Source organism: Delphinus delphis, chromosome 19 (assembly GCF_949987515.2).
Source record: "Delphinus delphis chromosome 19, mDelDel1.2, whole genome shotgun sequence".
Classification (NCBI taxonomy): domain Eukaryota; kingdom Metazoa; phylum Chordata; class Mammalia; order Artiodactyla; family Delphinidae; genus Delphinus; species Delphinus delphis.
Genome location: NC_082701.1, coordinates 17,903,729 through 17,959,937, shown reverse-complemented (window position 1 = coordinate 17,959,937; position 56,209 = coordinate 17,903,729). Strand labels below are relative to the sequence as shown.

The window sequence follows — 56,209 nt, the reverse complement described above, 5'->3', positions numbered from 1 at the left end:
TAAGTATTTACTGAAGACCTAGCACTGTAATGGCATGTAAGACCAAAAATACAAAAAACAAAATACAATAATAAGGCTTCTAGTCAGAACAAAAGCTTTGTCAGAAGTTACTTCATTACCATCAATAACTACAAATAAAAAAGAAATTAGTAAACATCCAAATAATTGCTGAATACCTAAATGAACTATGAGCTGGGTGGCTGGGGATAGTGGCCATCCTTATGGAATATAAAGTATAGTCTGGGAATTCCCTGGTGGTCCAGTGGTTAGGACTCGGCACTTTCACTGCCGGGCCTGGGGTTCAGTCCCTGGTCAGGGAACTAAAATCCCTCAAGCCAGGGCATGGCAGGGGGCAGGGGATGGGGCGGGGTATAGTCTAATGGTGACACAGGTATTATACAAATAATTAAATTAATTAAAACTGTGATCTGTCCTACAGAAGGGAAGTGCAGGGTGCTATAAGAGTGTATTATAGGGGTCCCTAATCTAATATAGGAGAATCAGAGAAGGTTTTTCTTCAGAAGTGATATTTAAGCAAATTCTGAAGAATGAAGAGCTGCCTTCCAGGCAGAGGGATTAGCTACAGCACGCACAAAGACTGCTGGGTGAGCTTTGAACCTTCAGGGAACGGGGCGGGGAAAAAAAAGGATCAGTATGGCTAGACCATATATACCAAGAAAGCAAGTAAAAAGAAACGATGCTCGAGAAGCAGGCAAGGCCAGATCACATCATGTTAAATGAAGAGCGAAGGGAAAACAACAGAAGTTTTCAGGTAAGTGACTCGATTAAATTTTTTTTAAAGATAATTTTAGCTGCTGTGAGAAGAATACAAGAGGGTATATTGCTTAGGTGTATATAATACATAGTAAAAGTACAAAGAAATGCAAGAGAATAATAAATTCAAGTTGGTGATTACCTCTGGGAAGGACGCCTACAACAGTGGTTGTTTGGGGTACGGGGGTGCAATCAGGTAGGGAAACAGAGAAGACTTCAACCGTACTGATAATATTGTATTATTATTATTATCTTTGAAACAAGAGTGAACGAGGAAGGACCATTTAAAATTGACCTATAATAGGGACTTCCCTGGTGGTCCAGTGGTTGAGAGTCCGCCTTGCAGTGCAGGGGACGCGGTTCAATCCCTGGTCAGGGAACTAAGATCCCGTGTAACGTGGGGCAACTAAGCCTGTGCACTCTGGAGCCCGCACAACACAACTAGAGAGCCCTCGTGCTAGAGAGAAGCCCACGTGCTGCAATGAAGCATCCCGCATGCCACAACTAAGACCCAATGCAGCCAAATTAATTAATTAATTAATTAAATTGACTATAATAATTGTCGGGACTTCCCTGGTGGCGCAGTGGTTAAGAATCCACCTGCCCATGCAGGTGACATGGGTTCCAGCCCTGGCCCAGGAAGATCCCACATTCCGAGGAGCAACTCTGCCCGTGCGCCACAACTATTGAGCCTGAGCTCTAGAGCCCATGAGCCACAACTACTGAAGCCTGTGCGCCTAGAGCTCGTGCTCCACAACAAGGGAAGCCACCACAGTGAGAAACCCACGCACTGCAATGAAGAGTAGCCCCCGCTCGCCACACCTAGAGAAAGCCCGCGCCCAGCAACTAAGACCCAATGCAGCCAAAAATAAATAAATTTATTTTTAAAAAAAATCGTCTTGGGAAAAGGCGGCCTAGACTAGGATGGGGAGACTAGAGTGGAGAGAAACTGCAAGAATCTAGCCTCAGTAAGTTGTTGATAGAGCCACTTAATGAAACTGAGTACAGTGAAGAAGGTCTAGGTTTGGAGCCAAGATCAAGAGCTCAGTCTGGGCAACTCAATTAAAAATACCTCTGAGTATCTAAGTGGAGTTGTTGATTGAGCAGGCAGCTTGGATCAGAAAAGGGGTCTGAACTACAGATTAAAAAATGGTTGTATTCAAAATATACATGGGAACTGAAACCACAGAATGGATAAGATTAGAGTGAGAAGGGAGGAAGACTAAGGACCAAGACCTGAGAAAGACCATCAATTAAAGATCTGGTTGGGGTGGAGGGGACCTGAAGGAATAGCCAGAGATCGAGGAGGGAAAATTCGAACCCAAATAAACACCTACTCTAGATAGGCACTTAGGAATCCAAGGTTCAAGAATGAGTCAAAGGGAATTCCCTATAAATAGACAAGAGTCTAGATCCACTTTACTCTGAACATTCCCAAAAGGAATGCTGTAACTCAGTTAAGTAACAATAAATTCCATCAAAACTGATAAATCCTTCCAAGATGTAGATGAAAAGTTTTCTAACTATTTGAGACTTAAATACAATTAAGAGATTAGTCGAAAACAGGGATGTGGAGTTTATTCCATTTCTGTAGAGAAAAAATGAAAACCCAAAATCCTATACATTTCTTTTCTTTCAAAGATTTTTAGATAATTTCCAGATTGCTAAACCTTTTTAGCATGTTAAACCAGGGGTCCAAAATTGAAATCTGGACTTCCCTGGTGGTGCAGTGGTTAAGAATCTGCCTGCCAATGCAGGGGACAGGGTTTCGAGCCCTGGTCCGGGAAGATCCCACATGCTGCGGAGCAACTAAGCCTGGACGCCACAACTACTGAGCCTGCGCTCTAGAGCCCACGAGCCACAACTACTGAGCCCGTGTGCCACAACTACTGAAGCCCGCATGCCTAGAGCCCATGCTCCGCAACAAGAGAAGCCACCATAATGAGAAGCCCGCGCACCGCAACGAAGGGTAGCCCCCACTCGCCACAACTAGAGAAAGCCCTCGTGCAGCAACGAAGACCCAACACAGCCAAAAATAAAAAAAAAAACAGGGGCCCCCAACACTTGGGCCACGGACTGATACCTGTCCCTGGCCTGTTAGTAACTGGGCTGCAGAGCAGGAGATGAGCAGCAGGCAAGGGAGGGAAGCTTCATCTGTATTTACAGCCACTCCCCATCGCTCACATTACCGCCTGAGCTCTGCCTCCTGTCGCCATTATGGTGAGTTGTATATTTCATTATATATTAATGTAACAATAATAGAAATAAAGTGCACAATAAATGTAACGCACGTCAATCATCCCGAAGCCATCCCCACCCCACCCCCATCCGTCCGTGGAAAATTGTCTTCCACGAAACCAGTCCCTGGTGCCAAAAAGGTTGGGACCGCCGTGTTAAACTGTAAGCATTTTGAGAACAAAGCCCACATAACATTCATCTTTGAACTGAATCTTCAGCCCAGTTCAGTGTTTAACATAAGTACCTGACGGAAAAAACAGTTAACTGAATGAATGGCCACCAGAACACTTTTGTCCAAACTGTGCTAGTGCTACAGCATATATAGCCTCATAGAACAGGCTTTAACTGAGAGTTCTACTCATTCCACAGAAATAAAGATCTCTCATCCTTGTCTTATGGTAAAAAAAACCCCATGGGGCAACACATTCCACTGGTCTGAATGGTAAATCCAAGTGCTGTCAGCCACTGCAATGCTTGCAAAACTCAAGAATGTACTAGCCTATGCCAACCCGTACTGACTGATCATTCATTCTTTTTTTTCTTTTAAATAAGTTTTAATATTTAATTAATTAATTAATTTGGCTGCTCCGGGTCTTAGTTGCGACACGTGGGCTCTTTTTCAGTTGCGGCATTCGGGATCTAGTTCCCCGATCAGGGATGGAACCCGGGCCCACTGCGCTGGGAGCGCGGAGTCTCAACCACTGGACCACCAAGGAAGTCCCTGATCATTCTTTCTTTCTTTCTTTCTTTTTTTTAAATATTTATTTATTTGGCTGCACCAGGTCTTAGTTGGGGCATGCAAGATCTTTAGTTGCAGCATGTGGGATCTAGTTCCCTGACCAGGGATCGAACCCGGGCCCCCTGCATTGGGAGCCCGGAGTCTTAGCCATTGGACCACCAGGGAAGTCCCTCATTCATTCTTGAGAGCTGTAGAAAACAGCAATGCTCAGACTTAACCAAATAGGTCCTTACTTTCACACAAACTAAATTCATCAGCTGCGGTAGTGTGCTTGAAAAACAACTGTTGACACTTTGCTGATATTAACAGTTCATAACTGTTTTCTATGTGTAAGCTTCAGGTTAATGATAATAACCAAAATCTATCGTATATGTATTCTCAAAGAAGTGGTCTACAAAAGCAAAAAACCCATCCTTTCTCTGCCTAAATCTTCACTAGATATTTTGGATAGGAGCCACACATGTTCTATGGCCACAAGAAAAGCACAAGTTCAGAAATAAGTAATTATACCTCCAGGTGCACTTAACTATCAAGATTAATATTAAAAACAAAACAAAGGAAAACACCTCATTTATTTTGAAATGTGAACTAAAAAAACCCAGCTTTTTTGGAACTCATCACTTTGCACTGAATAAGTCATGGAACAAACTATGTATTTATTAAGAAAGTCATGCTCTGAATTTTAATTATATGTTTTGTATTCTAGGATCCCAATTAATGAATTGATAGGTAAGCCTGAAGCTAGAAGTGAAGGAGGGTGTAGCTAATCAGAGACCCACCCTGAATCCTTTCACTTTGGCTAATTTATACAGATACAAAATAAGAGTAAAAATGATTGAGACAGCGGCATTTATAAGTAAGATTATTATGTTGAAGATATGTTAATTTCTTAAATCCTTTCTTTTTTTTCCTTTTTTTTAATGGTTAAGATGGTAAATTTTGTTACATATATTTTCCCACAATTAAAAAAACCAAACACATCTATCTTCCCTCCCTCTCCCCACCCCCCCGGCCCCCGCAGGTGAACTCCTTATCTTGATCCGTATTTAGTTGATGTAACCTGGAGAAAGCTGGGAGGAATTCTTAAATCCTTTCAATTAAAGACTGAAACTCAATTCAACCTTCATGAACTGAATAGAAAGTTACTGAGTCCTTTGCTCCTTTTTAAGAGCATTGTGGCTACTAGCACAAGTAGAAAACCAATTCAAAAGTCACACAACCTAAAAGGAAGCTAAAAGCGTTGGCTTTTGGAAAGGATGTTGGAAATGCTCTGGAAAAGTGCACAACAGTTTAAGATTATTAGTAAATAGTATCAAACCATTACAAATCAGGACAAATAATAAAAGGAGAATTTTCACATAACCACCATGTATTCTCTTCAAAATGTCCTTTGCCTACAACACCCTGCTCACAAAGATCTGGTGAAAACTAAGACACAGATTTGTTTACCAGCGCTTTTTACCTTTTACCCAGAACAGTTCATGTTTCTTTAATTCTGCCATTACATAGCACTTAAGAAATCCAAAGCAACTGCAATATACAAAACTCTGCTAAAATCCAAAAAATAAAACACACACAAAAAAACATCAAATGTAATCACAATTCACATACTTTTAATCGGGAGCTCTGCAGTTAAGTTTATTTTTCTGCATTCTTATTCCGAAAAATACCTAAGCCCTCTTCCAGGGGTAAAGGATTTGATCCCTAAATTACATTATGAAGCCTTTTTTCTACAGATATTAATGTACTCCGTTTATCAGGGAATTAAAATCCCTTTCATTTATAGTTTGATTTTTACAGCACTTTCACCGGAACGTATACACAACACGAACGTATAATAATTTTAGATTAATCAGGCCTACAAGATAACGCTTATCCAGAACTTATTCTAACTTGGTTTATTCGATCCCACAAAGTAATCTCGATGCTAACAAAATAAAGCTCGAGCACAATGAAATCTGTAACACTGCTGGTTCTCAACGAACAAAAATTCCTTCAAATGGTAAAAACCAAACTCGCCCATTTCCCAAAGAAACTGTAATCCCAATCTTAGAAACAGTCGCAAAAAAAAAAAGAAATAAAAAAAGAACAAACAATTCTAAACCACACAATCATGTAACTCTTTCCAACTCAAAGCTCCAAGAGCAGCCGCCAACCACACAACTGGCCACAATCACAGCGTTAGCGCCTTCTCGTAATTTTGAATCTGGAGACAGAAGGAAAAAAAACCACAACACACCAGTCATCCAAAGTTTCACGAAGAGGAAAAAAAAATCATTTTAAGTAAAGAAAACGTGTTAACCGAGAGGCGACTACTGCATTCCCCATCTCCCACTACCAGCCCGCGAACTAAATCTCTCAAACATTCAAGGAGACAGAAGTCCCGGCAGGGATGTTAGAGGAAAGAGCCAGACGAACCGCACGCCGCCCGGAGAGATGTCAGGAGCCAAGCATCGGGAGACAAAGACCAGCCCGCGAAGAGCCCCGGCGCGGCCCTGCGCCCCTAACAGCCCGAGGAGTTGCGAGCACCGCCCAAGAGCGAGCCCAGGTCCTTCGGGCTCCCCGCCCACCTGGCGCCGCATCCGCAGCCCCGGCCCACCCCCGAGCCGTTTTCCCTCCCAATTTGGGAACCGCGCGCCTGGGGACAAAGAGGGAGGGCGCGCCGGGGGCAGCGGGTCGCGACGCCCCTTCGGGCTCGGACGGAAGCCCTTGGTGGCGTCCTCTCCCTCCCCCCTGCCCCCGCCTCACTCTCCGCCGGCCCACCTGCCCCTCTCGGGCCTCCCCACAAGTTCTCCCACACACCCCCTCGGGCCCCGCCCCTGGCCCGCCGCCTCTCCGCCGACCCTGTGGCCGCCCCTCACCTGCCGGCGGGGTCCCCCGGAACCGCCTCCTCCACCGGGCCTCGGCCCGTCCCGCCGGCCGCCGCCTCATGTGCCCCGCGTCGCCATCGCCTTCGCCGCCACCGTCATCTCTCCTCCTCCTCCTCCTCCACCGCCGCCGCCTTCGCTTCAGTCTCCGGCCGCGGCCAAAGCCGCTCCCGCCGCCCAGAGCCACAGGGAGGCGCCTGCGCAGTGCGCGCCGCGGTGGGGGCGGGGGCGTCCCGCCGAGGTCTGGGAGACGGGGGTGCGCTGCACGTGGAGCTGTGGTAGGAGGGGGCGTCCGGAGCGCGGGGGCGGAGGCGCGGGCGTCCAACTTTCCGCGGTGGGGTCCGCGCGCTCCCGGACGGGTCAGTGGCGCGGCGCTTGTAGGAACTACCCAGGCGCGTGGAGTCTGGGCCCTGGGTGGGCGCAGCCTTCGCCTCCCGGACAGTTCATTCCTCCAGCTTGATCCTCAGGACAGGAACTCCGCCGTGGGCAGTGCCTCACTTCGAGCGGGCAACTAACGGCGCAGTGAGGACACGCCTTACCTGGGTATCCTGGGTTGCTGGTCCAACGAGCCCCGGAGTTGTATTCTGTGCACTCCGCCAAGGCCTGGGTCCAGTGTAACGCGGGATGCTGATTCCCCGTTCTAGGTTCTGCTCTACAATTACTCCAGGATCCTACTGGCCTCCGTCGGGTTAATCGTCCGAATTCCTTGGCCTCTGAGCTTTTAGTGTTGTTCTAGATACTTTTGAAATCCTGGACTTCTCGGATTAGCCAGACCCTAATAGGCCATTTCCTTTTAACCCCTTGCATCCCAGCAGGATCCCATTTTCAAAGGACTTTGCATAGGAATCTCCAGCCTTGAATTGCCTCGTAGGAATGTGAAAACTCCTCAAATGGTTTAAGTAGAGGGAGTCCGTGCATAACAACAGAAGTCGTACTAAGGAGATGAGAGAATACTTTACTTTGTAAAGTGCTCCTGAATTATCTTATTGACCATCATTATGCGGAAGGATAGGTTTTCATTTTACCCTTTTGACCACAGAGGAAATTAAACTCTAACTAGTGAGGTGTCTTGCTACAGTTCAACCCCACCCCCTCTACGAAAAGCCAGGCCCTTATGGCCAGTCAAGTGGCTGAAAACTTGAGGGCTGAGCATCTGGCCCACTGACAGATGTTTTGTTCGGCTAGTATGATGTTTTCCAAAATTATGAATTAGTTGCCACATTTTAAAAATCTGTCTTTTTGACTTCTCTCTAAAAAGTCAAAAGTTTCGCTCATTTTGAGCCTCTCTTTTCACGTGACAGTTACTTCTGAGTAACATCTGTCCATCCAGGGCAGGCGCTGTCTCCACTTAGCTGCTTGAATGATTTTCGTTAGCTGCTTGGCCTCTGTATTTAAATTATCTTCCCCCTATACTTGCCATGCCCCAGTCTCCGTCCCCTCCCCATTATCACGTTCCCTCTCTACAAATGTATTTAAAATGACAAGTGTGAAGACCCTGTAAATATGTGAAAACAGGAATAAAGAACATGTTAGCTAAGATGACACAGGAGACAACATCCATACTGACTACAACATTAAAACGCTCATCTATTGCTAGTACAAGTGTAAATCGCTACAAATCACTTTGGAAGACTCTTTGGCGGTGTCTACTAAAGCCGAAACTGGGAATGCACTGTGAATCCGAAATTTCACAGAAATGTGTACAAAATACTTGTTCTAGAATATTCATGGCAGCACTATTTGTAATAGCCAAAAAACTGGGAACTACCCCAAATGCCCATCAACCATAGCAAGGGTAGATAAAATGTTATATGCTGACAATGGTACATTATGCAGCAATGAGAATGAATAATCTACAATTACACGCAGCAAGATAGATGAATCTCACAAAACTTTCCATTTATATAAAGTTCAAAAACAGGCAGAACTAATCTGTGCTGTTAGAAGTAAGGATAGTGGTTATCCTAGGGTAAGGATAGTTATCGGAAGGGAGCCTGAGGGGACTTCTAGGGGCCTGTTCCTGTTCTGTTCTTGAGCTGGATGCTGAATACACGATATACAGGTATCTTTAGTTGCCACATTTGAGCCGTTCTCTTTTGATAGTGATAGTACACTTTTATGTGGCATGTTGACTTCAATAAAAACCTTTAAAATATTTGGTTATATATGTATATATAATATTTATAAACAAATATGTATTGTGTATTATATATAAATTATATATATATATATATATATATATACTCAAATGTTTATTGGGTATTATTTTCCTATAAATTCATGGATGAACCTGCCAGGAAGTGTGGAGTCCTAATCACTGGACTGCTAGGGAATTCCCAAGAGCAACCTTTTAAAGATGCAAATGATGTGCTTCCCTGGTTAAGAGTCTGCCTGCCAATGCAGGGGACACGGGTTCGATCCCTGGTCTGGGAGGATCCCACATGCTGCGGAGCAACTAAGCCCGTGTGCCACAACTGCTGAGCCTGTGCTCTAGAGCCCGTACTCCGTAACAAGAGAAGCCACCACAATGAGAAGCCTGCGCGCAGCAACGAAGACCCAATGCAGCCAATAAATTTAAAAAATAAATAATTTTTCAAAATAAAATAGAAAAATAAAGATGGAAATGAGACCCAGGGAAGCTAAGTTGTTTTAACTGCAGATAGTTAAAAAAACAGAAATGTAGCCAAAGACTCTGTCTCCTAGTCAGGACTCTTCGTCCGTTCCTCTGTCACCTTGCCAGCTACTGACATCCTTTAATCCAGTTACAGGTGGGGAAGCTGAGGCCAGAAACCTAAGCCAGAGGTCCAGGCATTCACCATGGTCCGGAGCAAACCAGGGCAACTGCTAGAACGTGAGCTCCCTGAAGGCAGGGCCGCTGTGTCGCAGCTCCTTGAACCCAGCCCAGCACACAGTAGGAGCCTGGCAAGTGTATGCAGAGTGCATGAGTGAAGGAAGGCTTGCCATTGCTAACATAAGAAAGGCTACGGGAGGGAAGAAAAAAAGCCTCAAGTTTCAAACAGGGAAATGGGTCTGGTTTCCGTCCTCTGGCAGGGAGTGGTAGAGCCGGGTGCTGTGAGAACCATGTCACTTTTTATTCACATGGGGCCCAGGCAGGAAAGAATCAAAACCCAGTTTGAGAACTTGAGAGTCGCCCTGGGGCTCTGTGGTTTGGAAACTGTGGGGTCAACTTGAAGGCTGCAGTGCGTCACTATTTCCATTACACATTTTCCAGGGTCCCCACTTGGCTGGTAAACTCGGAGCAGATTCTTCTGTCCAGGGGGATGGGAGCAGAGGCCCAGAGAGGTAGGATTCGGGAAAGCTCCCGGTTGGCAACAGGAAGCCCTGCTTGCCCCAGACTGGCTGGATTAGAAGTTCTTGATTACTTGTGCTATTGGGCGGGGGGTGTTAGTAGCACAACCCCCTGCCCCCATAATCCCCAGCAGTTTCAGTTAACCTGTGAGACACATTATACTGCTCCTCCCTGCCACAGGGATGTTGTTTGAAGCAGATTTTTTGGAATAGGTAATGCAAGTAGTATAGAAGGAACAGTAAGATGACTCCCCCCACTGTTTCCCAGAGCCCAGCTAGCTGTTTCTTGTGTAGTTAATGCTGGATTTCAAGTTAAGATCAATTTACTTGCAAATGAAGGGCAGGTGAAGTATGCTCAGGAATTAGGGGTGGGGAGAAGGGTATGGGAGCTGAAGAGACCTCCTCTGGTACCACCCACAAACAAGGACTTTTGGACACGCTCAGAACACAGGGGGGGGGAGGGATGAATTGGGAGACTGGGACTGACATATATACACTATTGATACTATGTATAAAATAGATAACTAATGAGAACCTACTGTGTAGCACAGGGAACTCTACTCAGTGCTCTCTGGTGACCTAAATGGGAAGGAAATCCAAAAAAGAGGGGATATGTGTATACTTATAGCTGATTCACTTTGCTGTACAGTCGAAACTAACACAACATTGTAAAGCAACCATACACCAATAAAAATTAAAAAAAAACAAAACACAGTGCGCTGGCTCAGGACCTACCCTGCCTTGGTGAGAGGCAGTGCGGTGGGTGTGCAGTCCTCGAGTGTCTGGAAGCCCTGGGTTTAGAGGTCTGCTCTGCCCAGCTGTGTGCTTTCATTTATGTGTATTTCGACCCCAGGCCCTTGGCAGTGAGAGCACGGAGTCCTAACCACTGGACCACCAGGGAATTCCCTGTAGTGGTTATCATTATTGGCTGGGTAGTGCAGCCATTTACCTGCTGTGTGATATGGCTGTTACTTAACCTCTCTCAGCCTCGGTTTCCTCATCTATAAAATGGGGATAATGATATCTACCAGTTGGGGCTGTTGTGAAGATTAAATATATGAAGTAGCCTAAATCTTGTAGGCTCTCAAGACATTAGTTCCCTCCCATAGTGCACTTTGGGTAATTTGGGTATTCAAAAGCACCCAACGCAAGAACTTCAGCAAAACATTTCAACTCCTCTGGAGCAACCATTTGTTAGTACAGGGGTCTATACTGGTGTCTTCTGCAGCTCAAAATTATTCCTTCACAAGACATGATTCTGTGTCAGCATCGCTACAGTCTGATTCAGCCTTCCAAATTGCTATTATTATCCACACCTCTTAGAATCTTTAAAAATATGTGAGCAGTCCCTCCAGAATGATTAGTGGGTACCAAAGGCACTGTCCTGGCCCAAGCCTGTGGCTCTTGAGGCTGTCCTTGGACAAATACTGCGAGGTCCTTGGAACCCAGTGCCTGTTTTTAGAAGGAGAGGGGGTGTCCCACCCTCCCCACCCCAGGCACCCTCTAGAGGCTGCCTCAGCCTAGCCACATCATCTGGAAACTTCCACTGCCTCTGCCTGTTCCTGCTACCCCCTCTTTGCCCCTCAAGTCCCCCAGATACTACTATATGGCCCAATGTTTTCTCCCCTGTGATTACCCCAGCCCTTCAGCCTGGGTCCTTCCCATTCCAACCCCAACTCAGAGCATCCTCTGTTCCTTGTCCAGTTCATTCATCATCATCCCCTCACTCACAGCACTCCTTAGCTCAAGGCAAAAGCTGCACGTCCCTCACCTCCCCCCTCTTGTCACTCAGCTCCCTCAGGCTATATATAGCACAGCTGTGTCTTAGATTGTGTACAGCCTCAAGTCCAAGTCCCCCTCCCCTCCCCATTCCCTTCCCCCCACACAATAAGGAGAACAAGCCTGAAGCTTCCAGTTAGGCAGGGAAGCCCCTCCAACAAGGAGGAGGTGGGGTTGGAGAGGAGAGTGTGCTGAATTCAGGACCACCCAGAACATGGGAACCTTCCCATCTGTTGTCAGGGACTTTCCACTTCTCCCCCAGCCTGTTACCCATCCCTGCCACTTGCTCATTCTGGAGGAAGAGAAGCAGGCAGTGTGCAGGGGAATTCTAACAATCATCTTATTTAACCCTTACAACGATCCTATAGGTAGATGCTACCTCCATTTTACAGATGATGACACACACTCAAAAGAGGTTGAGTGGCATAAGTCCAAGTATTCAGAGAGTGGTTGGTCAAGCAGCTGACCCCCCGTCTGACTCTGGCCTGCACTCTGGATCCATTAAGTCTGTCTGCATCATTCAGTTAGACCCCTCTAATAGAATTTCTATTAGTGTGACCTGATCTGGAAGAGGTTTATTAAGCAAATTACTAATGTAGAAAGGCTTAAATCAAAGTAATTATTAAAGACTTGGCATATTAAACAAAAGTGTTATCATAATTTTATCTTATCTGTTTACTAAAACAGGACTCTACAGAAATCTGGTCCTTGAAGTTTCAATTACTGTGTGTTCTCAGAGGTCCTTGAAATAAAAAGCAATTTTGTTTCTTCTATTTAAAGACTTTCCCCCCACTTTACAGTCATTCTCCTGTTAGTCCAGAGTAGTGAGCTTTGACTTTAGGAATGGTTAGAAATCTGGTCCTTTTTTCTGTCACTTTCTGTGACCTTGAGCAAGATGTTTAACTCAAGCCTCAGTTTTTCATCTTTGAAATAGGAATAAAAATAATAGTACCTACCACATACCTAATAGAGTAATAGTTGTGAGGATTAAATAAAATAACCTACTTAAAGCAATTAGCACATTTCTAGGCTCACAGGTGCTCAGAAGATCATAGCAACTATTATTTTCTTGGTTCTGGGCTGAGATGCTGTGGGAGCATCGACATCATCTCAACGGGGAGAAGTTGAACTTCGCTCTCCATAGCTTGGCCTCCATTCTCTAAAGGGCTTGGAGTTGGTCCTGATTCTTGCACTGTCTCATCCAGACATTTCCATCCTCCCACTTGTGGCCTAGAGCATTGATCTCTGGAGAATTCAGGCCACTGCTGGGACCAGGAGAGGCAGCACAGGAGTGTGTGTGAATGACTGGGAGGAGAGTTCCCATGGACGCTGGGGATATGCGGAGGCCCTGGGGAGATGCTGTGACCCTGGGTCTCTCCCTGAAGCAGTGAGGGCTCGGGAGAGAAAAGAAAGACATCAGCTGCTGGACACATTTCCAGTGCTGAAAAGCCCCTTTAGGACAGACACACAGGCTAGGAGAGGAACAAAGGCATGGGATGGAGTGGGACTCTCCACAGTGCATCCGATCTTTCTCCATTTCTTAGCAAGAAGCTATTTTGGAGCCAGCCAGACCTAGGTTCAGATCGTGACACTGCCATTTACTAGCTGTGTACTCGTGGATAATTCATTTAGCCTCTCAGAAGCTCAGTTCCTGGTCTATGAACAAGCTGCTACTTACTGTGTAGAATAGTGGAAAGGTCTGAGATATAAATACTTGAAATAGAATAGGTGCTAATGCCGGTCGTTGTCATCTCTGTATCCTGAGTGAGCATCACCCCACAGGCAGTATGAAGGGGTCTGGAGATGTGAGGGAAGTCCCAGTTGTTTCAAACTCCTGGACAAATCTCTTTGGCCCAGAAAATATCCTTGGAGGGATCAAGACCAAGACCAGACAGCCCGTCTCTCACAATGAAGGCACAATTAAGGCAGTACACTTGCGGGAGAACCCAGGATCTCTACCCATCCTTGCCTCTATATTCCCATCTCAGTTCTCCAAATCAAGTCCGTCTCTGATCCAGCCACTTACGTCCAGAGGAATGAAAAGACTGAATTGAGGTAAGGGCTCCCCTCCATCTGATCTTTCATTACTTTCCAGTGCTTGGAGCTCCAGCCTGGAACTCAGCAGATGGGGGGTTAAGATTGATGCCCTGTCCTATCTCCTCCCCTCTCCATTCCTGACTTCAAAGTCTCCATAAAGCCAGACACTGCTTCCCTGCCCCCATAGTTGCAGCTCCATCATCAGCTCTTGGCCGATTCAAAGCAGCAGACGCTGAGCCCTGGCTGGGCTGCTTGCACTCCACTTTCTAGCCGTCTCCTAGGGTAAGCACCGGCGTGCTGAGGACCTGTGGGGCCAGTAGTCTTTGCTCCTCCAGGAGAGGAGAGGCAACTAGGAATAGAAGTTGCCTCAAGCAGGGACTTTGTCTCGTGGTTAGACTTAGAAGGCAACCGGCAGGCAGAACCCCTGGTCTAAGGACCAGGACTCTGGGACTCCATCTAGTTTTTGATCAGAGCAGACATTTACAGGGTTAGCAATTAGAGCCATAGGGGTTCCAGCACAGGGATAAGGCAGGGGGTTGGTACCTGCAAAGAACCTGTCAAGAGATGGACTTAGAGACAGGGGAACAGCTCAGGGACCAGAATTTGTTCCATTAGCCTTAACATCCAAAATCTACACAAAAAATTATACACAGATCCATGCCTAATCGTTTCAATCTCTGGCTCTGGTGATTCGGTAACCGGTGCTGTAACACTGGGATGGCTCTGGCTGCCTGGGGCCAGATCTTCCTCTGCAGCTCCATCAGGGACAACCATCACAGACTCAAGGCCAGTGGGGGACCCAAGGTTAAAGGCCTGTTCCTCCCACCCTCATCTGTGGATTTTTCCAGCTGCTTTTCTTGGCCCAAGGATCACACCCGTAGGGACACAGATGGTAGAGGGGGAGGCAGAGAAAACAGTGAAGCTGGAATGATCTGGACAAGAGGCAGATGTTGGGAGGAAGAGACCGAGAAATGGCTCCAGCCGTCTGAGACAGGACACCCAGGACATCTTTTTAAGTAGTGTCTGTGTTGGGCATGGTAAGAGAGGTCTCAGCAGTCCACTTCTTCCCTCCCACCGTTGACTGGGAATTGGAGTTCTTCCTGCCTCCTTCTAGGACTGGTTTGAAGCCTAGGAGCCCCAGCTGCTAACATCTGGGGGCAGGATCATGTCTGCTAACAAAGGCTGGTGGGCGCCACCTGAGGGTGAGGACAGCATGTCTGAGAAGTTCCTGAGGAAGACCAGGGAGTCTCTGCTGGTGCCTATAGGTGAGTGGGAGACGAAGGAATGGGAGGCGAAGAGGGGGCCTTCTCTCAGAGAGCATGTCTCCTGGTCTTTTCAAAGAATGAAGCACAGAACTCAAGTGGTCCTACCCATCAAATAATCAACAGCTAGAAGAGAAGTGAGCCAACAGCAAAGGTGCCGAGGGACTAAGGGACACATCCTGACGATGAAACGAAGGAGTCTGGATGGCTGGATGGCTGGAGGTGGCAGCCAACCAAGCACATGGGATACCAACACCAGCCTCAGGATGGGCAGGGCAGTTTGGGGTCCCCCAGGGCTCCCTTCCCCCTGGCCCTGGGAGGTTAGAACAGCTGTGGGGGCCGGCAGCAGTTGGAGAAGAGCTAAGGGGGGTGGGAGAGTCACGATGATGGGCTATTTGTACAGGGAGGAGGGGAGTCATTGGAGGGAAGCACTTTGTAAATATCTTTGAGAAGAAACAACTCAATGTTCTAATGATAGCCTCTCCTCACCCCACTGCCAGCCCCAAAGCAGCAGCAGGAAGGCAGCTGATTATCCAGGTGCCCAGCCTGCCTAGTGAGGTGTCGCTTCACCAGGAGAGCGACGTACTTGGTGACTGAGGTCCAAGGGGTCACGTTCTCTGCCTACGTAGGCTTAGGAGGCTGCGTGGTGGTGGCAGCAAACAGGATTTACCGGCTGAAGCCTCGTGGTTCCACCAAGATGTCCACACACCTGATTCACACCCGAGTGGCAGCACAGGCCTGTGCTGTGGGTGTGATCATGCTGGGTAAGTAGCTGGTGGGGTCATGGGAGAATGAGGGCAGAACTGATTAGGCAAAATGTGGCTGAGTCCTGACAGTTAAGGGGCCACGAGTTCAGTCCCTGTTCCCTATACCAGGCTCCACAGCCAGTCCTTGGTGAGGCCCTCATACCGAGACAGTTTCAGGGCTCCCTGTTTAATTTCCTGTGTTCCAGGGGAAGATGCACAGTCTGTTTCGTGAGTTTGTCCTAGAAATGAGAAAAACCATGCAGCAGAACCTATGCTGAATTTCTTTTCCTCTCTGGATCAAAAGGCAGACAGCTGCTTACTAGCTGTGCGACAGTGGACAAATCTCTCTCACAGTTTCCCCATGTGCGACATGATGATAACCACCCCAGCTTGCCTCCCTCATGTACTGCCGTGAGGTTTCTCAGACAGATTAATATACGTGAAAGTACTTTGTCAAGTGTTCAATGGGATGTTTCCCCAGGCTGTGCAGCCAGGTGTTTGTAGCAGCTGTTGTGACCTAGGGCGGAAAGTAAGCAGCAAAGCTGGACTCTCAAGGGGACAGCTAGTGTTGGACCCCCAGGACTCTGGGACACCTGAGAGAGCCAGAGGATGGGTGGAGGGTGCGATGTCAGGGGGCCTTTTCCTTTCTCCCTCACACAGGTGCTGTGTACACGATGTACAGAGACTACGTCAAGAGCACCGCGCAGGATGCTGGGGGGAAGTGGGACTCCTACAGGCCTGGGGCAGTCAGACCTCTTCGATCAACCCCTGGTATGCACCTAATAAAGGAGTTTGAGGCAAATCAAGTCTCTTCTTCACGTAGACAAGAGCAGAGTAAGGGACTGGTAGTGGCTGGTAGGAGGACTTAGAGCCAAGGACTGGAAATCGGAGTTCTGGCACCAGCTCCAGGGCAAGGAGAATCCTCAGGGCCAGAGGAGGAGGTGCAGCCCTCTGATCCCAGAGACCCAACAACTCCCAAGCCCCCTCAGGTGCCATCCACCAGGAATGGGAGCTGGGGACAGTAACGAGGCCCCAGTGCTCATGGGAACACTGAGCGAAGAGGCAGGCGTTCCTCCCCCCACAGGCCGCCTCCCTGGGGACCAGGCAGGAAGAAGGCTGCAGCTGGGAGCAGAGTCAGTGCGGCCTCGTGGGAGACAACACAGATCCAGAACCCAAGTGCCAGGATGAGCCTGTGCTGGAGGGAAGGGGGCGGAGCGGTGGGGATGAAAAGAACGGAGCAAGGCAGAGGCCAGAATGTTCTGTTCATTTATAAACCATGTCTAAGGTCAAACTGTTATACAAAAAAAATAAAATAAAATAAAAATCCACGTAAATCCTGAGGACAGGGCCCCCTTGGGCTTCAACACTTCCATCCCCTTCTCGTTCCCTGGGCCCAAGCTCCTCTCTGTTCTCTGGGAATGGAGCCAGGCAGAGGCCACAGGAGGAACCAGGAAGCCAAATGCTCCTCCATCTGGGTTGGAGGCTTGGAGGCTCTGGGCTTGTTAAGGGCGGCCACAGCAGTCCCAGACACGCTCTGACAGCACGGAGTCCGAGCCCCACCAGGTCCTAGCTCCGAAGTCCAGGATGCAGCCCCGTGCAGGCAGTAGGAGCCGCCAGGTGTCCGGGCGCTCACATGGGGTAATTGAGCACAACATCCTGCTTGGCGAGCTCCAGCAACATAGGATCATCGAAGAACTTGCTGATGCTGACGTCTTCACTCAGGCCCTGCAGAGTGGGGCAAATGCAAGGATGAGCCCTGCGTGACCAAGCTGTGCCTGAGTGCGGGAAGCGGGTGGGGGCCAAGTGTCGGCTGAGCTGCTTCGGGAGCCCTGCCTCTAGGGTACTGTCCCAGGGCAGGGGAAGGCGCTCCCTTCCCAGGCACGCGGCCCCGGGTCTGATTGCCTGAAGCCTATACAGATCGTGACTCTCCACGCTGTGCTGTGAAATGCTTTCAGTCTTTGGGAGAAGGCTCCAAAAGCAAGAAATGAAGAGAGATCCAACTCCTGGCAAGACCCTTGTGGGTGGAGGGAAGGCCGTGGGTCTGAGGGACACGTACCTTCCTACGACGGGTTTTGATCATGAATTCTCGGGCCAGGTGGGGCGCTGGCTGTGGCTCCAAGGGACGGATGACAATGCTCTTGTCCAGAGGATCACCGGGTACAATCTGAAAGGCAGAGTGGTTTCATCAGATGGTCCAGGCCGACCTCCCAGAGCATCCGGCCTAGAAGCAGGGCCCTCATCTAGGATGCTGGCGATCCCTCTTGGGGCCTGGAGAGGAACAGGTCAGAGGGGATGGCCCTGCAGAGGTAGGGACCAGCCTGCGTTGTTTCCTTACCTGCCAATGGTGGAAGACAGACAAGGAAAAGGCCTGCCCCTGCGTGTGAGTCCGCAGATCGGTCTCAAAGCCAAAAGAGTCGATGGCGGGGATGAAAGCTTTGATGGTGTAGAGAGGGGAGCCTGGGATGGGTGCATCCTGAGTCACATGCCCCCTGAGACAGAAAAACAAAGGCTGAGTCCCTAGTCCTGAAGAGGCCAAAAGCAGAGTAGTGTACCCCCAAATGTTGACCATCAAAGAAAGAATAGCCACAAGTGCACTACGGAGGGCAGAAACGGCTCTTGGCATAGTTCCCTGTGGAAGTCAAAGGGGCAGCAACCTCTGGGCAACAGCGCAACACTGACGAGACAAGGACCTGTAGACATTCCCACCACTGACACACCCAAGGAATACTTGCCGCAGGAGCTCTCTGAGGGGGGAGCCCAAGGAGAAATCTCAAATTATAATCTGTGGTAAGGCTGGGGATTGCCTCATTCCTTCCCTACTTCCTTCTAAAAACCTTGGTTTCAGAAGTAGAGAGTGTGGGGTCCAGTCCCTTCTCCTCCACAGCGAGGTTCCCTCTTGCTGGGCGGCTTGCTCGCTGCCCCCTCCCTTACGTGCCTGGGCGGCTCACCTGCGCCTGGCCAGGACAGTATAAACAGCAGAAACACAATCTGCGGGGGCCTGGACCTCTACGAAGTAGTAGGGCTCCATCAGACGAGGGGTGGCCTGCAAGAGAGCCAGAAGGAAGGGTTCCTCAGCTTGGGGAAGGCTGAGGACCAAGAACCCGGGTAAAGAGAAGGCTGGGGGACAGTAGCCTCGAGGCCCCACTTAATGCCCTGCGGCAGGACAGCCCTACTCGCTCACCATGAGGAAGGCAGAGTAGACAACTCTTCTGGCCGTGGGGATGATTTGGCCCCCGCCCCGGTGCAGGGGCTCCTGGGCAACGACTGCATCCAGGATCTTAAACTTGACATTTCGAATCACTGAAAAGGAGAAGGGGGAGCTGACCGCTGAGTGGTTCTGGTGCTAGTCAAGGGCGCACGGGCAGAGCAGCAGGGAGCCTCCTGCAGCACTGCAGCTATCTTGTAGCCATGAAAGATATGGTACAGACTCAGCCTGCAGATGCGCGTTCTAATACCATATGCGGAGGTGTGAAGGTAAGCATATGTTCTCAGAGTTGGTTTCAGGCCACGTTCAGACAGCATAACGTGTCCCTAGAAGTTTATATGTTTCTTTTCCAGATATTTAATTATTTTGGGATGTAGAATAAGTTCTAGGAATTGCACATTTGTCCCTACTAAGTCCAGTCCTGGTCTATAAACCACTCCAATCCCATCCCCCCGATACCCTTCCTGAAACACATTCCAGAAATGAGGAGCAAATGTCAATCTAGACGTGACTTCCATTTCTAAGATGTACCAAGCAGTAGCACCAGAATAGGGAAGGAGAAGGGAGGAAGCTGGCCCAGGACGTGGGAAGGCCCTGTGGGCCCCAAGCTGCTTCTTCTGCTGGGTCCCAAAGATGAGCCCATCCCACCTCATACACCCAGATGCAAGGACCCTAGAGGCCTGGGGTGGCAAAGGCAGAGGCGCTGGTGGACTTACACTCATCACAGAGGGGCCCCTCCCTGGTTCCCCACTGGAAACCTTGAACGATGCTGTCCTTCACCGAGCCAAGAAGAGCCTTGTCCACCTGCACAAAACATGAGGGCCCCTTAGTAGTGACCCCGGCAACAGCCAAAGAGTTTAGAGGGAGAAGGAGGTAGGTACACCAGTAAAAGAATACTCTTCTTCACCAGAAGATACAAAATACTTTCCGGAAAACTAAGAACACTTTGTAGTTTCTTCCACTCAAGAGCTAAGAGAAGGCCACAGGGCTTCCCTTAGTTCTTCTGTACCTCAGAGGGCAGGGTATCATCCACCAGGATGTTGGGGCCGGTGGCATCGGGGCCGAAAGCCCAGATGGAACGGGCAGCCAGCAGATCCCAATCGTACTTGGTCTGGAAGAACTCTCCCAGCTTCTTCCTGGGGGAGGAGGAGAAAATGGTCATGTCAGACAGCTCTGTGCTTGCCTGTTCCTGAGGCCACAGATCCTGCTTTTCTGGATGACAGTCGCCTCAGCCTACCTACACTGTGCCAGGACAGTGGAGACAAAATCAATTCCTAGAGGGAGGGATGTGTCGTGCTAGAGACTCATCAGGTAAGCTGTTCGGCCCTGGGATCAGAGCCACACTCTCACCTGTTCCACGTGATCTGGACCACCTCGTTCTCTATGTCCTCAGCGAGCCCCTTCTCAAGAGGCTCGGCAATCATGGTGATCTTGTTCCTGGTCAGAAAGGAAATGGGTAATGAGGAGGGTCAGCAGGTTGACCCTCTAGTCAGAAAGGAAGTGGGTTCTGAGCAGGGTCAGAAGGGTTGTTCCTAAGAAAGGGTGACACAGGAAAGAGCTAAGGCAGTGACATCAGTGAAAGCCACAGGAGCAGAGTAGAGCAAAAGGGCTCATCTTCTTACATTTGAATCTATCACTCTTTAAAAAAGTAAAATTTGGGGCATTTTTTAAAAAAGCTTTAAACAGTGTTAGTTATTAAACGGTGAAACAGCAGAGTTGCTGCTAGGGCAAATTTTAAGGTGGTCATGTTATACAGAGAGAAAAAGTGGCGATTATGAAACCACTGGGAGTAGCTAAGGCAAAGAATTCCACAGCATCATGTCCAAAGGCATAATGAGAGGGCTGGGGTAAAGCTCAGGTATCCTAAGCACCCTCATCCCTAGACTTAGGGGCCTCTATTGGTGATTGGGGTAGAGCTGGGGGCAGGGGAAAGCGACCCCTGTGAGTCCCAGGGTCACTATGCCCCCAGCTTACTTCTTATTGGGAGTTTCAGCAAAGCACTTGAGGGAGGATGTTTCCACGACCGTCTCACAAAACGTGACAACGGGGTCAGCCACCTGAGAAACAAAGTAAACTGTTAGGCAAGGTGTAACTGTTGGAAGGACAACCTTCTGCCAGAGGGGATTCCAAGGTTCCCCTGACGCTACCTCTGCAAGAACCCCTGTCTTTTTTTTTTGCGGTACGCGGGCCTCTCACTGCTGTGGCCTCTCCCGTTGCGGAACACAGGCTCCGGACGCGCAGGCTCAGCGGCCATGGCTCACGGGCGCAGCCGCTCCGCGGCATGTGGGATCCCCCTGGACTGGGGCACAAACCCGTGTCCCCTGCATCGGCAGGCGGACTCTCAACCACTACGCCACCAGGGAAGCCCAGAGAACCCCTGTCTTAATCAGTGTTAGTGACAAGTACCATAGCAGCCTGAGGCTAAAAGTCTGCACCTAAACTAAGAAGCCTGGAAAACTTAGTGTAGCGCACAATTTATATTCCTGAGCCAAGAGTAAGTGGAGATCAGCTTAAGACCTAAATTATAGTCTCCCAAGGTATCTTCCAACAACCATATAGCCGTCCCACCGGCATTCACTGAACACCGTGGGTCTGTCAGAGCTCTGCCTCGACAGACTGACTGGCGAGCGCCTGTTCCATCCTCAGCCCACGACCTCGGGGCAGCACAGCTCCTCCCAGAAGCCCCCACACGGCCTCCTCCCGGAAGAACGCAGCGTCTTCTACAGCACCAGCCCTGGGCTAAGAGGGGCACTTGAGGGCACTCACTCCCATGACCACCACCCATGGCCCTGGAGAAAATGCGTCTGTCCACTGAGACCAAGGCTGTGCGACGGGCAGTTTAACTGAGGGGCTACATTGAGACCTCACCACAAGTCCAGAAGAGCCAGTCCCCACGCTCTCCTCGAAACCATCCACTCTGAGCCCTAATCCCCACAGATGGCTTAGCTGTGCAACCGTTTTCTTCACAAAAGATCAAGAATAACTTTGGCTTGGGAGGCTTGACTCTGAACGTTTGATACTGAGAATAATCCCCACCGAAGGAGGCAAACCGGATTTCCAATCCTTCCCACACAGGGAGCAACAGGTCATGCTTTTCCCACGCAGATCTCCTCCTCTGGACCACCCTTCTCCCCTTGGGCCTTCCTGGGGACTCAAGGGTTTGGCTGCTTGTAAAATCAGCCTGGAGCTGTGAGCCAAGCTCCTGGCCAAGCAGGCGCCAAAGAAAGGAGCGGCTGCTTTACCTTGATGTCTATCTCCGAGTACATCTTCCGCAAATCGTGCATCACACAGTCCAGGTAGAGCTCCCCAGTACCCAGGATCACGTGCTCACCAGATTCTTCCACCTGAAACACAAGGACCCTGGTGGTCACAGCCTGGACTCTCTTGTGGCAGCAACACAGACAGAGACAGCATCAAGGCTAGAACCCAGAAGGAGGTGCCCAAGCCCACTATCAGAAAAGCCACTGGTCAGTGTTGGTTCCAGCCTCTTCAGGAAGGATCAGTGGGGAGCAGTGACCTATGAGTCAGTCCTCAAGACACCCGGACCACCGAGCACAGTGCTACTGGGTGTGAGGTCACGGACTGAATTAACATCTTAGCCATTTAGGGAAAACCCTGCTCTGTGGATATAAGCTGACCCTGTAGCCCTGGCCAACTCCTCAGAAAGCTATGCTGGCAGGCTCAGAGTGACTCACTTTTCCCTGTGTGTTTTCTGGAAAATCAATTCAAAGTGTACTTTCCAGGAATCACCTTTCCTATCTAAAGACGCTTGTGTAAGATGCACACACACGTGCATACAGGCCCATACACATAAACAGGGGTCTTGTACTGCCTTCAAATGACAATTAACAGACAGGGACCAGTCCCTGATGTAGGCTGCCGGAAGCAGCAGATCAGAGCCACCCGATGGACAGGAAGCAGAGTGCGGCACAAGCAAAGACCCCTCAGCCTGGGCACACAGGGCTCGGCAGCGACTGCTGCCTCGGGCCTACCTTGGTGGTGAGAGACGGATAGCTCTTGTTGACCTTGCGGAGGCCGTCCAGCATCTTGGGCAGCTCAGAGGGGTTGACTGGCTCCACAGCAATCTTGATAACAGATGTGGTGTTGAACTTCAAGGGCCGGAAAATCTGAGCCTGAGACCCAAAATGCAGAGCAGTGAGGACACCTGCCCTGAGCAGGCACAGACAGTGCAAAGGTCAGGGAGAAGCTGAGGACCTGCTGGGGAGCGGACTATCCCCCCCACCTGGAGCTAGGGCGCTGCTCGGAGGCAACCTGAAGGGCCGTTTATTCCCACATATGTTGGCAGAACAAAAAGAGGAGAGAAAGAATAAAAGGATCCCTTCTAACTCCTAGCATTCAGTACAAGGAGAATCCAGCAGGGTCAGATCTGGAAGGCTGAGCCCATGCTGAGGCCTGGCAGCAGGAAGCAGCAGTGGCTCCGGGTTCATCCCCTGCATGTTCTGCTGCTTGTTGCTCACGTGTGCTGCGGCTCCTTGTCACCCTCTAGCTTAAGCCAATCTAGTTGCCTCTTCCAAAACTCTACCTCCTCATTGCCTCGGGGTTCAGTTATGGTCGCGGTCTTCACAATTGGTTGATCGACACCTTCAATCAGAACCCAGTTGCCAGCAGGAACACGGTTCACTTCGATGTGGTACCTGGAGCAGCATCCAATAAGCAGCAATGGAACTTGGGCAGAGTATTCCAGAGTAGTTATTCATTCCATAAAAATTTACTGAGTACCCGCTCTGTGCCAGGCACTGAGCCAGGAGCAGGGTGAGCAAAACAGATACATTCTAGCAGGGGAGGGATGCGATAAACTATCAGTCATATGGCCACACATATGCGTGGTTACAAACCGATGCGCGCCATGGGAGAAAAGTGCAAGGCACAACATGAGGACAGAACAGGCAAAGCTAATTCCAGTTAGATGTTGGTAGTAAGCAAACCACTGCCCAAGGGGCAGAATGTAAGGAGTTGCCAAAAGCACCACAGAAGATACTGCAGCTCTCCTAGCTCTTCAATTTTCTCCTGCTTCTAGAGAATGGGGTGAACTTGGGGGAAAAAGGGGCTGTTGGCAAGGTGCAGCAGCCACCCCAGGAACAGGACAGCCTCGGTTCGGCTTTCTAGCTAAAACGCCAAACTGAGGAACTGACGAGCAGCCCGGACACGCAAGCGAAGTTTAATTCTGCAGACTGGGATGCTACAAGGGATCCAGCAAAGTCTTTATCTTAGTCAAAAAATAGTCAGTGGAGTTTGGGAAATAATTTCTTTCGGAGAAACATAAAGGTTATGATTTAAAGAACACAGAAGAGGAAGACAAGATTAAGATGAGTGAACATGGAAATCCTGCTACAAGTTTATACAAACCATCCAAAAGGCAAAGGCAGGGCTCTTGGCATTATCTCAACAGTAGCTGCCTTGTGACCCTAGCAACCTTGGACAGTAAGAACCAGAAGTCAACAGATCTGCTGAAGGAGTGTCCATCTTACCCCCATCATAGGCGGCTACTGTGTTTCCAAGGAGGACCACCCCTTTCAGCTCGCCGGGGCAGTTCCAGTGCAGAGGCCCAGGCATGCCCCTAGGGGCCCTGGTTGGCAGTACCTGGCCACGGAGATCCAAAGGCGGCCCACGGTGCATATCTGGGAGTCCTCCTCATCCTCCAGGGTGTAGTTCTCTCCCAGCACCTTCACAGGCTGCCCAGCATGGATGGTGCCACTTAGCACCCGGCCGAAGGCATGAAACTGAACCCCATCGTCTGTGCTGTACATCTTGGTAGTGTGGCACATCAGGGGACCCTGGAGGTGGGGACAGGGTGCAGCCTCAACCACATAGACTCTCTGCGTAAGCACCACTGGCTCCACCTTCCTTGTTAGCAATGACGTGAGCTCCACGAGAAGGCAGCCCAGACCGAGAAGAAGATGTGGCAATCTCCTGGGAAAATTCCAACCAAGGCCCACCCCTGCTTAGTTAATAGAAGTCACAGGCATAGCAAAATAAATCTTCCTTTTTCTTGGGGGGGGATGAGGGCACTGGGAAAGAGAAGCAGGTTTAGGATGGTAGAATGGCACTTTTAACTTGCAAGATTATAAGACTAAATTGCCCCAAATTTCCTCCAAAGAAGTAACTCACAATTCTCGACTGGCTGTAACGTTTATGCCAAGAAACTAGATTGCCTAAGGAATGACTAGGAAAGGTTTTTTTAAAAGCCAGGACTGGGACTTTCCTGGCAGTCCAGTGGTTAAGACTCCGCACTTCCACTTCACGGGGCACGGGATCGATCCCTGGTCAGGGAACTAAGATCCCGTGTGCTGTGCGGCAATCAATCAATCAAAAATTAAAAGCCAGGACTGACAAGATCAGTTATCATTCGTTGAATCTTTACTACCTGTCAGGCACCACGCTAAACACAACCGTGACACTTGCTTAATCTTACTTACTTCTCATAACTACCACATACAAATTATTATCATCTCTTTATAGACCAAGACCCTTAGACTCAGAAAGCCTAAACAGTGTTCTCAAGATCACACCAGCATTAGTGGTAACATCGGGCTTTGAATTCAGGTCATTCTGACTACGCCCATTGGGAAGGCCATGTAAGGATGGAAAAGAGGGCATTACTCCTGTGACTGGAAAAGAGTATTCCCCATACAGTAGGGGACAGAAATCAGAGAACCGGGGGGCCACGTTCCCTTACATCAGGGTCACAGTCGCTCATGGCCTCCCCGAGGTCGGAATCCACACCTCCGGTGTAGGTGTGCTCGATCTTGGGCTTGGCGCCCACCTTTGGAGAGGGGATATGCTGCACACACATGTCCACAAAGCCTGTGGAGGGAGAAGAGAAAGCCATTACTATACACTCTCATGGGGGAAGGAAGTGGGGAGTTCTGATCCACTCATGATGGTCAGAAAACTAACAGTGAAGGGACTGCTTTTCAGCTCTAAAAGCTATGGTCCTATGATTGTAGGCAGAAGTGATACCCTGTTTCCTGGGCATATGCTGCTAAGAGATTTGGAATCACACTGATGCCAGGGAAGAGCAAGAAGCAGGTCTAAGGAGTTCCTTGGAACTCAGGTGACAAAAACTTCAGCCAATAAGCCACACAAGAGAGAACCTGCATTGGCACCTTGGGGTGCCTAGCATGTCTGCTTTTAGTTGGGGTCTCCTATGTCAGAATGATGACCAGCCCAGAATGAACCATTAAAATTACGCGCTTTAGGGATTCAGATACCTAATTCCTACCAGACTCGGAATCAAGAGGTTGCTGAGAGGGCCCTTAGCCATCACCTTTCCCACCTCCCTTATTTTACAGATGAGAAATTAGAGTGACAAAAGGATTGAGTGGCTGGCCCGGGATCACCCCATGGGACAGGGCCAGAGTAGGATTAAGACTCAGGTCTTTTCCCAACCAGTCTGGGGCTTGTTTTACTACAGCACCTGCCTTCTGCGTGACTAAAATACGAGAAAGAGAAGCTTGGGGGAAAGAGAGATTGGAGTCTATAACCCATCTCCCAAGTCCCAGCCTGGGGCTTTTCCCACTATTTTACCACACCCACGAGTCCACCTTCCTGACTGCCCTCTGGCAAAAATACCAGAACCTCAGAATCTGTTTCCCCATCCCCTTTACTTGCATGTTCCTCCTGGTAGGGAAATCTAATTGCTTTTGTTTTCCCAAGATAGAATTCTTGGTACCATCCTCTAAGCAAAGCAGCTAGGAAGAAACCCAGGTGCCCTGCATCCTGACCTGCAGTTTACTTAACAGAGGCTCAGATCTCCAAACACCACTGTGGGGTAAGGAAAAGGTCCCCATGATACATGTGGAGGAAATGGTGATGACGACGAGCTCCTTACCTGTGAACTCGCCAAAGAATTTTTTGCAGACCAGCCTGAGCAGGGGGCGGATGTTCAGCTTCAGCTCCTCCTTGGTCAGGTGGATGCCAAGCTCATCCAGGGTCCTCGGGAGGCTGGTGTCCACATCACCCACGACCTGTGACAGAAACAGACACCATGTTAGCTTGAATGATAGCCCCAGTGTGGTGGTACAGAGGACAAGGGGGGCCAAAGGGCAGGAGGAAGGGTCACTGCACTGGGTTCTCTTCTACAGGGAGAGCTCTTGGCAAGGATATCAATTTGGTTTCAGGGAAATCTTTGGTACTTACACTTCAAACCAACAGTGGGTGTAGCAAGCTCAGTTAAATGCCCACACCAGCCAATAAACCTAGCCCTCTCAAACGGACTGTCAGTGCTGCCCCCTGGTGTCCAAAAAGCAGTATCTCACCTCACTCAGGAAATCCCTTACCCTTCCTTCCCTATTTAGAGATTTCTCAGATTTAGAGGATCACTGCACTGGAAGGAACCAAAAAAGGTCACCTAGCAGTCCATCCGCTGTCAGGATGGGGCCAAGCTAAACCGTCCTCAGCAGACTCAAGGACTCTACGGAGACGGACTCTATAAATTTCTTCTTTAATCCATTCTGGTCTCACACAAGATACGAAGTATTTTCCAGCACTAATAAATTTTAATCGTGGTACTTTGTCTTGTTGCTATGTTTTACTATTTTGTCAGTGGAATGGCCACACACATTTTGTGTATGTGTGTGTGTTCACTGTGCACAGTGCTTATTAAACACTTGCATAAACACATAACATTCATAAAGTATAACTGTCTTGGAAGAAAGGTATGTATGAAAATTCCTGTATAACATTATTACCCTTTTAGGTAGCACAAATTCATACAAATGCAATGTTATATTCTTTTCTTTGGAGCATCCCACATGTTTGTTTATTTATTTTCATTGGCGTATAGTTGCTTGGAGCATCCCACATGTTTAACTACATCATTACCACTGTCTGATGCACCCTTTTCAATCTGACAAACATCACATACATACGTGCCCAGAATAGTCATTAGAATCAAGCTCATACAGCCATTCATTTAATGGCTACAAAATACTTCATTTTATGGGGTGTACCGTAATTCATTTAATCAGATTCTCACCGATAAACAAGTATTTCCAGTTTTTTCCCCTTTTCTTGCTGGTATAAATAACACTATAACATATATATATATATTTTTTTTTAAAATATATTTTTATATGTGTATAAAAGTAAAAACTAGAGGACGTTCACGTGAAACAATTATATCTAAGTTAAATCCCCATAACTGAAACTATAATTTCTCAAGTGTCACATTCTTTCGAATAGTCAAAATCTTTGTACATTTCTCCAGGCTGTGCCTTTTCTTTTCTATCTTCCCCCTTTACTCTGATCTCAACAGCACTTAGAGGACTGTAGTGTTCTAGATCCAGAAGATTGGTGACCAACCTCCCTCATACTGAGTTAACACAAAACTGATCAGGTTCAGGGGCAGGGCGAAGACCAAGCTCACCAGCTCTTCCACCTTGCGCTTAGAAGGGCAGACCTGAGCCAGGGGCCTGACACACTCACCTGAGCGAGGATCTTATAGAGGGGCTCCAAGATAAACTCCACGAAGCTCCTCTGGGAGCTGCTGGTTGGGGCCTTTTTGGTGAACTTTCGCCTGAAGAGATCAAGAGTTATGGGAGACCCAGGAGGGAGAAGGCAGTGTCACCAACCCCAAGGGTGTATTTCCTAACTTCTGAATCTGGGCAAGGCCAAGCCTTGAGGGGAAGGAATGTGTGAGATCATACAATCTCCAAACAGAGACTCCTGAGAGGGCATAGGTTATGACGCTCATGAATGCCTGGGCTGAGCTGTGGAGACTTCAAGGGAAATGGCCTCTCACCGTGTTAGAGCTCATGAAGTCAGCTCACTTAGAGGAGAAAAGATGGTAGTTCACGTCTAATAAAAAAGTAGGTTTTAATCTTAGGAACTCTTTGTCTGTCTGCACTTACTGGGAAAATGGATCACGCCTCTAGAGAGTCACTTCCTGCACTCTACTTACGTCTTGGGGTTGAAGTAGATGTCACCCCAGAGTCTTTTAGCAAATTCCTGGTAGTTAATGTCACCTATAAGAGAAGCCATAGAATTATAGTCTACCCAGCAAAGTACTGTTTAAAATTGTTTCATGTGCCGCAAGTGGTTTCTAGCTGAGGAATTCTTGCACCTTCCCCTCCAAGGTCCAGACATTTGTTTCAACCCAGGCAGGCAGACAAGGATACTGAGGCACAAGGGACACGACTGGTCCAAAGTCAACAAGGCGATGCGGGAGCCAAAATGAGCACTCAGGTAGCTCCATCTCCGGCAAGCCTGTGCCTGAGCTATGGACAAGGATACAGTTTATATCCTTTCCTTTGATGCAACAGGCTCAACTGCCTACATGCTATCCTCTGTGTGCACCTGTTACCGCCCCTTCCTGCAGTGGATCTTAGTAGTTCCTTCATTCCTTCCTGACCCACAGAAGCTCTACTCCGCTGCCAGTGTGGGCAACCTCCCAGCTGCAGCACCACGCTGAGGCTCCGACTAGCCCTCAACCTCTAGAAGGCACACACCCAGCCCTCTGGAGAGAAAACACCAAAGCTAACCATGGTGTCATCTTTTACCAATTGATATTTTTAGCTTGACTGCAACTGCTGATCCTCATCAGACTGAAGTAAGCAATTGTGGCTTTTAAAATTCAAGATCTTCTGAGTCCAGAGCTCCTCTAACGTTCAGTTAGATCCCTGATATCACCAGCTGTCTCATGGATGTTTCTAACCCAGATGTCACACTGCAATCTCTTTCTCGAGAAGCCACAGAGGAAATTCATCACCTTTTCCCTAAAGCCACATTCTCTCAGACTTTTCGCTACCTTTCAGTGAGGCCATCATCGGCACTACAACCAAGCTCAAAATCTTTGTTGCCCACTTGGTTAATGACCACGTTTCCCTTCTTTCCCACATTAGTTACTTTCATCCTCTCTCCTCCGTGAACCGCTGTTTCTTTTCCACACCTCTATTACTGCACTTAACGTACACTGTATTATGATCACTGGAGTGAGCTGCCCGAGCACTCACAAGAACCAGGCCTAGTGCGTAACAGACGTTTAATACATGCTTACTCAAAGAATGAGTGAACACCTCTCCAATCCCCCTGCCCCCTTTCAACCTCAAAGATAACATCCGGCCAATAATCACAATCCTGTATCTGCATATTGGCGAAAATGTCTAAATAAGTGTCCCTTCCCTCATCCTTTCCTCTCTGGCCTATCTTCCATCAGCTTTGCACATATCACCCCACCCCAATCTTTACTAGTTCCTAACTGCCTACAGGATAAAGTCTAAATTCCTTAACCTCGCATTCCAACCCTCCCCACTGTGGCCCCAACCCAGCCTCCCAGTAGTTTTACTTGAACTCTTCTCCTTGCTGGAACAGTCCACTATTCCTGAACAGCCGCCCGTGGGCCAACACCACCTGCCTCCATGCCTCCCCTCCCAGCCCAGCGAGTCTGGACATCCTGGCTCCCCACTCCACCGTCAAGGCCCCATCTCCTTCACGCAGCCTCCCCTGGGCCTTTGGAGCTCTACCTGCCTACGGCAGCCACCAGGCACTAAGCCTACACCACCTTACACTGTCATTCATCACTGTGGGATTCTGTCTGCCCACTGGATGAAGTTCCCAGGAGTCAGAGATTATTCATCATGCCTTGTGTTCCTAGTAAGAAGACATGGTATCAGTTTTGGCAGGATGATGTGATAAAAAAAGCACCAAAGTGGATTCTAGTCCCAACCCCATCAGTAAGTTCTGTGTCCCTGGGCACAGCTTTCCCACATGTAAAACGATGGGGAATGGCTCAGTGATCTCTGATTCCTTCCAGTGCTGACTTTCTAAAAGTCCATACGTGGCTTTTCATAATGATGCTGGGGCTCACAGCTGGCTTCTTCGGAAACTAACAGTGGGTTCCAAGGGTGAGTAATAACCTCTCCTGAGGCTCAGAGCCATTTTCAGTCAGAAACTGAATCGTCAATACATTATAATTATAGAAACAATCTTGGATTTTGCTTCATATGTTGATACAAAGAACATTCAGAAACATAACCTGGAACTTTGTTCAGGTGAATTTCATTTACTGTCTGTCCATCTATACATTTTTAAAAAAAGAGCCATTTGGAAACAACCAAAATATATGTCTAATGATGAGAAAGCGAATAAGTTATAGTACATCTATACAGCGGACCAATAGGCAGTTACATAAAATCATTTTTTTTTTGCGGTACGCGGGCCTCTCACTGTTGTGGCCTCTCCCGTTGCGGAGCACAGGCTCCGACGCGCAGGCTCAGCGGCCATGGCTCACGGGCCCAGCCGCTCCGCCGCATGCGGGATCTTCCCGGACCGGGGCACGAACCCGTGTCCCCTGCATCGGCAGGCGGACTCTCAACCACTGCGCCACCAGGGAAGCCCCATAAAATCATTTTTATCAATAAATTTTAATAGGCAAATTATTGTGATCTAATGCTAAGTGAATATTTACCTTATGCTATTATACTATATGTATATATATATTATGATCTCTTTTATGTAAAACACTGAACTGAGAAAGAAGGAACTATCTCAGAATATTTGCAGTGGTTATGGTAATGAGGTTATGGGTGAATTTTGTTTCCTTCACATTTTACTGTATTTTCCACTTTTCTAAATAAGGATGCAGTAAATACGTATGTATTTTAAAAAACACCAAGTTTCAATTGGTCCATTATATTCACCAGAGCAAACGTTTCCACGTTTTAGAGTAGGCAGGACCAGTGACTGGAGAGAACACTGGTGCCCCAGCGCCAGTGCTGACTAGCTGTGAGGCCTCTCACTGAGCCTGTCTCCTTAGCTCCAAAAATGGGGGTGACAAAGACCTCTGTGAGGAAGTACAGACACACAGGCTGCAGACTGACACCCAGGACATGGTTCCTACTAGATCTGAGGGAACTGGGGAGGTACAGAGGTGGAGCGCACGGGAACCTCTTGAGAGTTGGGGAGCTGGTCCCAGGGTTCTGGTGTTGTGGCTCCAGGGGCCTATAAAATCATTCCACTGGACGTCCCAATGGGCTGCAAATCCAAATGGAGTTCTCAAGTGGGCCTACAAAACTTCTGCCTGGATACAGTTGGAAAGACAGCTAGAAGCACAACCAGTGAGAGAAATTCCATCTCTGAGAGAGGCCTGGATGGCTTTGGGGCCATGGATAATTCCTTCTTGACAAAATCTGTTTCACTCTAGGAGAGATTCTTATTCCTAACTTGAGCTCCCTCTTCACCCATTTCTTCCCAGGCACCTTTATCCTTCTATTTATTGTTTGGAAAGCAGTTAGCCTGAGGAAGGAGCCTAGGTGCCAAAAAGAGCCCCAGATGTGAAGACAACACTTGATAAAATGCCTGCCTCCGACAGGGAACTCTGGCATGAAGCCCATTTCTAAGCCATTCAGCAGGAAAGGCACACATGACTCTGGGGAAGCTGGAGAGACAGACTGCCAGCCAGAGCTTACCAAAGGTGTCAGCGTAGATCTTGGCAAAGGAGCCCAGTGTGAAGCAGATGCTGTACTGGGAGCTGGAGAAGCAGACGTTGCCCAGGAGCGGGGAAAGGATTAGGTTCTCGTCAGTGGAATACATGCTGAAACAGAGACAGCCGTGAGTGCAGAGCCAGCTGGGCAGCAATGCCGGCGCGATGCCAAGGGTGAAGGGCGCAGGGACTCAATATCACAGCTTCTTTCCAGCCCTCACCCTCAGAAGGGGCTTGCATAATACACTCAGCTTTGCCAACAGCCTGGTCCAAGAAAGTGACATGATGGAGCTGTACCCTAACCCCCAGTAACAAAGTGATTTCCCAGAGCTGGAAACATTCTGCGTGATCTTTAAGAAGTTAACTGCGCCGGGCAAGGGGAAACTTGGAGGACAGAGACAAAGACCTTGGAACACAGGAAACTAATCTAATGTGATAAGATTAGAGAAATCCAACATTTTAGAGAAATCTCAATTTCACAAACAGAAACACCAGTATAAGTAAATGAATGAATGAATGAATGAAGAAAAAGCAACTCTGCCCCCTGCTCTCACTGCCCTACTCTTTATTGCCTTGTTTGGCTTTGCTTTACAAATTCACGTTAAAACGTTCGGTCTTAAAAGCCATGCAGAAGCCACAGCACCCCAAGTTCACTAGCATTTATAACAAAACCAGCTGTACACAGGGATCAAATCCACAACCCTAGCCTTTCTGACACCCTGCTTTACGGAATTTCTTTTCTTTCTAAAAAATATTTATTTATTTGGCTGCATCAGGTCTTAGTTGCAGCGTGCAGAATCTTTTTAGCTGCAGCATGCGAACTCTTAGTTGCGGCATGTGGGATCTAGTTCCCTGACCAGGGATCGAACCCGGGCCCCCTGTGTTGGAAGCGCAGAGTCTCAGCCACTGGACCACCAGGGAAGTCCCTGGAATTTCTTAATTTAGAAATAAAAGTACTGGCTTATCAAGAGTACTCCCCTACCATACTCCCAAGTTACGGTCCCCAGAGGCAATTGCTTTCAACTCTTTTAAAGGTACTTCTAGAGCATTCACCTCGATATTTCTAAATAATATGTTCATGTTACTATTTCTTTTTCTTTTTTTTTTTTTTTGGCTGCATTGGGTCTTCATTGCTGTGCGCGGGTTTTCTCTAGTTGCGGCGAGTGGGGGCTGCTCTTCGTTGCTGAACACAGGCTCTATCTAGGTGGCGGGCTTCAGTAATTGTGGCACGTGGGCTTAGTAGTTGTGGCTTGCAGGCTCTAGAGCGCAGGCTCAGTAGTTGTGGCGCACGGGCTTAGTTGCTCCGCGGCATGTGGGATCTTCGCGGACCAGGGCTTGAACCCGTGTCCCCTGCATTGGCAGGTGGATTCTTAACCACTGAGCCACCAGGGAAGCCCCATGTAGCTATTTCTTGTTTGGTCGTTGAGATGTGACTTCTTGACTTCCTACTCTGGTAGATCAGGATTTAGCCCTGTCCAAGCCGTCCCCCCTTTAGAGAAGTTTATCATTTCATCTTTTGGACTCCGGCCATTATACGGGCTCCAGTCATTCTCAGCCCTTCCAGTGACAGGGAGAAGATACCCCTGTTGAGAACCAGCATTACAAACTGGGGGGTGGCGGGGGTGGGGTGTCTGAAGGTGAACCTGTCCCTGGCCACGAGAGTACTGTCCCTGATCCTCAGCTGGAGAGGAATTCTCTCAGGAGGACAGCCTCCTCCCAGGTCCTTCAACAGGCCTCAAAAAGTCATCCAGTACATCCTTCAGCCTACAGATAAAACTGTCTTTAAGAATATACTTAGGGAGTTCCCTGGCGGTTCAGTGATTAGGACTCCACACTTCCACTGCTAAGGGCCCGGATTGGATCCCTGGTGGGGGAACTAAGATCCCACAAGCTGTGCGGTGTGGCCAAAAAAAACTATATTTAAGCTATTCTTCAAAGCCACCTTGGTACTGTATTCTAAGGTCTCCCAACCATCACTCATAAACCCCAAATCCATCTTGTTGAAAAGCAGCTTCAACAAGAAATAAAAGCCAACAGTTCCTTCTCTTACTGAGTCTGTACCAGTAAGGTAATAGCAGCTAACATTACTCATCAATCAGCTACTGTCTGCTGAGCACTGTGCTAAGTGTGTTACATTGGCTGTCTTTAATTTCTTGTAACATCTCATTGGGCAAATATTACTATTCCCTTCTTACAGAAGCAGAAACTGAGGCTCTATGAGCTTAAGGACTCTGCCCAACTTTACATGGTTGGTTCTGAGAAGACGAGACTGATTCTAGAGCTCAGGGTACTGACTGCAGTACTAAATTGAGGACGTGCGGCGAGCTGCATATCTGGTTAAGGAGCAGAGTTAACAAGGCCAAGGAGGTGGAGTCAATCCCTGCAGAGCCACAGAATGCGCCTCTAGCTGTGTCCAACAAGCTTGTCAATGCACGCCAAGGAATCAGAGTTGCCCCCAGAGGTGTTCAAGGTTAAGATTTATAAAAACCAGAGTGCCGAGGACAGGAGGTCCACTCCCAGGGTTCCTCTACCTTATTAATCCGTTGACCTCATCTACAATGTGACGCAGCTTGTAATAGGCATCAGTGGGGGGCAGCTTCAGCTCTAGGATCAGCCGGTCAATCTTGTTGATGCACACGGTGACCGCCAGCCTCTCCTGCACGGCGTGCTTGATCAGCCGCTCTGTGTTCAGCATCACCTGAGAGACACAAGGCTCAGAAGGTGGTGATGAGAGCAAAGAGGGCAGAACAGTCCAGAGCAGAGCCAAAAAAGGTGCTATTTAAAAATATGAAGAATGTGGAAAAGAGGAAATAGATTGTTGGGGGGAAGCAGAGGGTATCTTGCCCAATGGCAGATTCAGGAATTTTAAGAGGTGACCTTGCAGGATTGAGAAATGAATAAATACACTGATGATGTTGGGAGCCAGGTTTCTCAGTGCCAGAGAAGGAACCAAGGAAGGCTTGGGAAGAAGCTGTGGTGCTGAAATGGAATTGTGGGTATTAGGATAAATTGATTTTTTTCTTCTCTTCTACTGTGTTAATAGTTTTTAATATGTATGTGTAGAAACAGTTACAGATACGTATGGGTGTATATTATCTGTGTTCAGTGGAAAGTCCTAGAAACAATGTGTCCCAGTAGCAATGAACATACTTTGACCTTTGTTTCTAAGTATCTGTGCTCACTATAAGGAGCCGAAGCTCTATGGAGAAATGGCTGATTCCAGGATTGGGGCAGGGAAAGTACAAGATGAGTTTAAGACATCTTTTTGTGCCTGAAAAAAGACAGGGCATGTCAAAAGGATAAAGGAGCCAGCCTGAAGGAGTTCTCACTAGCCAAATCTGGGATAACTAGAGTATCAAAAGATATAAAGATACTAGTGGATTATAACCCGCCGAGTAAAATAAAAATCCGTGTATCCATACGGATAATAAATAAGCAAATGGAGAAGGGAAATCTCTTCCTTACAACAGAATTCCAACCAATAAATATAGAACAAATAGTAAGAGTTAGAAAATCACCATTTGCAACTATTATATCAATAAGCTAGGAATGACCAATGGATGATAAAACTGGTAAAGTTTGATAAGGAATAACATGTATACATAGACTCAAGGTAATCGCCCCATAAATCAGTTATTACAAAGGGGGAAAACAGTAACTTTACATTGGAGAAGCCTGGCACACCCACCTTAACCAAGTGATCAAAGTTAACATCACCATCATGGGCCTTCTGATGTGATGGACTAATAAGATCACAACTGTGCTGATATAGTATTCCTGCCCCAAATAACCTGAACCTAATCATGAGGAAACATTAGACAAACCCTGATTGAGAGACAGTCTACAAAATAAATGGCCTATATACTTCAAAAATGCCAATGTCATAAAAGACCAAGAAAGGTAAAAGAAGAATTCCAATTAAAAGAGACATGAAAACTAAATGTTATGCATGATCCTGGATTAGGAAAAAAAATTCTATAAGGGACATTATTGGGACAATTAGTGAGACTGACTAAGGTCTACAGAAAAAGATCTGTACAACAATATTGTATCAACGTTGAATTCCCAGATTCTGGTAAGTGTATTATGATTATGTAAGTGAATGTCCTTGTTCTTAGGAAATACATTCTGAAATATTTTATTTTCAAATGGTTCAAGGGGAAAACACATACGTGTGAGTGCATATGTACATGTACAGACACAGAATGACAAATGAGGGTGTTCTCTGTACTACTGCAACTTTTCAGTAAGTTTGAAATTACTCCAAGATGAAGTCAATTTTTAAAAAGGTAACCCTGGCTCCCTCTGCTGGCTATCTCACCGATGACAACATGAATGAGGTTAGCCAAATTACCTAATCTTTGGGCCTTTTAACTCTAATCTCTCTTTACCTTAGACAAATTAATTAACATTTAAAATTCTCCTCCCTCCCTTTTATTTACCTTTGTCATTTTTGTGTTTCTGAATGACAATGGGTCCTATCATTTTGAGCTTCACTGGGCAGGGAGTGAGGGACTCACTGAGAACTAATTTTGACTTTCATTTGTTGCCCTAATTTTAGAGCAAAGGTGAGCCTTAATCCCACAGACTCTCACGTTCTCTAATTCCCAGCTCACTCAGAGCTCTGGGCATTGTGTGCGGCAAACATGACAGGGAAGAGGGGTCCTGAGGGAACTGACGCAGACTTACGCCCTCAGCAGCATCGATGAAAAGGACCACTCCATCTGAGATGCGCAAGCCAGCTGTGACCTCGTCAGAAAAATTCACGTGTCCTGAAAAGCAAATACCAAGTAAGTCGCCACTTGTGCGGTGGCAGGATGAGGCACGATTAACTTGTACGTGGTCTGTGGGGCACTGCAAAGCATGTGAACCCACAAATACCGCCTTCTCTTCTCCCCACAGCTCCCTGCAGTGTGCCAAGTTCTACGTTAGAGTCACATCCTTGGATTACGCTTTTATACAGGAGGCCCCCAAACATAAAGAAAGCATTTTATCAAGGAGGGCACAACACATTCAACTCGCAGACTAAACCAGTCTAATCAGCAGTGAACAGAGTTCTGCGGGACAGAAGACAATTTGGAAGCAGGAAACAGGGCAAAGGAGGGCCTGGAGCACGTGAGCCAGTTCCTGGCAAGGTGGTGCTGGTGGGTGCGGGTAGGGGTCGGGGCTGAGAGGTACGAGGGCATCGGGCATCTGATGGGGCAAAGAAGGCCAATCTGTCAAAACCCAAATTTTCCTATTTAAAAAAAGGGAACCCTGAGTTGGTCCTTCTCAAAGAGAAAGTCAGCCACAGGGTGAGGTATGCTGCTTCTATGGTAACCTGCATGTCCCCCAGCCATCGGTGCGTGCTCCCATAGTCTCCTTCAAAAGACTGAGACTGCCTGAGGCCGGGACCATGTCTAACTCAGCTTTGTTGCCCCAGTGTCTAGCATGGGCTGACGCAGGCTGAAATGAGTAAGTGAATAAGATTCTCCCAAATTTAAATCTTCTACAGCAGAGTCAAGAGAGGAACAAAATAGAAGGCCTGCAGTACACTGCTGGCTAATTAACTAGTTAGAAGCAAAGGAGACAGTTAAAAAAGAAAATTAACTCAATGAAGGCAAGGGAATGTAAAAACAAAGACATAATGCTCTGCTCTGTTCTGGAAGCAAAAGAAACAAACAGGACAGGGTTCTGATGGTAAAAAGTCAAGGAATGTCCTACCTGGAGTGTCCATGATATTGAAGAGGTAGGATTTTCCTTTGGTATCTGGCAAGACTACTGTCACAGGAGTACTCTTGATGCCAACACCCCTCTGAAAGTCGCAGAGAGAAAGAGGGCGAGAGTGATCAAGGCTTCTTCCTATGCAGGAGGGATTCATTCTGCTCTTGGATCTTTCCAGTTGCTAGTAAATTACACTGATGTCTCTCCTTGTAATGGGTATGATTTTTACCTAGGTCTCTAACCAGAATGACCTTAAAGATGAACAATCTTGATGTTAAAAAGCACTGGGGCGACGGGGGCGCGGGGTGGGGATTTGGTTCAAATACAAAAAAGTAAAAATAAAAAAATGAACAAGCTAGCAAAGCAGTATTAAACCTTAATAGAGAATCCAGAGTCCTAAAATCTTATCCTCCTCATACACTGTAAACAAAAATAATTTAGCACAGTACAAGTAAAAAGAAACAATCTGCAGCACTTTAGGTTTTCTTAAAAATATACTATAAAAGCTGTAACAGAAAATAAGTATTAAAACAACTCCAGTCAAACATATAAATAAAAAAACAATAGTTAGTATCTGTTGAGTGCTTAACATATGCCAGCACCATTCAAGGTTCCTTTGGTTAATCACAGTACTTACACTCTTGTGCTTTCCATATGGTCATTTAAGAGAGACAGAAATAAAGAAGAGGGGGAAACAAGGGATTCGAGGGGAGGGACAAAGATCCAGATGGAAAGGAAGACCAACCAGTAGGAATGGGAAAGACAAAAATGTATGCTCACTCCTTTATACAGAAGAGAAGCCCAAAGACAGACGAACCCATTCCCCAGGAGAAGCTACTCCCAGAAAGATCAACATATGGATGGAGTCACGTTACAGATTTTAAGGACGATGTCATTTTAAAAATCATGTTTAGCTTCTGCAGAACTTATAGCATAAATGTACACATGACCTCTTAGCATTTGCCCTACTTGGCTAAATTAAATCCAGCCCAGGATAGGAGGGTCCCCCCTTTTACCCTACAGTTTGCCTACCCAGCTCTCTTTCAAGTTATAGATCATAGGATGACCGAGAGAAGCAGGGAGATAAAGAGATGAGGGGTGGGAGTGAGGGTGGGGAGGTGTGTGGTATGGACCAAAATGTTACCGTAAAGCTCTTCTACATTCCCTACAAAACTACTACTGCTGGGCCTGCTGTGGACAACAATCAGACTTCCAAAGGCACACTTACCTCTTGCTCTGTGAAGAGGATGTCAGTGTAGCACAGCTTAAAAAAAAAGAACTGTAATTACCTCCTGAATTCAGACTCCTCTCCCACACAAACCATCAATCACTTTCCCTCACCACCTCCCAGCTCCAGGGTCTCTGCCTCAGGAGGAGAACAGATGGAAGAAAACAGGGTACCCCTACAGAAATTTCAGACAATGAGACCAGCACCCTCCCAGATGGAAAATGCTCCTGGGTGTGTGGTTTTTTGGGGAGTGGAGGAAGTCGCTAAAGACCAGGTATGACGGAAGAGCTAAATTATATCAAATGCACTGAATTTTTCACGGTGGTACAGGGAGACACGCCCGGCCCTCATGGGACCCTGAACGTCAAAACAGTCAATCTGGCCAAGATTGAACATTTATTGCACTGAGACTTGCAGCCCCACTTGGCCTCATTCACAGGCGCTTAACTTTATCATGAAAACAAGGTCCAACTGTATTATATTTATAGAGAGGCTATTAATACTATGACAGGAAAGAATAGGCTATCGAAGTCAGGATATATCAGAACAGAGGAGGGATCCCAAGCACAGAACAGATCATCCAAAAATACTGCGCACTAGTATTTCTATGTTTCTGAGAAAGCTGAAGTTATTTTCTTAAGGTCTATTAACAGAAATTACAATTATAAAGCAGCGTATTATATGCATCATTATTTACAGTGAGAGTGGGAAGGTGGAAGAAAGGGGAAGGAGAGAGACACCCATCCCTGTATATTCTGAATGGTTCATCCTAAACCTTCAACAGAATTTCTACTCACATCTTGGTCGTAGCGCTTTCTGATTTCCGGGTGAGTCTGCTCTATTAAACAATCTACAAAACATGTCTGAAAGGGAAGAGAAAGTTAAGTTCTGCAAACCACAGAGAAAAATCTACTCTACCCTTCTCCCAGTTCTCACTACATCACATAATTTAGGGATAGAGAGGAAGAAGAAGAGCAGGGAGGATTATGGGACAGCAAAGAATTAACATGAAGCCACAGGATTATTTTCAAATGAAAGATGAAATCTTTCTTAGACAACCATCCCCCAGGAAATGAAAACTTATAAAATCAGAGTAAGGCTCAATTTCCCCTCTTCTGTCCAGATGTAGACACAAGGCTCAGGCATGCAAGTGGCTTAGCTTTCCATCTGCTGCTCAGGAAAAGCTAGAATTTCACAGCTCAGTTTCACAATAGGCATGGAGGCCCCCCAGAGTGAGGAGGTCCAGCCTTATGGCCTCAGACCCCAACGTGTGACTCTGAGGGCTGAAAAAATGAGCAGAAACGAAGAGCAACCCTGTTCCAAGTAGCCGAAAGCTCTCTCACCTTGCCATGGTGGAGATGACCACAAAGGGTCACATTTCTGATCAGCTCCGAGTTATCCATCAGGTCTGCCAAGAAACTGAAAGGAGAAGGGAAAAGAGCAAAAGGGACTTTGCCAAAGGTTTTCAAATGGGGGGGGTGGTACAAAGGTGTTTTAGGTATTTTCGGCCAGGAACAACTTTCAGACCAACTGGAGAATGCTCAGAGGCAGAAGTGAGTTTCTACCTCCATACAGTTCTGTCTTTGGGAACGGAACGGACTTATTCATGAGGAGACACGACCTGTGAAACGTCATGGAGATTTCAACAGTAAAATAATGAAATTTGAAAAGCAAGCAAAAAGAAAAAACCAAATACCAGCACACACATACATGAGTACTGTTCAGTTCAAAACATTCAGGCTAGATGTTATACATTTATACCACTGATGCCAAGGGGACTTCAAATCACTTTGGGAGCTTTGCTTCTGAAACTGCCGTCACAGTTGGTTAACAAGGCTTTCAAGAAAACCTCATCTCAAAAAAAAAAAAAAAAAAAAGAAGACCTCATCTCATTAATGATGAGCAGAGGAGTTCCATTCTGATCAAAACCAACCCTGCCTTTCTTGCTTATCATCCGCATTACTTATGGTAAATAGCCTTCAGATGACTTTTGGCTCTGAAAAATCAAGCCTGCTTTCAAAGACTGGAGATTTTTTTAAAAAATCACCACTGAGAACACAAAAGAATGTGACGCAAGTTCTGAAGAAAACTGAAAGGTTGTTTCAAAAATGTGTGAATGGGGCTTCCCTGGTGGCGCAGTGGTTGAGAGTCCACCTGCCGAGACAGGGGACACGGGTTCGTGCCCCGGTCCAGGAAGATCCCACATGCCGCAGAGCGGCTAGGCCTGTGAGCCATGGCCGCTGAGCCTGCGCGTCTGGAGCCTGTGCTCCGCAACGGGAGAGGCCACAACAGTGAGAGGCCCATGTACCGGAAAAAAAAAAAAAAAAAGTGTGAATGGGGGACTTCCTGGTGGCACAGTGGTTAAGACTCCGCACTCCCAAGGGGCCCAGGTTCGATCCCTGCTCAGGGAACTAGATCCCACATAAGATTCACATGCCACAACTAAGGAGCCCACCTGCCGCAACTAAGGAGCCCGTGAGCTGCAACTAAGACCCAGTGCAACCAAATAAATAAATATTAAAAAAGAAAAAAAAGTGTGAATGATGGCAGGTGAGCTGACCATTTCAGAAGGGACCTTACTCCTTCGGACATACAAGATGTCAACATGTTTTAAAAAAAAAAGGTTTCATTATCTAATAACGGGCCACAAGCTCCTCAATATATGAGAGCCTTATAAGTGCATTTCATCAATGAAAATATTTTCAAAAACAGTTTGCAGTTTGAGGAGTCTAAATTATTCTACACATATCTACCTACCTGTGCCTCCTTTTCAAAATAAAGAGTTGTTATGTTCCCAAAACACTTAGCAACCATACCATGTCAAAACAGGCTCTGGTGGCCCCAACACTGACAATACCCAATTCTGTCTCAAAGGCTGGCTTCTAATACCAAACTAAAGGTTTGGAAGAAGAGAAAATGGCTGAGGTCCAGATGAGAGCCAAGAAGAAAGTTAAGATTGAGCCTAAATATCTCAGCAACGATATAAGCTGAAGGAAAATTTTGGCAAATTGTAGGAAGAGATTTTTGCTTTCACAATAACTCACTGGTGCAGCACCATGGATGGACCTAGAGATTATTATCCTAAGTGAAGTAAGCCAGACAGAGAAAGACAAATATCATATGATATCACTTATATGTGGAATCTAAAGAAAAAAAAAAAAGATAAAAATGAGCTTATTTACAAAACAGAAATAGGCCCACAGAGAAAACAAACTGACGGTTACCAAAGAGGAAAGAGGAGGGGAGGGGAGGGATAAATTAGGAGTTGGGGATTAAAATATACACAGTACTATATATAAAACAGATAACCAACAAGGACCTACTGTATAGCACAGGGAACTATACTCAATATTTTGTAATAACATATAAGGGAAAAGAATCTGAATCACTGTGCTGTACAGTAGAAACTAACACAACATTGCAAATCAACTATACCCCAATTTTTAAAAATTAAATAAATAATAAAGAGCTCAGGGATATGCCCTTTTACCCACCAAAATAAATAAATACATAAATAAAGTTGAAATCTGTCAGACTAGATCTGGCAGCAGGCAGCGACAGAGCTGAACCTGGTCATAGAGAGAAGTCGGCAAAATGACTCAGGCACAAACAGATGCCACTGCTCTCACCACCACCGCCCCAAAAATTCACTGTTTACTTCAACCACAAACCACCTCCTACCTCCACGAACAAACTGAACCTACAATATTCGTGCAGAGAGGCTGCAAGACCTTATAACTTACTCCATTTCATATACCGTGACAGGTAATGTCTGCTCCATCAGAGTGAATTTCTTGGTTTTCACCGGTTTAATAATGGGTTCTAGGAGGAAAAAAAAAAGTAGTGATGTGCAGGTAGGCGTAAAGCATAAAAATACAGAGCCCTATTCCATTAGACTGAGCTTTCAGAATGGATGATATACGACATCAATTTATGTTGTTCTCGAGGACCACTCAGGTTGAGAAAGTTCTGGGAACGCTGTTTGGCATGAGACACTGAAAGATCTTGAATTGTGGACTGAGGTGTTTGGACTTCATTTTGTGGGAGGAAGGGAGAGGGACTGGATATAGGATGAGGTCAATGTCAGTTCAAAATCTCTCCTTGTATTTATAAAATGCAACTACTTCCCAGAAGATCAATGAAAATTATTAAGGAAGTGGAAAATAAGCATTGTGAGGACTAGTTAAAGAAACTGGTATTATTTGGATGGAAAAACGTATCAGACCAGAGGGAGAACTTAAAAACTGTCTTCAAGAACCCAAACGAGTATTAGATAAAGAAAGAAGTAACACTTATTTGCTTGGTAACAAGCTGTTCTGTTGAATATCAAAACAGGGTTAATTGAATCTCAATCCAGAAATACCACCTGAAAGAAAAACTAGTCAGTTCATTCACTGAACTTTCAAGACTGCTGATGGCTATGAAATGAAGTTTTCTAGTTTCGATTTCACCTCTCACAGCCCAGTGCCTCCAGACTCACCTGTGAGAGGCTGGGTGTCCTCCTCCTGAACTATGGTCTCCACTTCAGGACCATATACCTCCTCAGCTGTGGGGTAGTACTTCTTGTCCTCATGCAGCACCACCTCCATCCCAGGGTGGTCTTCATCATGATCTCCCAGCTCGTCGTCATCATCATCATCATCGACCTAAAAGCAAGAGACGGAAGGAGGTTGGAAGAGGCATGCACTTTTCCTGCTCAGTGACTCATACACTACACGAGTTAAGAGCAATGACTTCACATGCCTGACAGCTTCTTATTTTGAGTTCTGTGCTACCGTCAGTGGGGCAGGTTCCACTCTTGCATGATCCTTCACAAAGAGAAGACTGTAAGCCATGGGTATGGACGGCTCTCCTGATTCAAATGGACCCTTTCTTAAATGCAGGCCATTGGTCACAAATGGATCAAGCTTGGAGGCACTTTTCTGGATATTGCCCTATGCCTCACGTATTAGGAATCCCATAGGACGGGAGTTCTTTGATCACTATTTATCTCTGTGTCCTGAGAACACAGCATGTTAAATGAATGAACTCTCTCTACGTATTCCTGTCTCTGTTGAATACTTCCAATAACAACAGTACTCACTCACAACACAGCCCAGTTCCCTGTTGGAAAGTGAGTCTTCGTAAATGACATCGAACTCACCTCCTTATAAATTAAAACCCACAGTCACAAGCAACACTAAACAAAGCTATGCCCTCTTCTCCTAAAAAGTCTTTCAAATGATTAAAAGAGGCTACTACATAACCCTTTATGTTCCAAAACACCCTGGTTAATTCACTCGCTCAACAAATATCTACTGAGCACTTACTATGTGCCAGGCACTGTTCTAGGTATTGGTAATATAGCAATGCAAAAAAGAGAGGTGATGACATTTGAGCAAAAATCTGAGGGAAGAGAGAATAAGTTCTACAAGTAAGTGGGGGAGAGCATTCTAGTTGGCTGAAACGGCAAATGCAAAGGCCCTGAGTCAAGGGTACGCTGGCAACTTTGAGGATTAGCAAGGAAGCCAGTTCAGTAAATAATGGGGAGAACAGTATAAGCTGAGATCTCACAGGAGGTGATCATGTAGGATCTTCTGGATCATTCTAAGTAATCTAACTTTACTCTATGACAGTGCTTCTCAGCCAAAGACAATTCTGTCTCCCAGGGAACATTTGGCAATGTCTGAAGACGTTTCTGGTTGTCACAGCTGGCTCTGTGTGTGGGGGACCTAGTGAGTAGAAGCCAGGGATGCTGTTAAATATCCTATAAAGCGCAGGACAGCCCTTGTAACAAAGAATTATCTGGCCCCAAACCTCAATGGTACCGAGGCTAAGAAGTCCTGTTCTAGCAGTTCTGAGCAGAGGAGTAATATGATCAGGATTTTGTTTTAAAAGACTCACTCTGGTTCCCATACTGAGATATACTAAAAGGAGAGAGATTAGTTGGAAGGCTACTGCAGTGATACAGGAGAGAGATGGCAGTGATTGTGGCTTATGCCCAGAGGAGTAGCTGTGAAGATGGAAGGAGAGGTTGGATTCTGCATATATTTTAAAAATAGAGTAAAAAATGTATTCTAGTGAATTCAGAGTAGGAGTGAAAAAAAAGAGACAAGGTTTTTGACCTGAGCAACCGGGGAATGGCCCTGTCTTTACTAGATGAAGAAGAATGTAAGAGGAGGTTGGAGGCAGAAGCAGGGGACAGGGGATGGGGAAGCTCTGTGTTTAGGCCTTAGATATGCTAAGTTTGAGATGCCATATTAGACATCAAGTAGAGATGCCAAGTAGAAAGCTAGACATACAAACCTGAGGTTCAAGAGAAAGGTCCAGGTTGGAGATATAAATTTGAGAGTCCTCAGGGAATAGAAGGGATTTGATATACTGGATAAGATGACCAGGGGAGTGAGTGTAGATAGAGAACATTAGGAATGGAGCCTTGGGGCCCATTGACAGTTAAAAGGTCAGGGAGATGAGGAGGAACCAGCGGCAAAGACTGAGAAGGACCGGCCAGAGAAGAGAAGGAAAACCAGGGGATTCCCTGGAAGCCAAGGGAAGAGAGTATTTTAAGGAGGGAGGGATCAGCTGGGCCAGATGCTGCAGACAGGTCAAGCAGGATGAGCACTGGGTCTGCGGCAGAGGTCACCGATGACCCTGACAAGAGCAGTCTGTGTGGAATGGGAGAGGCAAAACAACAAAACTTGGATTCAGAGAAAATGGGAGGAGAGGATTTGGAGACAGCAAGTAACAACTCTTTTGTGATGTGCCGCATTGGGAAACAGGGAAATGGGAGGTAACGACAGGGGGCTATAGGGTCGTGAAAGGATTTTATGATGAAACAACAGCATATCTGTATGCTGATGGGGATGATCTAGTAGAGAGAGAAAACTAATGACATGGGAGAGAGGGGAGAATTGCTGGGGTGAACATCTAGAGTAAATGAGAAGGGATGATGGAAAAATCAAAAACACTAGTTCAAAAAGACACATGCACCCCCAGGTTCATAGCAGCACTATTTACAACAGCCAAGACATGGAAACAACCCAAGTGCTCATGAACAGATGACTGATTTAAGAAGATGTGGTACATGTATACAGTGGAATATTACTCAGCCATAAAAAAGAATGAAATATTGCCATTTGCAGCAGTGTTGATGGACCTAGAGAATATCATACTAAGTGAAGCCAGACAGAGAAAGACAAATATTATATGATATGACTTATATGTGGAATCTAAAACACAACACAAATGAATCTATATACAAAACAGAAACAGACTCATAGACACAGAAAACAAATTTATGGTTACTACTTTATTGCTTTCTTAAAAAAGAGAGATGAAAAAAGTATATATTTGTTTTACCTCATCAAGATCTTTGGTCTCTCTGCCCAATTCATCATCATCTTCATCAGAATCAAGCTCCGGTCCAATATAATTCCCAAACTCATCATACAAGTCAGTATCCATGATGCTAAAATTCAAGGAGAAGAGTTAGATGCTGGCAAGGTAATCAAGGCCTCCGCCCTAGCCTGTGGCTGACCATATCCCACACACAGTCTCCTCTCCAGTTACATCAACCCACTGACTGCTCCTCCAAAGCCCTGCATCTTCCCCTCCTGTCTGTTCCACTCCTGTTTCTGTTTACATATACTTCACCCACTTCTTTTTTCTAATACTAAACAAATTTTAATTTTAAAATAATTAAATACCAGAAAGTTGCAAAAATAGTACACATAACTTTCTTTCTCCTAAATTATTTGCAAATAAGTTGCTGACACAATGTCTCATCGCCTCCTCATACTTTAGTGCAGCAGTTGGTAAACTATAGCCTGTGGCCAAACCTGGCCTGCCAACTATTTTCAAATAGTCCTGAAGGTACGATGTTTTTTATTATTTTTAAATAGTTGAAAAAAATCAAAAGAATAATATTTCATGACACGTGAAAATTAATTATATGAAATTCAAATTTCAGCATCTATAAAAACAGCATTATTGGAACACAGCCATGCTCATTCTTTTATATTGTCTGTGGCTGCTTTCACACTGTAACAGCGGAGCAGAGTAGCTGCCACTGAGACCATATGGCCCACAAAGTCTAAAATATTTACTATCTAGCCCTTGACAGACAAAGTTTGCCAACCCCTGCTTTTAGTGCATGTGATTCCTACAAACGAGGACATTCTCCTACATAACCACAATACAACCATCAAAATCAGAAAACACTGACATATTACTACCACCTAACCCACAGGCCCCCATTCAAGTTTCACAGACTGTTCCAATAATCTCCTGCACAGCAAAGGAGCCAATCCAGGATTCCATGTTTGCATTTAGCTGTCATGTCTTTAGTCTCTTTCAATCTGGAACACTTCCTTGGTCTTTCCTTTGACTTCTGTGACTTGAAACTTTTGCAGATTATAGGCTAGTGAGTTTGTAGAATGTCCCTTAATTTAAGTTTGCCAATGTTTCCTCATGATTAGATTCAGGTTATGCATTTTTTGGCAAGAATATCACAGAAGTGATGCTGTGCTCTTTTCAGTGCATCTTCTAACAAGTGGCATATGATTTTAATTTGTCCCATCAGTGGTGATGTTAACTTCACCACTGATTATGGTGGTGCCTACCAGCCCTTTCCATTGTAAAGTTACATGCTTTCTCTTTGTAATTAATAAGTATTTTGTGGGTTGTCTCCACTTCAATTCCAGAAATTCTACTCAAAGTAACAGGTCAAATACCACCTCCTTCAAGCCTTCCTATAGCCTCAATTTCTCACTCTCCTATACTGCTGTAGCCTTTAGTGTCTTTATCAGCATTTAATTCTGTCATGAATGGTAGTTAACTGTACTAATTACCCTCACCAACACCTATACAGCTTACAGTAATAGGCAACAGACCAGAGTGTGGGTTAATGGTCAGGGCTCTGGAATTGGAAGACCTAGATTTGAATCCCAACTTTGTCACTTAATAACTATGTCATTTCAGGTTATTTCACCTCTCCAAGCTTGTTTCTTTAATTGGAAAATAAAGTGATTAATCCCCATTGCATAAAGGGTTATGAGAATTAAGCAAAATAGGCTGTGTAAACAATTTATTACAGTTCCAGGCTCAATAAATGTTAGCTAGCATTATTTTTTGGCCATTCTTGAATACAGGAACCCTGCGTTCCTTGTGCCCACCTGCCAATGACCAAGACAGCGCTTCACCTAAGTAGAAAATGGATAAATGTTAACTGAACAGAATGTTTAATTTTGAAATACTGATACTTCTTTCATGAGGTTAATCCCGCCACCTCCCTCAATGCCCCTGTTGAGTGCTAACTGTGGATAAAATAGAGAATTAAGAGCTCCAAGCACTAATAATTAAATGTAAATTATTATAGAAACTTTCATATGCATAGAGATTCTTTTTACTTCCAAAGAGCTACCACATCTGTGCACATTTCATTCTCCCAAGACACCCATGAAATGCCTGCAGAAATTTTTACAGAAGGCTGTCCATGGAACAACCCACCTCATTTCTGCTTCAGGGCCACTGCACTTACTATTCTCTTCCAAAATGCTCTCCCCTTGGGCATGTATACCTTGTTCCTTCATCTCACCCAGTTCTCTACTATATAAAATGTTACCTTCTCTGAGAAGCCTTCCCTTGTCACTCTAAAAAAAGCTCCACCTTGGGCTTCCCTGGTGGCGCAGTGGTTGAGAGTCCGCCTGCCGATGCGGGGGACGCGGGTTCGTGCCCCGGTCCGGGAGGATCCCACATGCCGCGCCATGGCCGCTGGGCCTGCGCGTCCGGGGCCTGTGCTCCGCAGCGGGAGAGGCCGCAGCAGTGAGAGGCCCGCGTACCGCAAAAAAAAAAAAAAAAAAAAAAAGCTCCACCTATACACACATTCTCCAACCCCCACTTTCATTGTTTTATTATTTTTATTAACATTTATCATTAACTGACACGTATCTATTCGTGTATTTACTGTCATCTCTCCAACTACAGTTGAAGCAAGGACTGTTTTTTTTTTCACTTAGAACGGTGCCTGGCACAAAATAGAACCTCAATCAGCATTTGCTCAATGACTAAATGAGTGACTCCAACAAGGCACCCAGAAGATAGCTGACTTGCCCACAGTTGCACAAATTAGTTAATTTCGGTACCAAACTTCACCGCAGCTTCCCGCTACAACGCAGGCTCTCCAAGAAAAACAGAGTAAGGACGGAGAGAGCTTGGTAGAGAAAGGGTGAAGGCGGCACAGCTGGAAGAGGGAGTGAGACAGGTGCAGGGACAGTGCAAGAACGACCCCTGCCCCGGGAAAGGGTTTTAAAGATGGACAGGAGGGAACCCCGGAATCTGTGTGTGTGTGTGAGGGCGGTGTGGTAGGGCCTTCATTCCCTTTCCCGCCTCATCTGTAAAGTGAAAGGAGAAGACAGCATATAACGTCTCCTCCACATCTGCCATTATTTAATTTCCCATCCCACAGGAGCAACCTTCCCATGCCGTGGACCCGCGTCAACTCACCTCCCGCTGCTCAGCCAGAAACTCCGAGTAGGCCGCCGGAGACCGCGCTTCCGTCCAACGCCGCCGCACCGCCTGCGCCCGCTATTCGGAAGGACCCCGCAGGCGCCGCGGTCGCGTTTCTGCCTCGGAGGACAGCCCTTTGCCTGTGGACCAGCTCGGAAGAATGCCGGCCGCGGACACAGGAACCTGCGAGGCGGAGTTGTGGGTCCCCAAACCAAGGCGTGGGCTGCTCCAAAGAAAACAAGGTCCGAGGAGGCGAGAATCTGATCAGGCGCCTCGGGGCTACCCTGACGGGGGCCTTCGGGGAGGTCACGTGGGCAGGCTGTTAGAGCAGTTGCTGGGCAACCACAGCTGCTGGGCGTGGTCTACGCTGAGCAGACGTGATCTGGCGGTAACTGGGGATCCCCAAAGAAAGGAAACCAGGGTGCTGGCTGCTGGGGTGAAGGTCAGGGGGCAGGAGGATTAGGTGTTCTATTTATTCAGTGACTGGCAAGGGCTCAGAACTAGACAGGAGCCAGGACACCTGAGTTCAGTTCCTGGCCAACCCAGCCTCCTTCTTGGTCTTCAAGCTTACCCATGTTGGGGTGGAGGGGGAGGGAGGGGTTGGTTGTAGACCTCAAGCTTCCCGGCCCTAGGGCTGTTGATGATGACTTCACCACGTAATCTAGCTTAGTGCACTAGGAGTCTGATGGTCAAAGGGGTCTCACAGTAAGGAAATGCTAGAGCCAAGACTAGAACCCATATAGGTGATCTCCGTGTAGAACGGGTCAATCAGCCTCAGATATGCGGAGGCTGCAGAAGTACAGTGGCAGAGCTAAAGAGGTTGCCCAAGAACCTAGGAATCTGTGCTCCAGCCCTGGCTGGACAGAGGGATTTGGAAACGGGGATCATTGAGCCCCTTCTTCTGCCACCTCTACTTGATTTCCTGCTCAGTCACTGAATCTGGTTTGGGTGGAAAGTATCATTCCTCGTTAAAGACATTTAACAATGAGTGGAATTTTATCCCAGGGCTCAAGAGTAGGTTACAATAGTTCTGCTTTTGTGTGAGGGCCTCTATCACAACTCGCTATAGAGTGAGTCCATGTGGAAATGTGAAGGGGCTGAATTCTGAAATCCAAATGCTTCCTCAGCCAAAGCACCAATGCTAAAATATTTTTAGAGGCAGAATAAAAAAGAATGAAAAATTGCCGTTTAAAACAACATGGATGGACCTAGAGGGTGTTATGCTAAGGTATTATACAGCATTACAGGATATTATAAGTCAGACAGAGAAAGACAAATAGTGTATGATTTCACTTATATGTGGAATCTAAAACACAAATGAACAAACAAAACAGAACAAACTGGTGGTTGCCAGAGGGGAAGGGGGTGGTGGGGTGGACGAACTAGGTTAAGAAGCACAAACTTCCAGGTATAAAATATATGAGAATGTAATATACAGAATAGGGAATATAGTCAATATTATTGTAATAACCTTAAATGATGACAGATGGCAACAAGACTTACTGTGGTGATCATCTTGTAATGTATATAAATGTTGAATCACTATGTTGTACACCTGAAACTAATATAACATTGTATGTCAATTATACTTTAATTAAAAAATATTTTCAGAGGCAGAGAGCAAAATTAAGACAAGGCACTAAATTGAAAGTCAAGACTATTTTCAGTGGCAACAAATCTTAAGCAAGACCTCACTGTGCAACTCAGCTTCCCTCTGTAAAATAGAGAACTAGATTTTTATAACACCCTCCTCAAGATAAGTGACTAGACATCTAGAGTTTGACAGCTTTGGGGTCATTCTGTGGGCTGGCAAAGAATCCAGATGCAACCCCCCACCCCTGCTATTCACCCTCTGCTGACATTCATTCCCTTTGCCTTCCCAGGCACAGGCCATGAAAAGGAATGACATCATTGACTTCAAGGCTTTGGAGAAAGAGCTGCAGGCTGCACTCACTGCTGATGAGAAGTACAAACGGGAAAATGCTGCCAAGTTACGGGCAGTGGAACAGAGGGTGGCTTCCTATGAGGAGTTCAGGTCGGCTTACTGCCACTTTTCTCAGGCTCTCCTGTTATGGTTTACCATAGTGGATAAGAGCGTGCACTTGGAGTCAGACAATTGTGGGCTCAGTCTTGGCCGTACCTTCTGCTACCTGTGTGATCCTGTGCAAGTTATTTAACCTATCTGAGCCTCTGTTCCTCATCCGTAAGAGAGAGTAACCACCGTCATGATTAAATGTTATCGCACATAAGATTCTGAGCACAATATCTGGCACGTGGAAAGTGCTCAAAAGTTGTCAGCTATTGTTGCTGTTGTTGTTATTATCATTGTCATATTGGCCTGCCAACAGGTTCAGCCGGTATCACACAAAGTCCAGCCACCTCACACCTACAGATGGCATTAGGTCCATCCCCTAATCTCTGTCCCTTGCCTGTAGGGGTATTGTCCTTGCATCACATCTGAAGCCGCTGGAGCCGAAGGACAAGATAGGAGGAAAGAAGACTGTGCCCTGGAACTGTCACACTATTCAGGGAAGGCCCTCCCAGGATGAAACCACTGAAATCTCCCCGGTAGGTGAGGCCCAGCAGGATTCTCTGCCTTAAACCTCCAACCCTGTTTTCTTATAACACATATGTTTTCCTTATTTCTCATGTAAAGCCAACAGAGGCAGGTTTCTGCCTCCAATCCCAGAAAGAAAAGCAACCAACGGGTGGTGAGGCCAAAACCAACCAGAACAAGTCAGAAAGGTGGGCTCGGCAGGCCCCTGTCAGTCAGTCCTTGTCCCACTCCCAGATCAGCTTTGGGCTGCTCTGCGTCGAGTTATATGGTATAGAGCCTATGATCCTCTGGCGGTGTTGGGAAGGAGATCCAGCCTGTCATATCCTTAATACTCATCTTGAGTTCCTTTCTCTCCTCCCGAGGTTTCCAATTACCCCCTCTCCTGCCCTGCCCAGAGTAAACTCTGACTTAGTCTTGCAGAGCAGGGCTATGTCCACATTCATCAGTAGGAAAAGTCTGGTACAACTGAGAGTCTCAAATCACAGCCTGGGTTCCTTGGGACCCTCCCTCCCCATCCCATCCCTTGTTCCCTCATCTGAAAATGAGGCCCACAGGGACCGCAGCCTTGCCAGTGCTCAGAGAGTGATACTAGAGCTCAGATGAAAATCCACAGGCTCCCCTCACTCTCACTGTCACAGAGCAGCTGGAGGAGCTCTGTACTCTCTTTCCTTCCTTTGCGATCCAGGAGAAAACACGCCTCCAGCCCGAGACCTCGGCTGAGTTCTACCGTGATTGGCGGCGATACTTGCGGAGTGGGTCAGAGCGCTACGAGGCCCTGCTGCAGCTCGGGGGCCCAAAGCTGGGCCGCCTCTTCCAGATAGATGTGGGGTTTGGACTCCTAGGGGAGATGCTGATGGCGCTGGCTGATCACGTGAGGCCAGCTGACCGGTGGGTGGTGCTGGGAATCCTGCGCAGCCTGGCCAGCACCGGCCGCTTCACCCTGAACCTGAGCCTGATGAGCCATGCGGAGAGAGAGAGCTGCAGAGCCTTGTTTCAGAAGTTGCAGGCCATGGGCACCCCCAGCCTGGAGGGGTGGGATCTGGGGGAGCAGCCTGGTGGGCTTCAGGAGGAGGAGAGTCTTCTGCAAGAGCTGCTGAGGCTGTACCATGTGGACTGATGGGAGCAGTTACCTTCAGAGGCCCCCAGTGGTCACTGGAGGCGTTTTTCGTTGTCTCGAGGGCTCTGCAAGACTGTAGTGAAGAGCCCACACCTAACTCCCTCTGGTCTTGGAAGTTTCACAACAAAAGCAGTAACTGAATTTTCCCTTTTCCTCCAGCCTCTTGAGGGCTCCATATTCTGAACTGTTAGATCCACAGGATGGTCAAGGGCCCAAGAAGTTGAAAGACGTTTGCTTCCCACCCTTAGAGTCTGCCAGTCTGCTAGCCCATGGCCCTGAGAGGTGGGTGAGCACCCAACCAAACACCGGTACCACCAGTTATAGCCTCCACTCAAAAAAAGGAAAAAGCAAAATTGTTAATCTTCCATGATAAATTAATACTGATCTCCATAGCTCTTAACAAGAGTATTTGTAACTGGAAACCAACAGAATGGACATTTAATCAATAAACGATCAAATGCTACCTCATTTGAGGTGCAGTATTTTTCTCCAGCTCCAGGGGCTGAGTTCCCGTGCAGGTTGGGCCTGGGAAAACCCCAAGCCATCAGCTCAGGCCTGGCCAGCCTCCCAGGCATCTTCAGGTGGCCAGATGTGCAGGTAGGAGAGTTGCCTTCAACTCCTGGATTAACCAAAGGGAGGACCTTTCCCCCGGGCAGGCAGGGCAGGGCCTGGAACAGAGAGGCAGAGATTCCCCTGTCCTGGTACCTGGGCCCTTGCTTCTTATTCTGGCTTCCCCTGACCCATTCTTGAGTGAGTGCCAGTGTTCTAGAAAGGGGACAAAGGGCCAGGTTCTAGAATGGTTTTCCCTCAAGATCACGTCCGGAACGTTAGAAGGGCATCTTGTACATCCACTGGGAATAAATTGCCTTGTCTGTGGCAGCTTCCTCTGCAGATTGTTGCTTCTTTTCCTGGCTGCTGAATCCTTTCCTCATCTAGATGCCTCCTCCCAGCAGTGATTTCTAGAAGCCCCATAGGCCTTTAGTGCCTAGGTTCTGCCCCGCCCCCTCTGACTCTTCCCTCGCACAGGCATGAACCTGGCCCAGGCCACTGTGCTCCTGTGGGTGTTGGGGAGCCTCCAGGCCTTTGAAATCGTGGAGAAGGAGAACATTTTTCAGAGGACCCCCTGCCCAGCGTTCCTGATGTTCGACAATGCAGCCTACCTGGCTGACATGAGCTTCGAGCTCCCCTGCCACTGCAAGCCCGAGGAGGTGTCCGCTGTCGTCTGGTACTATCAGAAGCACCTCGGCAGCGGCCACACCAAAGTGCTGACGGACTTTGATGGGCGGGTCCTGACGGAGGCAGCCCAGGTGCGCGTGGGCAGCGACATGCTGGTCCGCTTCAGCATCCACATGTTCAGCCTGTTGGTCTTCCGGGCGCAGCCCGAGGACTCAGGCTTGTATTTCTGCGGCACCCGCAAGGGGGACTACTTTTACGCCTACGACGTGGACATCCAGAGCAGTGAGAGGATGGTGGCCACCTTCGAGGACCAGGGCCAGGAGCCCTTCGCAGATGAGTACCACGGGAGCCTCCGTGTCTTCACCACCTTCTGGGAGTGGACCCCCTGCGACCGCTGCGGGGTGCGCGGGGAGCAGTGGCGCATTGGCCTGTGTTACCTGCAGAGCCCAGGCCTCTCCCCCAGCTACCGCAAGACACTGCCCGACGTGGTGTCCTGTGGTTCACGGGCTGTGCCCAGGCAGCTCCGGGCCAAGGCCAGAGACCACGTCCCCGAGCTGCTGCTTCGGAGCTGCCTGGTGCCCTGCGAGGAGAAGAAGAAAATCCAGGAGGGTGTGATGGCCCTCTTCAGCTACGTGGCCAAAGTGGGCAGCCGGCCCTGGTTGCCCCCGGTGCCCATTCAGTTCCACCAGCAGAGGCTGGGCCATGGACTAATCATCTCCTGTCCCGGGGCCCGGCCGGAGCATGCCGTGGCCTGGGACAAGGACCAACAGTACCTCTACCGCACGCAGTACCTAAAGGGCGTCAACAGGTCCATGAGGGTGTTCATCGACCACGGCAACCATCTCCACATCCGCTTCACCCAGCTGGAAGACCGGGGCATCTACTATTGCTGGCGGCAGGGCGTGCGCATCGCTGGGCTCCGACTGGGCGTGACATCTCGAGGCCGCTACCCAGTCTCGTTCTCCAACCCCGAGATTCGGGCTGCCCTGGTGCTCACCCTGATAGGCTACCTGCTCATCACGGCAGTCTTCATCACTATTCACCTCTGTCGTTGCTGCTGTTACTTATTCCGCTGTTATCCCAACTTCTCCCCCTAGGCTCTCTCTTCCCAGCTCTGAAGACCAGTTGTGCTCAAATGTGTTTGTTAAATGGTACCAGATGCCTCTGGATAGGCATCCTGAGCTGGGATGTGTGGCAGGGCATGTGGACAAAGTTGTTAGCTATAACCTGCTCCCTGCTGTCATGAGCGAGTCTGAGACCCAATCCGGGAAGTGGGGAGGCCCGAGGCTGGTGGGAGATGGGGGACTGAAGCGAGATGGAAGTAGCCAGGGTACACGTGTCTTCTGACTTCAGAGAAGGAAGAATTCTTGTGAACCTAACATTTATCACCTGTCTGGTGTTGAACAGTGTTTAACGTGCTTTATTTTCTTGCCTTCGAGGATTGCTAAGTGGGCGGTTTGAATTGGGGGTAGCAGAGGGAGGAAGAAAAGAGTCGGGGTACCTGGTGTGTATCCTCTTTCCCAGCCTCATCCTGGGACTGGCAGGT

General features: G+C 47.4%; 4 protein-coding genes across 7 annotated transcripts; 3 read left to right on the top strand and 1 right to left on the bottom strand.

Moving 5' to 3' along the window:
* The first annotated feature begins 14,658 nt into the window (after positions 1–14,658).
* Positions 14,659–16,939, top strand: HIGD1B (HIG1 hypoxia inducible domain family member 1B). Its single transcript, XM_059997735.1, has 4 exons — positions 14,659–15,008; positions 15,635–15,769; positions 16,412–16,522; positions 16,836–16,939. Exons 1-4 carry the CDS (start codon positions 14,909–14,911, stop codon positions 16,937–16,939), a joined length of 450 nt encoding a protein of 149 aa, XP_059853718.1. The 5' UTR covers positions 14,659–14,908.
* EFTUD2 (elongation factor Tu GTP binding domain containing 2) lies at positions 16,712–49,880 on the bottom strand. The gene is made up of 28 exons (XM_059997734.1): positions 49,811–49,880; positions 46,667–46,775; positions 43,809–43,974; positions 43,072–43,150; positions 40,672–40,747; positions 40,126–40,191; positions 39,329–39,364; positions 38,101–38,191; positions 37,087–37,169; positions 34,929–35,095; positions 32,384–32,508; positions 28,879–28,942; positions 28,404–28,494; positions 26,809–26,944; positions 25,654–25,781; positions 24,558–24,751; positions 23,500–23,611; positions 22,949–23,089; positions 22,199–22,300; positions 20,931–21,013; positions 20,307–20,393; positions 19,966–20,092; positions 19,673–19,760; positions 18,933–19,051; positions 18,700–18,794; positions 18,087–18,240; positions 17,808–17,915; positions 16,712–17,476 (listed from the first exon to the last, which is right to left on the bottom strand). Exons 2-28 carry the CDS (start codon positions 46,769–46,771, stop codon positions 17,381–17,383), a joined length of 2,919 nt encoding a protein of 972 aa, XP_059853717.1. The 5' UTR covers positions 46,772–46,775; positions 49,811–49,880; the 3' UTR covers positions 16,712–17,380.
* A 102-nt stretch (positions 49,881–49,982) lies between these two features.
* Positions 49,983–54,350, top strand: DNAAF19 (dynein axonemal assembly factor 19). Of its 4 annotated transcripts, XM_059996474.1 has the most exons (5): positions 50,176–50,201; positions 50,970–51,041; positions 51,697–51,848; positions 52,249–52,381; positions 53,056–54,350. In XM_059996474.1, the coding sequence occupies exons 2-5, from the start codon at positions 51,012–51,014 to the stop codon at positions 53,485–53,487; spliced, it is 747 nt and encodes a 248-aa protein (XP_059852457.1). In that variant the 5' UTR covers positions 50,176–50,201; positions 50,970–51,011; the 3' UTR covers positions 53,488–54,350. The 4 variants fall into 4 exon arrangements, with proteins under 4 accessions (XP_059852460.1, XP_059852459.1, XP_059852457.1 ...); XM_059996477.1 differs by lacking the exons at positions 50,176–50,201; positions 50,970–51,041 and adding an exon at positions 49,983–50,055; XM_059996476.1 differs by lacking the exon at positions 50,970–51,041 and having other exon boundaries at positions 50,134–50,201.
* A 9-nt stretch (positions 54,351–54,359) lies between these two features.
* On the top strand, positions 54,360–55,806 carry FAM187A (family with sequence similarity 187 member A). The gene has a single exon (XM_059996473.1). The coding sequence runs from the start codon at positions 54,516–54,518 to the stop codon at positions 55,758–55,760; it is 1,245 nt and encodes a 414-aa protein (XP_059852456.1). The 5' UTR covers positions 54,360–54,515; the 3' UTR covers positions 55,761–55,806.
* The last annotated feature ends 403 nt before the right edge of the window (positions 55,807–56,209 follow it).

Excerpts from the sequence above, each read along its gene's own strand:
- HIGD1B (XM_059997735.1), top strand. The coding sequence starts at position 14,909 with ATGTCTGCTAACAAAGGCTGGTGGGCGCCACCTGAGGGTGAGGACAGC. Across the intron at positions 15,009-15,634 it reads GTCTCTGCTGGTGCCTATAG|GCTTAGGAGGCTGCGTGGTG; the intron begins GTGAGTGGGAGA and ends CTGCCTACGTAG. Across the intron at positions 16,523-16,835 it reads ACCTCTTCGATCAACCCCTG|GCCGCCTCCCTGGGGACCAG; the intron begins GTATGCACCTAA and ends CTCCCCCCACAG.
- EFTUD2 (XM_059997734.1), bottom strand. The coding sequence starts at position 46,771 with ATGGATACTGACTTGTATGATGAGTTTGGGAATTATATTGGACCGGAG. Across the intron at positions 35,096-37,086 it reads TCATCGATGCTGCTGAGGGC|GTGATGCTGAACACAGAGCG; the intron begins GTAAGTCTGCGT and ends TGTGTCTCTCAG. Across the intron at positions 32,509-34,928 it reads GAGGTCAACGGATTAATAAG|CATGTATTCCACTGACGAGA; the intron begins GTAGAGGAACCC and ends TCTCTGTTTCAG.
- DNAAF19 (XM_059996474.1), top strand. The coding sequence starts at position 51,012 with ATGGATGGACCTAGAGGGTGTTATGCTAAG. Across the intron at positions 51,042-51,696 it reads CTAGAGGGTGTTATGCTAAG|GCACAGGCCATGAAAAGGAA; the intron begins GTATTATACAGC and ends TTGCCTTCCCAG. Across the intron at positions 51,849-52,248 it reads GCTTCCTATGAGGAGTTCAG|GGGTATTGTCCTTGCATCAC; the intron begins GTCGGCTTACTG and ends CCTTGCCTGTAG.
- FAM187A (XM_059996473.1), top strand. The coding sequence starts at position 54,516 with ATGAACCTGGCCCAGGCCACTGTGCTCCTGTGGGTGTTGGGGAGCCTC.